The sequence below is a fragment of the Cervus elaphus genome, chromosome 6 (genome assembly GCF_910594005.1).
Source record: "Cervus elaphus chromosome 6, mCerEla1.1, whole genome shotgun sequence".
In the NCBI taxonomy this organism is placed as follows: domain Eukaryota; kingdom Metazoa; phylum Chordata; class Mammalia; order Artiodactyla; family Cervidae; genus Cervus; species Cervus elaphus.
The window spans coordinates 12,483,071-12,555,159 of record NC_057820.1 but is presented as its reverse complement, the minus strand read 5'-3'; positions in this window follow the sequence as shown (position 1 = coordinate 12,555,159).

The window sequence follows — 72,089 nt, the reverse complement described above, 5'->3', positions numbered from 1 at the left end:
CAGTGGCTTGAGAGAGATGCTCAGGTCCAAGTGGTCCATGCAGATGCTTCTAGCAAGTAGCCTGACAGATGCTACAAATCCTCCCTCTGGGAGCCAGATTTAGCAATTCATGTGAGCCACTATCCACTCCCTTACCTTTATCCCTGATCTGCACTTATAAATCCACTTTGGGGTTTGGCCTCCCTATCCATCCATCTCCTGCAGGGTTCATAAAAGAATCCAGTGACTGCCCACCACGCAGCAGGGGGCCGCGGCGGTAATTACACCGGCCTGTCCCTGGGAGAAGAGCCCTTAGCAAAAATGAAAGGCGCAGTCCTGTCGCTGACGGAGATTGCCTAGAGAACCCTTGGGGATGGGATTGGAGGCTACCAAAATGTTGTTTCAAGCATGCCAAAGCCCAAGAGAGGCACCTGTGAGGAGAGTGGGTACGATCATGGCAGGTGGTCCCGCCACAGGACCTCAGTCTCACTGCCCCACTGGCAGCACCAGACACACCCACCCCACTCAAGGGGTGTGATGTCGAGGATCTGAGAGTTTATGGGCCTGATCGGAAGTCAGAGAGTGCTGGGTTCACACCCTGGTCCCCCTGGCACTGAGTCCAGTCCTGTGACCCAAGAGGCTTCTCCCTTGTGCTTTCTCACATGGGCTCTGGAGCCAGACTGCCTGGGTTCAAATCCCAGCTCCATGCTTCCTTGTATGGCCTTTAGCCCTCAGTTTTCCCATCTGCAAAATGGGAACAACAATGTGAACTCCATGATCAGGTTGCTGTCAAGGGTTTAAAATGGGGCTGAGAGCAGGTGCTGGGTTATCACACCATCTCGTCTTCAACCAATACAAATGTTCTAATGTTATTAGACATAAGCAATGTGTTATTACTGTTACTGAAGTGAAATTCTCCATAGCTTTAAATTAACTATTTTCAAGTGTGTGACTCGGTGACACTGAGTGATTTCACTGTTTTGTGCAGCCAAAACCACTACTGGTTCCAGAACATTTCCGTCACCCCAAAGGGAAATCCTGTTCTCATTAACCAGTCTCTCCCCCATTTTCTCCCACCTCCTGGCAACCCCTCATCTGCCTTCTGTTCCTATGGATTTGCCTCTTTTAGATGATTTATATAAATGGAGTCACACCATATTTGTTCTTCTCTGTCTGGCTTCCTTCATGTAGCATCAAGGTTACAAGTTCATTCCCATATAGTATGTATCAGTGCTTTATTCTTTTTTCTGGCTGAATAATATTCCATTGCATGACTATGTGCGTGTATCTTGAAAAAAAAAAAGAAAGTGAAAGTGTCACTCAGTTGTGTCTGACTCTTTGCAACCCCATGGACTATACAGTCCCTGGAATTCTCCAGGCCAGAATACTGGAGTGGGTAGCCTTTCCCTTCTTCCCAACCCAGGGATCAAACCCAGGTCTCCCGCATTGCAGGTGGATTCTTTACCAGCTGAGCCACAAGGGAAGTCCATGTGTGTATCTTACACATTTTGCTCATTCATTCATTTATCAATTGGTGGACATTAGGATGTTTCCATCTCTTGCCTATGGTGAATCATGTTGCTGTGAACACGCATGTACAAGTTTTGTATAGACATCTGTTTTTCTTTCCCTTGGGTACATACCAAGCAGTGTAGATGCTGGGTCCTACTATGTTTCTGTATTTAAACTTTTGAGAAATCTCTGAGGTTTTTTTCTAGAGTGGCTGCACCATCTTACATTCCCACCAATGATCACAAGGGTTCAGATTTTTCCACATCCTCACCAACACTAGTCATTCTCATTTGTTGATTACAGCCACCCTAGTAGATGTGGAGGGGGTAACGATGTGGTTTTCAAATGAAACCAAAAAGTTATTTTCTTTCCACTCAAAAATTGATTGACCCTCCGTGAGCTCAACAAGAAGACTCAAGCTCCAGACGCGGACAGATTGTGGCTGAGAATTTCCCCTTGCTGGGCCTCAGTTTCCCCCATCACAGGACCCAGTTGGTCTGGATTAGTGTTTCCCATGTGACCTGTGGTGTTAACAGCCAGGAGAAGAGGCCTGAGACATGTTGCCCCTAGAGTGGCACCTTGCAGATGCTCTCCTGGGTACCAGAGGAAGATGGGTCATTTGGATGAACTTGCCTCCACCTGGAGCTTTTCTTCTTATACATAGTACCTGGTACACACTTGCGAGGGATTTGGCCTCACGGATCGACTTAGCTCATTGGGCTGTCGTGTTGATGTCTTAAGCAGAAACCCCAGCCCTCCAGGACACCGAGAAACTCTCAAGCTAGATCAGAAGCATGAAAGTCCCTTCCCACTTGCATTCTAGACTTTGCCAGCCACTGTTGCTGCCCTGTATGGGCCCCAAGAACCCCCGTGGAACATTCCAGGCCCCCTCTGTTTCTATTTCAAGAACTTCCCTGCTTTTGCTCATGTTGTATGCCCCCTCTACCCAGAACACCCTTCCTCATCTTCTTCACCCAACCTGCTTCTACAGATCTGTGAAGGTTCAGTTCAGCATCACTTCCTCCAGGAAGCCTTCTCTAATGCCCCGCCTGAATCCAGGAATCCCTTCCTTGGATCTCAGGGACCCCTTTGTCATGGCACTCTTTACCCTGTTTCAAGCACTTTTTATTTAACCAGCCCCCTCCACTGGGCTATGAGTTCTTCCAGCAGGAACTGCAGGGTTCATCCCATAATCTCTAGCATCCATCCAGGCTGTGTCTGGGGTAAAGTGTGCACCAAGGGTGCTGGTGTCTCCACCAAATTTTCCTCTGGGCTCCAGCTTTCCCCTCCTCATGCAGTCTTGGTGGACATGCAGTCCTGGTACCTGACCTGATTTGGTCATGAGTTGGGCAAGGAACTCAAGCTGGGCCAATCAGGTATTCTTTCCTGAGAAAGTGACTTGAGGTCACTCTAGTCGGCACCAAGTTGTTCTAACTTCTCCTTACTTCCTGGTAACTAGAAGCCCAGTTTCCCCAGGTCCTGTCTCTCTGAGGCCTAGTAGTTCAGTGTCTCTCAACTTCTGGGACCTATCCTAAATCTTGGAAATGAATATTTTCTGTTACGAAAAGATTTTCCAGAGTCCTTTTCTGTTGCTTACCTCCAAAGAACCCTGGCAGATGCAACACATCTATTTTTTTAAATAGATGTGTGGATGGGGCAGAGATAGGATAGGGAAGGGTGGAAGGAAGAGAAGTCACCATTGGCAGAGAGAGCTCTACCAACAAAGATCCCTGGGAGTCTGCATGCTGGCTGGGATGCTGCAGCAAAGGGCGGTGGGAGGAGTCCTGACTTGAAAACCAAGCCTGAGACTCAACACTGAGTAAAGGATGAAGTGGAAGGCAGGCTTCATCCATCCTCTATGAGGCAAAGACTTCACAGAGCTACTGGGAAATAGGCCACTGAGAGCATCACCTCTAGGAAGCATCTGTACCAGGACACTCTCTGTCCTCTTGGATTTGCTTACTTTGTGTTCATTGTGATTTCCTACAAAACAGAGAGACGATGCTCAGACACAGCAGCTTCTGGTAGTGGGACTGGGGACAGGAAGGAGCTGGGAATGAGGTCTGGACAATGCCCCTCTTCTCAAGTTTTCAATGGAGAATTTGTGATGCGGTACGGTGCATGAATCAGCCGACAGCGCACAGCGAGGAGTGGTCTAGTGTAGATAAAAATTCACAATCTCTCCCTTAAGCCTTTCAAAAGGTGGGCTCCAGATGGACTAAAGCTTTAGATGTGAACGTTACAATAACAAAGCCAATCAAAGAAAGCATAAGAAGGCATCTTTGTGCCCAAGATAGATTCTACTCCAAAAGACTCGAAAAGGGCCAGACAGAAGGGAGAAAAAATGATGGATCTGCCTGCATCAAAATTAAGCATTCCAGCTGATGCAGGAGGCCACAGGCAAAGACACGGGGCACACGGCACAATTGACAAGCACATGCATTTGCACACGTTTGCACACAATTGCACACGCAATTGACAAGCGGTTATGATCCACAATTGACAAGCGGTTATGGTCGAGAACATACTGAAACTCTCAACAATATGGACAGAGGTCTGATAGAAAAATGCCCAAAGGTGGAGCCTAAAGGAGACAGGCCTAAATGGCTAATAAGAGATGTTCAAACTCATTAGTAAAGAGAAGCATGATGATTTAAAAAGTGAGGCATGGCAGCTTCAGACATGCTATGAAAAAGGACGGTCATTGAGGGCGTGGTCGGGCTCATGTTGAAGGTAATATGAGCGGGACAGGCTGGCCCGGGTTCCCGAGCCCCAGGTAAGGAATCAGGCTGCCAGGCAGCCAGCATGTAGGTCTCTGGTGGGCAGGATACAGATGCCCAAGTGGCCCATGGGAAGAGGGGGACGGGGGACAGCCTGGCACCCAACTTTCACTAGGAAACACATGTAGTGGTCAAGGTGGGGGCTACAGGCGTATGACACCACGGGGTCAGATGGTAAGCAAGGGGAACAATGGTGACAATCTGAGGTCACAGAGCAAGGCCTGCATTTCCCGTTCCAACTTCTGCTGGGCTACTTTCTAGCTGTCTGAACTAGGGCAAGGGAATGCTCTGAGCCTCTGTCTCCTCCGGCAGATGAGGGGATTAAGTGAGTCCTGCAGCCACAGCAGCACTCTCAGGGCCAGGCCCCTAGTAGGTGCTCAGTAAACAGTAGTCACCAGTTCTTGCAAACAAGATATCTGCAGCAAGGCCAGGCTCCCAAACAGGGAACTGCTCACCCTTGCTTCTCAGGATTGCCAGCTACCCAGCCAGGGTGCCTGGAACCTCCTGGGCACCGACTTCTTTATTTAGGCTCCTGAAGTCAAGTCTCTCCAGTTTCTCTCTCTTTCTGGCCCTATTAGAAGCTGCACTCACCGCCCTCCCCACCCCCCTAAGCTCGGTCCTGCCACAGGAAATGCAGCCGGGCTGATCCTGAGGCCAGAGTGGCCTCCTTCCTGCCCACCCCCACCCCCGCCGCTGGGGCCCTGATTAGCCTGGGTATTGGATGACCCTTGCTCTTCTTTTCTGCCCCGCAAGGGTTAATCAGCCTTCCTGCTGGGCTGCTGGGCGGCTCGGAAGGAGGCAGCAGGGCGGCCTGGCGGCAGGAGGCTTTCATTACTTTGATGGGATACATGTGCTCAGCTTTATCTCCGGCCCTTTCTCCGTAATTCAGCGCTTGAACGTCTCAGCTGTCGGCCCGCCGATCTGCAGACAATTGCTCGGGGTAATACTATCCGGAAAAAGCTGATAAAACGCAGATGTGACGAGGCCTCTGAAATTTGCGGTTTGCTAAGTGGTTTGCTGCGATGCTTGCCCGTGGCCGGGCGGCTTCCCCACGAGGTTGGGAGCGGAGGGGGTGGGAGCCACCTTTTTTTTTTTTAAGTGAAAGGTTGAAGAGAGGAAGTGACTGTGGACTTTATTTTCTGTAATTAACGGAGATGGGCAAATAGAAAGTGGAGGGTGATGTGACCATCAGTGGGACTCACGAGGACTCATGAGCTCACCGGCCCCTCTGCTCGCGTCCTGACCAGCCTTGTGGGACCTATCCCGAGTGAAGTTATCCTCCCCGGAATTCCTCTGTGCAGCCTGGAGTTGGGTATGGTGCAAGGGGTCCTGGGGGTGGGGGGAGCCTCTGTGACCTCGGGCAACTTACCTGACCTTTCGCTCAGCCCACTCAACCAAAAGACCAAATCACTAACAACCTCAGTAACTCACCACTCCCGATGCTGTAATGTGATTGGCAGGGTGTCAGGCACATAGTAGGTGCTCAGTTAGTGATATGGAGGTTCCTTTCACTCGCTGAGGTTCCCAGATGACCCCAGAGAGTAAAAGTGGCAGGATGCTGACATGAAGAGCCTGGATCCCAGTTGGGTGGTGGGCGAGAAACCAGGTTGTCGGTCCCCAAATTATGACTTTCCCAGGCCAGAGTCAGGAGTCTGGACCCCTTGGGTGAAACAACAGTCACTGGGGTCTTCCTGAGCCCAAGGAAGGGTTAGAGCAGTGGCCTTCAACTCTCCGTGTGCCCAGGCCACCGTGATCATGCCCGCTCCAGAGGCCGGGGAGGGGTGCTGAGAAACTGCATTTCTCACAAGGTCACAGTGATGCTAAGGTCCCTGGACCACACTGAGTAGCAACAGGTGGGAGGACCCCAGCGCATCAGGGAGGATCCCAGAGCATCAGGCTGGAGAGAGACTCCGGGGACATCCCAGGGCTCATCCTCGTGGAAGTCTCTGCTGACCAGAGAGGGCAGGCGGTGTGGCCGGTGTTGCTCAGCACAGCCGGGGCAGAGCCATGCTGAGGTTCGCCTCTGATGACACACGCGCTCCTTCGCTGGCTGAGAGCTATTCTCACAGTGGGGCTTCCCCGGTGGCTCAGTGGTGAGGAATCCGCCGGCAGTGCAGAAGCTGCAGGGGACTGGGCTCTACCCCTGAGTCAGGAAGATCCCCTGGAGGAGGGCATGGCAACCCACTCCAGTATTCTTGCCTGGAGAATCCCATGGACAGAAGAGCCTGGCAGGCTACAGTCCATAGAGTCGCAGAGTTGGACCTGACTTAAAGCGACTTAGCATGCACGCATGCATCCACATGAAAGCATCCCAAAGACAGCATGCTTCCTTACGTCCTTCCCAAATCACTCTGATGACAAAGGAAAAAAGTATACAAATAGATCCCATTACGTACTACCCTCGAGGCCGCATAATGTGGTTCTCCAATAGCTGATGGGTCTGACTCACAGCAGCAAATACTGCCATCTGTTTGTGGACCCCAGGCCTCTCTCGGTGAGAGTATCTCCCCACAGATTGATCAATAATCCCACAAAGAGAGCCTGTGGAAAGATGGCCACTGCTTCAGGTTAGCTGTTTGCTCTCCTTTATGTTTATGTTAAGGTAAGAACAGCTGGCGTGCATGGGGCGCTTCCCCTGCTCTTTACCTCTTGTCCTAGCCCGGAGCAGTGCGTTGATCATACCCATTTTTCCGATAAGAGAAACTGAGGCCCAGAAGGCTAAGTCATATGCTCACTCCCAGCTGATGGGGCAGAGCTGGGATTCAAACCCAGGTGCGTTTAAGAGCGGTCGGCTCCAAGGTCTCACACTTGTGTCTGTCTCACCCTGCCTCGGGACAGACAAACCACATCCCGGGTGGGTGCACAGATTCTTCAGCCAGCTCCAAAAGTTAGGGCCAGGGTTGGGTCTTTCCCTGCCATTAAAGGGCCCGTTTGCAGTTCCCACCTTTCAAAGAGAGAGGGCGTCTCTCCTCCTGCTGGGTGTGGGCAGAGCTGGTAGCAATTTTCCCACAATGTGTAAATTAGTCAATCTCCGAGTCTGTAAACGGGGGCCTTTGAAGGGGCCTTAATGAAGCACTCCATTAGGGCTTAATGACGGCCGCCTCCAGCATTACTGGACCGAGTGCCTTTTGATGTCTTGGGGCCACGGGTTGGAGGTTCAACTTATCTCAGTGCCCTGGCAGGCTTAAAAAAAAAAAAAAAAGGCAAAAAGCCCCCTTAGAGAAGTTGAAAAATTTTTAATGAAAAAAGTTAGTCCTGGCCTGACTGATGTTGGCACTTCAAAGCCAGTGCACACTAAATTGCTGTAGACTGCTTAATTCAAAAGTGCTCCCTCGCTGGTGACAGCCCGGTGGTGACAGAATACAATTGGCAACAGGAGATGGCAAGATCAAAGGCTGGCTATTGTAATAGTTTTGTTCCATGAAGAATTGCTTATTGTCAGGAGTTTTTCAGCCTTTCCCCCCCGCCCCACCCCCCCACCCTCTTCTTTTCTTTCTTTCTCTCTCTCTCTCTCTTTTTTTTTGGCTCCAGCGCCATCTCAGTATCCTCTGGTTCAGAATCCCCGTACTAAATACTTGTAATTACATCCTTTTGATAATACATTTCAGTATGCAGAGGCCGCAGCTGCCTGTCCGTCTCTCTCGAGGTTCATGGAGCTGTGTGGTTGGTTGCACTGTAAAAAAAACCATTTTTATGTTTCTGTTAGGAAAGATCCGATGAGGCACCCGGAGAGTAAATTAGAGCTGCGATCCGTTCCTCATAGTCCTGGGAGCTGTTTTAGGATTTAGTTCAGATTAAATGCCTGCTGGTGGGGGCCCTGGCAGAGCAGAGGGGTAACATCGGAGAACTCGGCTCTGAGGTCCCGCTTGATTCTCCCAGTTTCTCCTAAACTCAGTTTCCTCAAGGGCAACCCTGGGGCTCAATGGAGTCCACAAAAATACTTGCCTTGTAGGATGGTTTAAGAGTGGGAGAAAGTGAATATAAAAGCACCTTGTAACCTGGAAGTTTCCTGGGAGGCTCAGCAGGTAAAGAATTTGCTTGCAATGCAAGAGATGCAGGAGATGGGGGTTTGATCCCTGGGTCAGGAAGATCCCCCCCGGAGAGGGAAATGGCAACCCTCTCCAGTATTCTTGCCTGGGAAATCCCATGGACAGAGGAGCCTGGTGGGCTACAGTCCATGGGGTGGCCAAAGAGTCGGACACGCCTTCGAGACTAAATAACAACAACCTGGAAAGGCCTTCCTCCTCCCTGGTTTTGGAGGGTCTGTATCCAGTCTCCTCAGTTTACCTGCTTTTGAGGCCCCCAGTCATTGCCTAAGAACACAGAACCTGGAATAAGACATTCTGGTGAGCTGGAGATCCTCTAAGTGAGGGATCACACCCTCGCTGTTCTTCTCAGCAGTATGACTCAGTTGGGTCACTTAACCACCCTGCCAAACCTCAGTTTCCTTCTCTGTAAAATGGGACTCATCACCCCTGTACTGCTCTGACCTGACCCAATGCTCAGACAAGCAGAAGGATGCAGAAGCAACTTCTCAACAGCCATCAACACCACCAAGTCATTTCACATTAGTTTCTAATAGACATAGCCGGAGGAGGCTGTTTTGAGCCAGGTTTTGAGTCTGAGGATGACTGGGGACCTTCAGGAAGCAGAAATGCTCCAGTTCCTTTTATTGCTTCAAATATTAGTCACCAGGAAGCCACCCCATGAAGCAAACGAGCCTCGTATCATTTCCTTGTCTTGAATTAATTAAGAAGGCCGGTATGGGGACAATTAGAGAGACCTTAGGCTGATGACATCTCCTTGCGATGGAATTTGCTTCTGCATCCACTCTGCCTCCCTTGCAATTTCCCAGATCCTGGCAGGTTTGTTTTTTTCCAGACAGGGTGTCTCAGCTATATGGTAGGACTGGATTCGTGATTCTGCTGACATGTGGGGGGCACACATAGCCCCCGGGGGACAATGGCTTGAGGGTCAAGTTGATGTTCGTCTATTAACGTGGAATCCTGGCTTGCTTTCTACCTTCCCTTCCACCTCCCTTCGGCCACTCGGCCACCCTTGCTGATGTTTCTGTCTGTCCTTTGTTTTGAAATTCCATGGGCAGCGAACGTTCTAAATTCCCAAACATTTTAAGCAAACATTCTAGGGTGGCACTGTCCTAAAGTCAACACTCCACTCCCACTTTCTGAGGGTGCTGTCCAAACGTCCACAGGCCGTGTGAGGCCCCCAGTGACTCAGACCCGCCTGTCCCCCGTAATCACGCACAAGTATGCATAAACTCAGCTGAGCAATTATGAATAATTAAATCAATTAGAGACAGTCTAGCACTAGGGATTATGGCCGCTCGGGTGTGGGCCTCTGTAATATTTTAACAGTAAATGCAAGAGCCCCAGAGAGGGCTGGCGGGAAGAGGGGAACAAAAGCGGGTCCAAATGCCAAGCCATGTTGCTTGGTGACCCTCCTCTGTGGAATCGGCAGCCTTCCCAAGGAAAACAATGGCAATGAAATGCCAATAAAATATTTGGGGGGCAAGTATGAAAGCTTCAAAATGAGTTAATTAAAAACGGATAAAACACGAACCGCCAAAAGTGTGTTGAGTAAATTTCGGGCTTGAAATTTGACAGAAGGAAAAGGTTCTTGAACACGAAGCAGAACTTTTTAAAGTGGCAGGGCTGGGTGACTGGGTCATCTTCTGTATCAGCCTCCCTCCGTCCCTGCTGTGGAGGGAAGCTCAGAGGAGCCTTGAAGGCAGTGACAGCGGTCCGTGGTTCCACAGCCCAGCTGGGGCGCTTCTTTAAGGCTGTCTGGGGACTGGGAACCCAGAAACTTGTTTTGGGTGTGGGTGGCATATGAGGTGGGTGAATTCCAAAAGGAGCATTTGCAAAGTTTTGCATCACCCAAGCAAAATCTTGACTGCATTCACACTGGCATATCACAGTTAGCCCCCCCATAAATCCCCACAAGCGACAACCGGAGAGACTCACGCTGTTGTGACTCAGTTCCCCAGAAAGTGGCCAGCCGGTTCAGATGGAGAAAGAGTCTGGAATTGAGGACACATCCTTAAAACATCTTCTTGGGGAAATGGGACTCTTCCCGGCAGCCCAGCTGATTTGAGAGCCGCCATCAAAGGTCCTCGCTTCCCCAGTCCCACTGCCCCAGTGACCTGGACATGGTCAGGATCTCAGGGTTTAATTGTGGACAGTTCAGGAACAATGAGGGCTATGATGGATTTGATGAAATCGACAGGGACATCATCACTTTTCTGTTTTCTCAGAGTCAGAGCCAAAGCATACATCTGATCTGCTTGGGCCCAGAAGAGAGATCTGAATGGAGCCCTTCTTGCTACAAAGGACAAATGTGCTCTTGAGTGACGATGTGTCCAGACTTGCCGATGAGGGCAGACACGTTGCACAGGAAAAAGAGTGAATGCCAAGGGTTGTCTCCAACAACCCAATGCAGCCCTGTGTTCACACGTGTGAAAAAAAGCACAGCTTCCCACACTTCATTCTTCCAAGGTCCCAGCTAACGGTTTGCATTGGCTGTTCACTCTTACACTGATCTTTGAGACTGGCACCTCCATGCTGTAAACAAGGCTACCGAGCCCAGAGAGGTCGAGGAAGCTGCTCAAGCCTCCACGTGACAAGGGGCAGACCAAGATTCGATCCAGATTTTTCTGGGTGGATGGCTTGTACTCACTGTTCCTGCCTTCCGAGGCTTCTTGGCGTGAGTGTGATGAACATTGTGCTAACAGCTGAGGGATTAAAGATACCCCAAAGATATGCTTCCCCAAGATGAATGAGTTCAGGGCCCTCATCTGTAATTTGCAGGATTGTTGCAAGAATGAACAATCACATCCCTCCTTGCTGTTAGTCATTCAGTCATGTCTCACTCTTCGTAGCCCCATGGACTGCAGCCCGTCAGTCTCCACTGTCCATGGAATTCTCCAGGCAAGAATACTGGAGTGGGTTGCCATTTCCTCCTCCAGGAGATCTTCCTGATCAAACTTAGTTCTCCCAAATTGTGGGCAGATTCCTTACCATCTTCATCTACCAGGGCTTCCCTGGTGGCTCAGATGGTAAAGAATCCTCCTGCAATGCAGGAGACCCGGGTTCAATCCCTGTGTCAGGAAGATCCCCTGGAGAAGGAAATGGCAACCCACTCCAGTATTCTTGCCTGGAAAATTCCATAGACTGAGGAGCCTGGTAGGCTGCCGTCCATGGGATCGCAAAGAGTTGGACATAACTGAGAGACTTCACTTTTCTTTACCATCTGAGCCATGGGCTGGCTTAATCACACCCTTTCGCAAACCCAATTTCCCCCAAATCCCAATGAGCTGGCTTCCTCTAAGACTTGATCCTCTGAGGGGTGGGGGACTCTCACCATCAGGAACCCTCACAGGTCACTAGCTGCTCCCCCACCTTCAGCTCAGGCAGTCTGCTGAGATTCCATTCCCAGTGGCCTCAGAAGGGAACCCCAGCACTTTTGAGAGTCTTGTGGGGACATCTCAGGAGCACCTCCTCTTCCTCCAAACTCTGATAAAGCTCATCCTCTCCACCATCCACTTGGCATCTGTGTCCACAGGCTGATTCCAGTTCATCCAGCAAGTGGCACCAGCAAAACCCTATGTTCTCAGAGTGCCCACACAGAGGGTGCCCTGCGCTGAGATTCAGAACTGGGGGAAGGACCTCCTCACTCCTTCGGTGGGACACAGAGCGGGTCCCCTGTAGTGCTGCCTTGGACCCTACGGGCACAGGGTGAAGTGATGCCCTTTTTCTTTCTAGAAGCCGTCATCTCTAGGGAACCACGTGGGTGTCTGTCCAGGGGATGGATTTGAGCGAGACTGCTGTCTGAGTCCTGGATCACTCTCTTCTAGGGATCCGGGCCTAGTTACTAGGTAGTTTTCTTCCAACTGCTGTACCTGCCTAAACAAGTAACGGATCCTAGAATCTGTTCTTTCTCAGCAGGCTCCTTAGCTGCCCAGGCATCAACCCCGGGGCCTTCTTTGACCATTAGCCAGATGTGCCCAGAGAGGTTTGCCCATCAGCAGTGGAGGCTCTGTGGGTCCACGCTGGGATCCCTCTCCACACACGTGATGCCTTGGAGGATGCCCTTGGTCCATGTGAAGCATAAGATTAGAAGGACCGACGCTGAAGTTGAAGCCCCCAAACCCCCTGATGCAAAGAGCCAACTCATTGGAAAAGACTCTGATGCTGGGAAAGATTGAAGGCAGGAGGAAAAGGGGACAATAGAGGATGAGATGTTTGGATGGCATCACCAACTCAATGGACATGAATCTGAGCGAACTCTGGGAGATAGTGAAGAACAGGGGAGCCTGGCGTGCTACAGTCCATGCGGTCGCAAAGAGTCGGCATGAATTAGTGACTGAAAAACAACAAAATTAGTATAAAGAAGAACAGAGGAGCTCTGTCAGCCTGAATCTAGAGTAGGAAGAGCAGACTGGCATCATCTCATTGAAACTTTCACAATAAGATCAGAGCACCCTTTGGAGTCTAAGGGTGGAAGTAGGTCCACTACACCCATTTCATTCAGCGGATTCTCGTGAAAGCACTGGGGTAGGGTCCTGGAACCCCAGAAAGATTGTCTCCTTGTTCTCATGGCCACCGGGAGGATGAGAGGGGTGGGCAGCAGAGCCTGAGCCAGCAAACTCATCCGAGTGGCCTCTGCCCCCGGAGGTGGGGACGCGTCTCCTGCTGTCAGGACAGTGCAATCCCATCTTGCTAAGCCCTTCTCAGCCACCAGGAGCCTCATTATCAACTAACTCCATGGGAAACTTGGTAGAAATGGGGCCTAGATGACGGGCGTGGGGAATCGGAAGGACAAAAACCCAAATCTTTTTGATCTGCAGTTTTCTCCAGGACCCACCCTGCACAACCCCACACCGGGACACTCATTCCATCCTATGTCTGTTACAAGGTGGTTCTGTTCCTGGTTGTGGACATCCGGCCCCGGTGACAGCAACCTGATGGGAATCTGAGTCCCCCACCCCTACCCCCTTACAGCCAATCAGGTCACTGTTGCAAACCTCAGCTTCCCCATCCAGACAATGGGGACAACCCTCAGGTAGGCCTGGCTGTCCCACGAGAATGAGGGGAGGAAAGAAATGAAACAATGGGTGATGAGCGTCTTGCAAACTGTAAAGTGCACGTACATCAAAGACCTCACTATCTTACCAGGAATCCAGCGGAATTAGAGCATTTAAGGCCACATATCTTTATTTGGTTTCCCAGACATGATAGTGAGGAATGAGCAAATCCCGAGTGTTTTTCCAAGGATTATCAGTTTCCAACTCTGCTTCACCCCTCGGGGGCCACAAAAGGGGAGACTCAAGGGGTAGAGCTCGGGGTTCACCAGCTTAGCTCTGCTCTCTTTTCTGCTTTACAAACAATGAGACATCCATACAGAAAGATGCTAACCCTCAACAGAAGTCTAAAAGCCACAAAGTGCCCCCGGCGGACTTGTGGGGAAGACAGACCCCCACAGATAACCCCAGGCAGGGCCCCAGAGGAAGAAGTCAAGCTCTTTGCTGAGTAAAAAGGAAAGACAAATCCCTTTTTTTCCCAGGATATGACAATGTCACATTGGCCTCCTGAGATTCCTGGGAGCGACGTGGCTCTAGGAACAGGGGTGCGCCTGGCGTCTGATTTGCTCAAATCTCTCCAAGCTCAATGCAGGAGACCAGGATTCAGTTCCTGGGTTGGGAAGATCCCCTGGAGAAGGAAATGGCAACCCACTCCAGTATTTTTGCCTGAGAAATCCCTTGGACAGAAGAGCCTGGTGGGTTAGAGTCCAAGGGGTTGCAAAGAGCTGGACACGACTGAGCAACGGAGCACTTGGGAACACACACTCCAAGCTCTCAGCTCTCCTGGCTCCAGACTCCCTGGGTGACTTTGATCCAGTCATTTCCCCTCTGTGAGCCTCAGTTTCCCCATCTGCATCATCAGGGAGTGGGCTGGAGGGTTTGCGGGCACCCTGTGAGCTCCACCACCCTAATCCTCTCTTCACCAAGAGCCTCTTCCTGCCAGGCCCATGTCACCCTCTCTGAGCCCTGCCTCCGTCTCCAGGGGTTTCCAGCATCCCCACCTCTGGTCAAAACCCCTACAAATCCAGACTTCCCCTCCTCCCCACGAGGCCACCGTGGAAAGCAGCAAAGGCGGACAGAAAGCAACGATGTTTTAATTTACTCGATTAAATCACCATGTGGACAGAGGCTCGCGAAGGAATCTGCTCTACAGAACTTTTCGTTTAATAGAATTAGTTGAAACCAGATCAGCCAAGCCCCTGTTCCTGCAGGCCATCTGCCCAGACGGGGAAACGGCTTCCCTAAATAGAACCCCATGCTGCAGGGAGCCTCTTCTAAACGGCCGGCAGGGAGCTGCCCCCTGCACCCGCCTGTCTGTTCGAATGGGTTCAAAGCCCTTCCCTTTGGGGCCAGCCAGGCCCTCAAGAGCTCACGTCCACTTTCGGCTAAGACTTGGGAACTATAATCAGATTCACATTCAGTTCCACCTGCGGGGGACTCCTGCCAAAATCGGGGACTGTGCAAAGGCGATGCCAACAGAGAGCCTTTTAATTCAGAAAAGAAGGCTGTCAAGTTATTGGCCTGGACTCTTTAAGAAAATTAGATAAACTAACATTTACTCAGCATTTCAGAATCTCCCAAGAAGTTTCCCACATGTTTTATTTAATCCTTGTGACAATCTTGCAGGAAGGTTCTTCATGGTCCTTTTGTAGACAAGGGTGAGAGATGTTTAGTAACTCCCCTAAGGCCGCAGAGTTAGGAGTGAGGACCCGGGGACCTCTATTGCATGAGTGCTCAGACGTGTCCCACTCTTTGCGACCCCATGGACTTGTAGCCTGCCAGGCTCCTCTGTCCATGGGATTCTCCAGGCAAGAACACTGGAGTGGGAAGCCATGCCCTCCTCCAGGGGATCCTCCCAACCCAGGGATTGAACCAGGGTCTCCCACATCTCTTGCGTGGGCAGGCAGATTCTTTGCTGCTGAGCGGCCAGGGAAGCCCAAGCGAAGTAGTATAACTGCAGTGTCTCTTATACGTGGTAGAGTCTTCTGCCCTTCTGTGTACATGGGCCCAGAGCTGCTGGTTCGAATTCCACCTCTGCCCATCCCCAGTATATGACTTTGGGGAAGCTACCCGTTCTTTCTGGATCTCAGTGTTGTCATCTCTGAAATGGGAGAAGGCAGTGACCCCTCTCTCTTGAGGTCAAGTGAGTTGACGTAGAAAAAATCGTCTGGCACACCAGACACATGTTTAATGTTTGTAACCCAAACTGGGAATCCCAGGTACCAACCTAAATCCTATAGGTGGCTTCCTTTTGTCATGCCAGAGAGAAAGTTGCCAGCACAAAGACACTCAGGAAGGGGGACTTGCTATTTAGAACAGGGATTAGCAAACTCTGGCCCTCGGGTCAAATCCAGCCCATCTGCTTTTGTAAATAAAGTTTTATTAAAACACAGCCACACCCACTAGTTTACATATTGTCAATACCTGTTGTGACAGAAAGCATAAGGTCCTCAAAGCCTCTAAGAGTTACTGTCTGGACAGGTGGCGCTAGTGGTAAAGAGTCCACTTGCCAATGCAGGAGACGTAAGAGTCACCAGACACAGGTTCAGTCTCCGGGTCAGGAAGATCCCCTGGAGGAGGGCATGGCAACCCACTCCAGTATTCCTGCCTGGAGAATCTCATGGACAGAAGAGCCTGGTGGGCTACAGTCCATAGGGTTGCAAAAAGTCCGACACGACTGAAGTGACTTAGCACACACGCACGGACCTGTACAGAAAAAGTCTGCCAATGCCTGATTTTAGAGTAAGAAGGTCATGCAGACCCTCCCCCGACCCCGCCCCCCACTCCCCAAAGAGGCTGAGCTCTAGCGGGGGAGGAGAGAGGAAGTTGCTTGGGGACATTCTATCCTAATTGTTAATGAGCTTGTTTAACCTCTCAGGGTCCCACTCCCTGATCCGAGAGAACAGTTTGGGTCTTACGTGTTTTAATGCAGCATTCATGTTGAAAGAGGAAATTATGAACGTGCCCTGATTAGTCGGCCTTGAGGAGTTTAAAAGGAAGAAGGTGGGGTGGGGATAAACTGCTGTGTTATCAACGGCCACTTTATAAGTCTGGGACTTCCACCGCGGGGAGTGGCTGCCGTATGGAATTGATCCACACGGAGATTTATAAGGTCAAGTTTTATGAGCCTACAGATTCTCGTGGTGTATTACCACATCCTTATTACAAGCTCATGCTGCTGTCCAGTTAAACCAACGGAGCTAATATATTACTCCTGCCTGCCTGGGCCTGAGACTTGAAGGAAACACTGCAAATAAAATACTGCCTCTGGGACTCGATCGTGTCCTGTTTTTTTCCGCACAAATGACTTGGGTTGTTTTTCGTCTCTCCCTAAACCCACAAACTGCCAAGGGGGACGGTTTAGTTTGTGCGCTCAGAACAACGCCTGAGGGGTGGCCCTGGTGGGACACTCCTCCAGTTGACCCTGGTGACACCTCTCCAATGGGAGGGGACAGCCACAGGCCCTGCGTAGACACTGCACAGGAGGGGTGTCTTCACCGCTGTCGTGCTAACAGGACCATCAATTAAGGCTGGGTTGTTTATCTCTGGGCTGTTTGAATGGGGAAGGGAAAGGCGGTAGCCTGAACCAGGACACGCCCAGGCTGGTGTGGGCATTCATGCCCTCGGCTCCGAGCCTCTTGACCCTCACCCTGCGGGATGCCCAGGATGGGGTTCCAGGCCAGTTTTGGGGAGCAGAGCCAGGGGTCATTCCAGGCAGGGGAGCAGGGGTCCTGGTCCCACCCCCATGACTAGAGCAACACGTAGAAGTGATTTGTAATCCTTCTCTGTTACAGATAACACAGGATGATCTTCTATCCAAATATGCACATTTACTTCTCCCTGGTCGCTCAGACAGTAAAGAGTCTGCCTACAATGCGGGAGACCCAGGTTCGATCTCTGGGTTGGGAAGATCCTCTGGAGAAGGAAATGGCAACCCACTCCAGTACTGTTGCCTGGAAAATCCCATGGACAGAGGAGCGTGGTGGGCTACAGTGCATGGGGTCGCAAAGAGTCAGACACGACTGAGCGACTTCACTTCAATGAATGAACTGATCTACACACACACACACCCACACACACACACCCCTTTGGTTCTGAAGCCAAAGCAAATGCTGACGACAACTGGCTGAGATGACCCCCTGGAGTCTGTAATCCCCACAACATGAGGTCCTGCTGTCCCCCTCCATTCTGCCCTGGCCACACCACACCCCACCTCAAGTGCTGTCAGAATCCCGGTCCAGAAAAATCCGAGCCTCTGGATCCATGCCAGGGGCCAGTGGCAGATGAGTGCTGGCAGGAGGGTCAGCCTTGCTGAGTTCTTGCCCCCTCAGCTTTGCGACCACAGGCCAGTCCCAGCTCCTCTCTGGAGCTCATGGCTCATTTCCACTTCGTTACAAAAAAGGCTCCTTTCTAGAAATCAATTTGACCATCTGCACGAAGAGCCTTAGATCATTTTGATTTGGGAATTCTACTCCTAGGAATCTATCTTATGGAAATAATTAGATATTTGTATAAAGATTAGGAATCAAAGTATGTATCCTGGTGTTGTTGATGTCAGAGGGTTGGAAATAACATAAACATCCAACCACAGGGGACTGGTTAAATAAACGTAGGGTCATCTAGTCAATGAAATGCTAAGCAATCATTAAATATTTATCTTTGTAATGAATTTGTAATGACATGAGAAAAGCAGGCTATAATGCTTGTGGATAAAGCAGGATACAAGGAGCTTCTCAACCGTGGTCCCTGCAAAGCTGGAGAAGATGCAGACGCTGGGGACCAACTCCCAGAAATTAACGTTCCTCTATCTCCCCTATCAGGGTCACGAGGGGAGCTGCAGGCCCACCCAGAGACCAAGTCCAGTCTCACCCTAGCATGTTAGGCATGACTTTGCATCTCCCTCCATGGGCTCCCTGCAGGCCATAAAGCCAACGGGCACCCAGGGCTCCCAGAGCACCTTCAGAGGCCTGTCAATGGCCGCAGGGGCCTACGAAGCACCTGAAGAGAGGTTTTGTCTATGCCCAAGTCCTTGTTCCACAGACAACTTGGCACAGAGAGGCTATGTGACTGGCCCAAGGTCATACAGAAGGTTGGCGTTGCCTGGATGTGAACCCAGGCAGGTCCACCTCTCCAAGCCCAGGGCTCATTCACAGTGAAGACCCTCTATCTGAGCCCGCTGCCAGGCGCTGAGCATGGAACACCCCCCTGGACTTGCTGTACTTACTGTTCGTCTTTGACTCAGCACAGGATGAGGTTAAGGAAGGTAGGGGAGGCTGGAGAAGCGGGGTGTCGGGGTGGTGGCAGGGAGCTAAAAGGTGTGAAGCCTTCCCACTGTCAGGCCCTGGAGTAGACACTATATAGGTGATAGAATGAACGTGGCATTGGCTGTTTACCTTGAAAGTGAAAGTCACTCACCCATGTCCCACTCTTCGGGACTCCATGAACTATACAGTCCATGGAATTCTCCAGGCCAGAATACTAGACTGGGTAGCCCGTTCCCTTCTCCACGGGATCTTCCCAACCTAGGGGTCGAACCCAGGTCTCCCACACTGCAGGCGGATTTTTTACCAGCCGAGCCACCAGGGAATTCTCCTAAAATCCCCACTGCCTCCTACACGGCAGGTACTACTATTAACCTCACTTACAGGTGGAGACATTGAGAGCGCATTCCTTGCCCAAGATTACAGACTAGCAGGTGGCAGAGCTGAGCCTCAAACGGAGGCAGACAGGCTCCCGCGCCCAGCTGAAACTCTCCCATCTAGACTCACAGCAAGGGGGCCCTGCGATTCACTCTCTGCCTTAAATCCCACTGTATCTGCCGGAGTAACAGACTAACCCTCAATCTTAAAGCCGCAGTCTGTCAGAGGCCTGATGGCTCTCCAAGCAGCCCTTTCACGCCGTGACTTGACGTCTCTGCATCCTCAGCAGCGGGTGTCCGGCGTAGGGGCCTGAGGAAGAACAAGAAAACATGGGAAAGGTCATACCTGGGAAGAGGCGTGGTCATACCCACGTGGGAGGCGTGGCCACTTCCTCTCTCGCTCCATTGGCCAGTATCAGTCACGTGGCCCTGAGATCGCTGGACGCTGGGAAGGCAGGGTTGGGTGGGGAGGGCCAGGTGAACTCCCCAAGGAGAAGAAGTGAGGTGTGGTAATGACTTTCATAGTCTGCCTTTCTGGACACTAAGTATTCTGTAAACGGCTCATCTCAGAGCCAACTCTCCTGCTCCCCTATAAGAGAGAACTTCAGACTTCACAGGACCCAGGTTGGGGTTTATCTGGGCCTAGAATGGGGTTCAGGGGACCCACATTCTTCCCCCCCAGCCCTCACCCCCTCACCCCCCGCCACCCCTAGAAGGTTCTAGAGGCCCCGACTCTAGAGGCTCTGGAGGCTCTCTGACCTATTCCTTCATCCTTGGTGGTTGAAAAAGTTGCCAATTCGAAGAAACGGGCAGCAGGTCAGGGTGACCCTTAGGCAGGGCATGCTCTGCGTCTGGGTGATGATAACCCCCGCCCGCCCGCTTACTCTCTGGGCCCTGGTTGTCCTTCCCCACTTCAGCCCTCCCCAGGCAAAGGCAGGACAGTCTTGATGTCCCAGCTCCACGGAGCTTAGCTGGTGAGACTCCCCTTTTTGAAAATCTCCGGGAAAGATTTCTTCTCCGTTATCTGTACCAGGGTAGCAAAGCTATTGTGTGCGCCAGTGTCCTGTGTCTTATAGACCTGTGCATCTTGCACCTGATCGTGTTTGCCTTTGCTTTGGCCGCAAGGAAGCATAGTCACCCTAGAAGTTCAGCTGTGCAAATGCTCGGCACCCTCTGCAGACCCAACTTAGCTTGGCTCCACCTTACTTTCCTATTGCACCCAAGTGTCCTCATTTCCCCCTTTCTTATCGCATTAAATATATCCCTTTACAATGTTTTAAGTCCTCTTTAATATAAGGAAGAAATATAATATACATAAGTCCATTAAACCCTCCTACCCCAACATGCTGCTTCCTGTCCCCTCCTCTTTCCTGTTCCTAAGGATTGCTCTAACGAATATCCTAATGAGACACTTTAGTTTTTAAACAGTCAACACTGATCCAGAGGGATGGAGAATGCAAAGAACCATATTGCGCAGCCACCACCATCGCCAGAGTCCACATGGTCATCCCAAGGGACTTCCTTTTTTTTTAATCCCAGCCTTAAAATGACATCAAGAGCTCTGGAGGAATCCCAGGCACTGTCTAGTTTTCCTCCTGCCCTTCTACTGTATCATGGCCTTGTTAAGAGAAGATGATCATGTCTGATGCCAAAAATGGCTCCATCCCAGTGATTCCCACGGCTCTGCCAGCCCTGCCCTTCTGCAGACAGCCTCAGAGGCTGGAGGGAACATGGCCTGGGCTCTTGGATGCCTCGTACAGAGCTCAGCTAGGACTCGTGAACACACAGCCATCATCATAGGCAGCGAGGAAGCATGGCTCAGAGAAGTGGGTGTTTCCCTCATTGACCGCTTCAGGAGCATCTGAGAAACCGATCTTGAACGTGCCCATGCTTCCTTCTCACTGACAGTCATGTTGCTATTGCTGTTCAGTCACTCAGTCGTGTCCGACTCTGCAACCCCATGGACTGCAGCACGCCAGGCTTCCCTGTTCTTCACCACCTCCTAGAGTTTGCTCAAACTCATGTCCATTGAGTCAGTCATGCCATCCAACCATCTCGTCCTCTGCCACCCCCTTCTCCTCCTGCCCTTAATCTTTCCCAGCATCAGGGTCTTTTCCAGTGGGTCAGCTCTTCACATCAGGTGGCCAAAGTATTGGAGATTCAGCATCAGTCCTTCCAGTGAAGATTTAGGGCTGCTTTCCTTTAGGATTGACTGGTTTGGTCTACTTGCTGTCCAAGGGACTCTCAAGAGGCTTCTCCAGCACCACAGTTTGACAGCATCAGTTCTTTGGCACTCAGCCTTCTTTATGGTCCAACTCTCACATCTGTCCATGACTACTGGAAAAGCCATGGCTTTGACTATATTGACCTTTGTCGGCAAAGTGATGTCTCTGCTTTTGAACATGCTGTCTAGGTTTGTTATAGTGTTCTTCCAAGGAACAAGTGTCTTTTAATTTTATGACTGCAGTCATGGTCTGCAGTAATTTTGGAGCCCCCAAAAAGAAAATCTGTCAATGTTTCCACTTTTCCCCCATCTATTTGCCATGAAGTGATGGGGCCGGGTGCCATGATCTTAATTTTTTGAATGTAGGGTTTTAAGTCAGTTTTTTCATTCTCTTCTTTCACCCTCATCAAGTTTCTCTTCTCTTTCTGCCATTGTAGTGGTATCATCTGCATATCTGAGGTTGCTGATGTTTCTCCTGGCAGTCTTCATTTCAGCTTGTGATTCATCAGCCTGGCATTTCTCATGATATACTCTGCATAGAAGTTAAATAAACAGGGTGACAGTATACAGCCTTGTCATACTCCTTTCCCAATTTGGAGCTAGTTCGTTGTTCCATGTCTGGTTTTAACTGTTGCTTCTTGACCTGCATACAGGTTTCTCAGGAGACATGTAAGGTGGTCTGGTATTCCTGCCTCTTTAAGAATTTTCCACAGTTTGTTGTAATCCATACAGTCAAAGGCTTTAGCATAATCAATGAAGCAGAAGTAAATGTTTTCTTGGAATTCCCTTGCTTTTTCTATGATCCAATGGATGTTGGCAATTTGATCTCTGGTTCCTCTGCCTTTTCTATATCCAGCTTGAACATCTGGAAGTTCTCAGTTTACCTGCCACAGAAGCCTAGCTTGAAGGATTTTGAAAATAATCTTGCTAGTATGTGAAATGAATGCAACTGTATGGTAGTTTGAGCATTCTTTGGCATTGCCTTTCTATGGGATAGGAATAAAACTGACCTTTTCCAGTCCTGTAGCCACTGTTGAGTTTTTCAAACTTGCTGACATATTGAGTGCGGCACTTTAACACATTATCTTTTAGGATTTTAAATAGCTCAGCTGCAATTCCATCATCTCCACTAGTTTTATTCATAGTATTGCTTCCTAAGGCTGACTTGACTTCACACTCCAGTATGTCTGGCTCTAGGTGAGTGACCACACCATCGTGGTTATTTAGGTCATTAAGACCTTTTTTGTATAGTTCTTCTGTATATGCTTTCCACCTCTTCTTAATCTCTTCTGTTTCTGTTAGTTCCTTGCTGTTTCTGTCCTTTATTGTGCCCATCTTTTTGCATGAAATGTTCCCTTGATAGCTCCAATTTTCTTGAAGAGATCACTTGTCTTTCCCATTCTATGGTTTTCCTCAGTTTCTTTGATCACTGAGGAAGGCTTTCTTATCTCTCCTTGCTATTCTCTGGAACTGTGCATTCAGTTGGGTGTATCGTTCCTTTTCTCCTTTGCCTTTTGCTTGTCTTCTTTTCTCAGCTATTTGTAAGTCTTCCTCAGACAAACACTTTGCCTTCTTGCATTTCTCTTTCTTTGAGATTGTTTCGTCACTGTCTCTTGTACAATGTTACGAACATCTGCCCATAGTTTTCAGGCACTGTTCACCAAATCTAATCCCTTGAATTTATTTGTCACCTCCATTGTATAGTCATAAGGGATTTGGTTTAGGTCCTACATGAAAGGTTTAGTGGTTTCCCTAGTTTCTTCAAGTTAAGTCTGAATTTTGCAATAAGGAGCTCATGATCTGAGCCATAGTCAGCTCCCAGTCTTGTTTTTACTGACTGTATAGAGCTTCTCCATCTTTGGCTGCAAAGAATACAATCAATCTGACTTCGGTGTTTACCATCTGGTGATGTCCATGTGTAGAGTTGTCTCTTGTGTTGTTGAAAGAGGCTGTTTGCTATGACCAGTGTGTTCTTCTTGGCAAAATGGTTCACCTTTGCCCTGCTTCATTTTGTACTCCAAGGCCAGAATTGCCTCCTGTGACTCCAGGGATCTCTTGACCTCCCTTTTTGCATTCCAATCCCCTAAATTGAAAAGGAGATCTTTTTTTTTTTTTGATGTTAGTTCTAGAAAGTCTTGTAGGTCTTCATAGAACCATTCAGCATCAGCTTCTTTGACATTAATAGTTGGAGCACAGACCTGGATTACTGTGATGTTGAATGGTTTGCCTAGGAAACAACACTCATGGGATTAGTATAAATTAGAGGAGGCCTATCAGCTACCTTTCTGTCCATCAGAATGGAGATACACATGGAACTGGGTCAATTCCTACTTGGGGTGTGGACTTGGTGACCGAAGGACAAGCAGGGTCCCCTGAGTAATAGGGCCAGAAGGCAAGAGCTTAGACTTGAAGCTGTCTTACCCACTGAGTCACAGGCTGGGAAGCTGGAGTGTGGGGACCTCACTTCTACAGGGTGGGGAGACCCAGGGGATCTTTCTTCTGGAGACATGAAGTACATGATGAATTCACTGTGCTCTAGAATGGGCATCCTCAGAGAGCAAGAGCCACAGAGAGAGAGAGAGAGGAAGCGGTGCCTACTTCATTTGACTATGAAAATCCCAAACATTAGTCTTGGGCCTAATGGGTTATCACCAGGCACATGCTGCCAAGGAGCTGCTAAGGAGTACTGACCTGTAGGGGAAAGAGAAGAGAAAAAGCTCCTTTTATCCTGACCCCCTAAGACCCTGCAGAATTCATTGAACTATCCTCCTCTGATGAGCCATGGCAGGACTTGGAAAGGGGCTCATGGTAGAGAGTTGTACCAATGGCCTTGACTTACAGCCCTTCCCATCTCCTTTGCTGGGGGACTTTACAGTCCCTTTTGCTGAAAGGGGCTACAGGCACATCTTGTTTTATTGTGCCTCACAGATACTGAATTTTTACAAATTGAAGGTCTGTGACAACCCTGTGTCGAGCAAGTCTATTGGAACCATTTTTCCAATAGTGTTTGCTCACTTTGTGTCTCTGTGCCATGTTTTGCTAATTCTTGCAGTATTTCAAACCCTCTTCAGCCAAACGATTATGAATTGTTAGGACTTCCCAGGTGGTCCAGTGGCTAAGACTCTGTGCTTCCAATGCAGGGGGCCAGGGTTTGACCCCTGGTCAGGGAACTAGATCCCACATGCCACAACTCAAGAGTTCACATGCTCAAACTAGAAGATCCATGTGCTACAGCTAAGACAAGGTACAGTCAAATAAATACATAAATATTAAAAAAAAAGATTATGACTTGCTATAGCTCAGATGAAGGTTATCATTTTTTACCAATAAAGTATTTTTAAATTAAAGCTCCAATACTTTGGCCATCTGATGCAAAGAGCTGACTCATTGGAAAAGACTCTGATACTGGGAAAGGTTGAAAGCAAAAGGAGAAGGGGGCAGTGGAGGGTGAGATGGCTAGGTAGCATCACCAACTCAATAGACATGAATCTGAGCAAACTCCAGGAGAGACAGTGAAGGACAGGGGAGCCTGGCATGCTGCAGTCCATGGGATTGCAAAGAGTTGTACTGGACTTAGCAACTAAACAAAAACAAAGAAAAATCATCTCTTTAGACATAATGTTATTGCATACATAAAAGATTACAGTATAGTATAAACATAACTTTTATATGCACTGGAAAGCCAAAACATTCAAATGACTCATTTTATTGATATTTGCTTTATTGCAGTGGTCTGGAACTGAACCCCCAGAACCCCTGAGATCTGCCTGTGTCTCTTTATTCATTCACTGGACGTGCTTTAGCCAAAAGGGTGTGAGGGAATGTGACACATGCACAGACTTGAGAAGGTGCAGATGTGTTTCCTTTCTGTTCTCGCTCCTCTGCTGTGGCTTGTGAGAGCCTGCCAGGGCTGGCCTACTGAAGGAGGAGACATGTGGGATGGTCCCAGTCCCCCAACTGTCCCAGCTGAGGCCCCTCCAGACCAGCCAACCTGCCACCAGCTGCCAGAAATGAAAGAGACCCCAACCGAGCTCAGAAGAATCGCCCTGCTGAGCCCAGCCAGAGTCAGTCATGGGCAAGATGCTTACTTGTTAGAGCTACCGAGTGGGAGAGTGATTGGTGAAGCTACCTTATCATGGCAATAAATAACAGTCTCCATTTGCATGAGCTTGTGTGAGCTGGGCAGGACCCTAGAAAATCTCACCCGGTGATTTTAAAGCTGCTTTTTGTTTTTAAGGACCATTACAGATACATGTTTTATATTTCAATGTTTTAACACAGTTGTTAACTGCTATAGAAAAGGAATAAAAAAATAACATAGACTCACATAGATGGATAACAGATTTTAACACACTGGAGGCCACTACAAATGTGCTATAACTTGGACTGTCAGGTTAACTAGATTTTGTTCAGACCTAAGAAAAAACAACCCTCCTTTTCCCCTCTGTGTAACTAGCTAATTAGTTACCTGAGACCACTAGATAGATGTGCCACCATTTGCCACTGTTTAGCTCTGTGAGTGGGAATTCCTTTCAAAACTGTAAATTCCAAATAGACTCCAGAAATCAGAAATAAATTCACTTCAGCAGCAAAGATAGCAAGTCTCAGAACACCTTCTTTTAATTGTTTATATTCAAAACTTCACTGACTCAAAGTAAACATTACCATGGATTAATGAAATGCCACTGATGTCATGTTCTTTTTTTTTTTCCCCGGAGGTCTGTATGTGAATCATCAGGCAGGAATGGCCAGCCCTGGACCTCACATCTCTGAGCAGCCATTGGCTGGAAGGAAGGGGTGTGGCTGTGAGATGGATGGTGCTGCAGGCCCCAAAGGGGCAGCAGGGGGAGGCTGCCGTCACCTTCACTCCCTTTGGTCAGTTCCCTCATGAAGAAAGATCAGAGCAGCCGCTGCAACTCTGGAGACGTGCTTCCATTCAGGACGAATCCCTTTGCTCTCTCACGGGGCTGTAACCTTGAGACTGGAGTCTGAGAATCAAATTCAGAAAGGAGCAGAGCGGGGGAAATCAGATACCTTGAACATCAGTGCTCGAGGCATTTGTTTGTTTGTTCATTCATTCATTCATCAGCCAGTATTCAGAGAAGGCCTACTCTGTGCCAGGGACTGGGACCTGAGCACCAGGATTCGAGTCTGGCCAGGTCAATTCAAGCCTGGCCTGGTCAGTTCAAGTCTGGCCTGGTCTTTGTGGAGCTGCACTCCAGCAGAGCAGGAGGGTAGTGCGGTGCAGTGGAAGTATGGCAGCCCACTCCAGTATTCTTGCCTGGAGGATTCCGTGAACAGAGGAGCCTGGCAGGCTACAGTCCATGGGGTCACAAGGAGTCACACACAACTGAGTGAGTAACCCTTTCACGCTTAACAGGGATAAAATCACATCTAGTGAAATGCCTGATGTTTCAGAGACACTCAAAATAGAGCAATTCCCTTCCCCCTTCCCTGCCAAGTTTGTTTGTTTGTTTTTAGCTTGCAAGTACCTGGTAAATTATACATCATTTGCTAATGTTTACCCCTACTCTACTCCTACGTTATCGCTGATTTTTACCTCTCCCTTTACCCACAAAGTAATAATCTCTGCTCTATTAGTTTCCTAAGGCTGCTGTATATACATTCAGTTCAGTTCAGTTCAGTCGCTCAGTCGTTTCCGACTCTTTGCGACCCCATGAATCGCAGCATGCCAGGCCTCCCTGTCCATCACAAACTCCTGGAGTTTACTCAAACTCTTCGAGTTGGTGATGCCATCCAGCCACCTCATCCTCCGTCGTCCCTTCTTCTCCTGCCCCCAATCCCTCCCAGCATCAGGGTCTTTTCCAATGAGTCAGCTCTTTCCATCAGGTGGCTAAAGTATTGGAGTTTCAGCTTCAGCATCAGTCCTTCCAATGAACACCCAGGACTGATCTCCTTTAGGGTGGACTGATTGGGTCTCCTTGCAGTCCAAGGGACTCTCAAGAGTCTTCTCCAACACCACAGTTCAAAAGCATCAATTCTTCGGTGCTCAGCTTTCTTCACAGTCCAACTCTCACATCCCCACATGACCACTGGAAAAACCATAGCCTTGACTAGATGGACCTTTGTTGGCAAAGTAATGTCTCTGCTTTTTAATATGCTATCTAGTTTGGTCATAACTTTCCTTCCAAGGAGTAAGTGTCTTTTAATTTCATGGCTGCAATCATCATCTGCAGTGATTTGGGAGCCCCCCAAAATAAAGTCTGACACTGTTTCCACTGTTTCCCCATCTATTTCCCATGAAGTGATGGGACCAGATGCCATGATCTTAGTTTTCTGTATGTTGAGTTTTAAGTCAACTTTTTCACTCTCCTCTTTCACTTTCATCAAGAGGCTTTTTAGTTCATCTTCACTTTCTGCCATAAGGGTGGTGTCATCTGCATATCTGAGGTTATTGATATTTCTCCTGGCAATCTTGATTCCAGCTTGTGCTTCTTCCAGTCCAGCGTTTCTCATGATGTACTCTGCATAGAAGTTAATTAAGCAGGGTGACAATATACAGCCTTGACGTACTCCTTTTCCTATTTGGAACCAGTCTGTTGTTCCATGTCCATTTCTGACTGTTGCTTCCTGACCTGCATACAAGTTTCTCAAAAAGCAGGTCAGGTGGTCTGGTATTCCCATCTCTTTCAGAATTTTCCACAGTTTATTGTGATCCACACAGTCGAAGGCTTTGGCATCGTCAATAAAGCAGAAATAGATGTTTTTCTGGAACTCTCTTGCTTTTTCGATGATCCAGTGTGTGTTGGCAATTTGATCTGTGGTTCCTCTGCCTTTTCTAAAACCAGGTTAACATCTGGAGGTTCACGTATCACGTATTGCTGAAGCCTGGCTTGGAGAATTTTGAGCATTACTTTACTAGTGTGTGAGATGAGTGCAAATGTGTGGTAGTTTGAGCATCCTTTGGGATTGCCTTTCTTAAGGATTGGAATGAAAACTGACCTCTTCTAGCCCTGTGGCCACTGCTGAGTTGCCCAAATTTGCTGGCATATTGAGTGCAGCACTTTCACAGCATCATCTTACAGGATTTGAAATAGCTCAACTAGAATTCCATCACCTCCACTAGCTTTGTTCATAGTGATGCTTTCTAAGGCCCACCTGACTTCACATTCCAGGATGTCTGGCTCTAGGTGAGTGATCACACCATTGTGATTATCTGGGTCATGAAGATCTTTTTTGTACAGTTCTTCTGTGTATTCTTGCCACCTCTTCTTAATATCTTCTGCTTCTGATAGGTCCATACCATTTCTGTCCTTTATCAAACCCATCTTTGCATGAAATGTTCCCTTGGTATCTCTAATTTTCCTGAAGAGATCTCTAGTCTTTCCCGTTCTGTTGTTTTCCTCTATTTCTTTGCATTGATCGCTGAGGAAGGCTTTCTTATCTCTCCTGGCTATTCTTTGGAACTCTGCATTCAAATGGGAATATCTTTCCTTTTCTCCTTTGCTTTTTGCTTCTCTTCTTTTCACAGCTATTTGTAAGGCCTTCTCAGACAACCATTTTGCCTTTTTGCATTTCTTTTCCATGGGGATGGTCTTGATCCCTGTCTCCTGTACAATGTCACAAACTTCCGTCCATAGTTCATCAGGTTCTCTGTCTATCAGATCTAGTCCCTTAAATCTATTTCTCACTTCCACTGTATAGTCATAAGGGATTTGATTTAGGTCATATCTGAATGGTCTGGTGGTTTTCCCTACTTTCTTCAGTATATACATTAGGGCAGTTTAAAACAACTGAAATTTACCCTCTCAGTTCTGGAGGCTGAGGAATCAAGGGGTCAACATGGCCATACTTCTTCCAAAGTTTCCAGGGGAAACCACTTGTCTCTTTCAGCTGCTGGTGGCTCCAGGTATCCTTGGGTTGCGGCCTCATCACCCCAATCTCTGCCTCCATCTTCACATGGCCATATCCCTCTGTGTTTCTATGTGTCTTTCCAGGACCTTCTTATAAGGACACCAGTCATTGGAATAAGGTCCACCCTAAGCCAGTGTGTTGTTCAGTTGCTAAGTCTTGTCCCACTGTTTGTAACCCCGTGGACTACTTCATGCCAGCTCCTCTGTCCTCCATTATCTCCTGAAGTTTGCTCAAATTCATGTCCATTGAGTCAGTGGTGCTATCTAACCATCTCACCCTCTGCCGCTGCCTTCTCCTTTTGCCTTCAATCTTTCCCAGCATCAGGGTCTTTTCCAATGAGTCAGCTCTTCATATCATTTGGCTAAAGCATTGGAGTTTCAGCTTTGGCATCAGCCCTGCCAATGAATATTCAGAGTTGATTTCCTTTAGGATTGACTGGTTTGATCTCCTTGAAGTCCAGTGTGATCTCCCTTTAACTACATCTACAAAAGCCATATTTCCAAATGAGGTCATATTCTGAGGTTCCTAGGCGACATGAATTTTGAGAGGACATCACTCAACCCAGTGCAGTGCCTCACAAGTATTAAGTGCATCTGAAGGGCCAGGGCTGTGCTGAGAGCCCAGCAGATTTTAGCCACACCAACTGTGCAGAGCAGTTAGAGCAGAGCCGGGACACAGAACGTATTCACACTCTTAACACTGTTACTCATCCTCATTACCAGTCTCTGAGGCTGGACTAGGAGCATCCCACTGATTATAAAGTGAGGCTATTACTTTATATCTACATCCCTAATTTACAGATGTAGAAACTAAAACACAGAGAGATCAGATTACTTGGTCAAATTACCAGGGCCACACAGACCTTTGTGATGGAGGAAGCACTCAGGCTCATGCAGTCTGGTGCCAAATTGCCCCTAAACACCATTCACACCATCTCATGGGGATAAGGTGGGAATCCTCCCCAAAGAGTTTCCTTGTTATTGCTGTTCAGTCATTCAGTCGCGTCCAGCTCTTTGTGATCCCATGGACTGCAGCATGGCAGGTTTCCTTGTCCTTCACCATCTCCCAGGGCTTGCTCAAACTCATGTCCATGGAGTTACTGATGCCATCCAACCATCTCATCCTCTATCATCCCTTTCTCCTCCTGCCTTTCAATCTTTCCCACCATCAGGGTCTTTTCCAATGAGTTGGCTCTTCACATCAGGTGGCCAAAGTATTGGAGCTTCAGCCTCAGCATCAGCCCCTCCAGTGAAAATTCATGACTGATTTCTTTTAGGATGGACTGGTTTGATCTCCTTGCAGTGCAAGGAACTCTCAAGAGTCTTCTCCAACACCACAGTTCAAAAGCATCAGTCCTCAGCACTCAGCCTTCTTTATGGTCAAACTCTCACATCCACACATGACTACTGGAAGGCCATTGTAATTCTTGATTATCAGCTGCCACTGCTCTCCCATTTCAGAGATGAGAAAGTTGAGGCATAGAGAAGCCAAGTGACTTGAGACTGCGGTGCTGTGACTCCTCCACCTCTCAGTATCCTGTGGGGAGGGTCAAGGAGGGTACTTGTTTATCCAACACAAGCTGAATGACAATCTGTGCTCCCTTCGATGTTCCAGGCCCAGGATCCATCATGGGCTCTGTAGCTGCAGTCGCTGAAATCTGTTTTGTATTTAATGCGGCAAATTATGCCAAGTATACCAACCCAGAGCCATTTAAAATTCCTCTGGGCCTTGAGGACAGCACTTCAGAAAAACATTTGCTTTGCTGTTTTCCCTGCTGTGGTTCTTCTAGCCCTTGGTGTACCCAGAGCAGAACTATGGCCCTGGGGAAGGCCCCACCAGGAGCCTGGGCTGCAGAGGAAAACCTTCCTCCTGCCCTCTCTCTTTGCCTCTCTGCCTTTTCTAGAGGCCTCCGGGGGAGTTTAGTCCATAACATGAACCTAGACTTGGCCCTGATCTAGCCCATTTACAGCCAAGGGAAAAAACTATCCATTCCTCATACAAAATGTTTTACACAGGCCTTCACTCCAGGTCCTCAGAGAAAAAGCCATATTCCAAACCATTGAAGGTCAGTTGTGGGCTACCCCAGGGTGGTGACCTCCTCTCAGATTCCGGGGCCACGGATAGAGCAGGTTCAAGATGCCTCTTCTCTGAGAACAGGAATCCAGGGGCCAGGAGGTAGGAATAAGTGGAGGACTTCCAGAGACTCAGCTAAAGGTTACAGACTCAAGGGCCCACAGGGGTTTGGCAGGAAACATAAGTGAGCAAAGTGGGGTCAGCGGGAGGCAATAGGGAGTGGTGGGGACTGTGGTGCAATGTGGGGACTGTGGCCCGTCTCCAGGGCAACTGTTCTCAGCTCTGGCTGAGAGTTCCTGGGCAAGAATAAGCCTGTGCTCCCAGATCTTCTAATCTGTCAATAAAAACCTCTGAACTTTTTGGTGAACCATTTTTTTCTAGGCTCTCTCTTTAAATTCTTCAGTTTTTCAATGCTGGTGACTCATTCAGACTTTTGAAAAACACTGTCTGGTTTGACCAAACACATGTTTGGGCTGTCTTACAGGCCTTGAGTCAGCACTTTGAGACCGGTTGAAGAGACTGATACCACAGCTTCTCGTTAGTTTCAATCTCTCAGGAGCAGGTGGTCCCTGACAAAGGCACACACCCCATTCTCTCAGTCTTGGAGATGCTCAGGTATCTTCTTGTCCACATTCCCTCCCTTGCCAATTTCATTCCATCTCAGGCTTTAAATGAACTTCCCAGGTGGCACAAGTGATAAAGAACCTGGGTGCCAATGGAAGAGATACAAGAGACATGAGTTCAATCCCTGGGTCGGGAAGATCCCCTGGAGGAAGACATGGCAACCCACTCCAGTATTCTTGCCTGGAGAATCCCATGGACAGAGGAGCCTGGAGGGCTACAGTCCATGGGGTCACAAAGAGTCTGACATGACTGAAGTGACTTAGCACACACACACATGCTTTAAATACCAGCGGATGTTCCCTAAACTGGTGTTTCCAGGCTCCTCCTCTCCTCTGAGGCCCAGGATCAAATGTCCAACTTCTGCTTGACATCTTTATTGGGATGTCTAATAGCTCCCTCAACTTTAATATGTCCTTAACCCAACCACTCAGGGTGTCCATCCCCTCAAATCTATTTTCCTGTCATTTTCCCCATCTCAGTACTAAGTGTATCCTAAAACATCTGGCTGAGCCCAGCCTAGCTCAGCCAACTCCAGTCACCCTGCAGATGAATGATGACTACTTGAAGTCACTAAGCTTCTGGGACAATTTGTTACACAGCAATAGCTGGCTGATACAGTGGTAGCATCTTTTCTTCCACTGTAATCACTTTTCTTGCCCCCATGTTCAACTTATGAGCGGCATATTGTTCAAACAAGGCAAAAACAAGGGCAGCACTGTTGACCAGCACACAGCAATAGGGAACCACTCAAACTGAGAAGAATCTGGAAGTCCTCCGGGATCAACATCACCTGAAATACACTCTCCTTATTTGGAATGTAACTAGAGACTTTTCCCATTCATCATTGTATTTAGGAGAAATGTTGCATCGAGTTATTTGAATGGAAGCATCATTTTTTCTTATATAAACACTGACAAAAAAATAAAATACTATGAGACACAGATAGCATATAAAATTTGGGCATTAAAAAAAAAGAGAAACATCCTCTCAGGAAAACATTAACTGGGGTGGTATTCTGGGGAGGGGTGTCTATATTTTTTCAATTCTAAGACCAATGATAGGTTTCATTGAATTACTCACAACTTTCCTTCTGAGAAAGAAAGTAAAACGTTCCATGTACATTTAGATATTGGCATCTCAAATGCAGAAGAGTTAAACAGACACAACAAGACTCTAGATTTGAGGACACACAGGTGCTCACATACTTGCTCATGCCCAGGGACACAGCGGCTAGCCCCCTTGAAATTCCCAGCTGATGCTGACGACAGAGTCTGGTCAGAGCAAGTGTGTCCTCCCAAAGCGCCTCAGATCACTTAATTGAGATGACAAAGCTTGGTGCGGCCACTTCACTTTGATCTGTGTCAAATCCTAAATGGAAACGCATCTGATCTCTCTGCCAAATATTCCCCTGAACTTGGGACTGGGCGCTGGATTCTGCCTCCATGCGCCTCATCCCGTGGGTTCTGCCCCAGAAGGATGCACAGGAATGCTGTCTGTGAGATGGGCCTGGAGAGGCCTCCAGGAGGTTCTCCTGACACCCAAATATCTTCCTCACTGCCGGTCACCGTGTCTGGAATTCTACTATTAAATTCTTGGATTTTATTTTTTTCCTTTTTAATGCAGAAGAAGCCTTAGAAATTGTTTCTGTCTGTCAAGGTTTAACCAGGAAGGTAGAAGCCACTTTCAGACTTTTTAAGGCAGCAAGATAGCACAGAGATTAGCGATAGCAGGAACCACCAGCACCCCCAGGATGGAGGACAAAGAAGAGATGCCAGCGGAACTGGGGTCAGGGCCCCCCGATGGAGCCAGGGCCACAGGGGGCTGGAGCGGGCGGGGTGAAAGCTGAGTCATGCAGGAGGCAAGGCTGTTTCTGGACATTCTGAGAGGCAGAGCGATGGGATGTCCCTGGCCCCACCTCCCTTCCTGATCTGCCCTCAGGCCTTTCCCCAGAACCTTCCATTCATTAAACCCAGCCAGTGTTCCATTTTATGGATGGACCAGTTTTTTTTTATGCATTCACCTGCTGATAGACATTTAGGTTGTTTCAGTTTCTGACTCCTACAAACAAAGCTGCTTCGAGTATTTGTGCACAAGTATTTGTCTGGACATACGCCTTCATCCCTCTTAGGTAAACAGCTAGAAGTAGAAGGAGTATGTAATACGGTAGCTATATGTTTAAATTTTCAAGAAATTGTCAAACTCATTTTCAAACCTTTAACTTTTTGACTTCCCACCGGCAATGTATGAAAGTGCCAGCTGCTTTACACACTCATTAGCACTTAGTATTGTCTGCCTTTTTAATTTTAAGCAATTTTAGTGCATATGTATTAGTATCTCATTAGACTGGGATGGGGTCACACAGAGTCGGACACGACTGAAGTGACTTAGCCGCAGCAGCAGCAGACTTAAATGTGCCCTTCTTCAATCATTAACAATGGGAACCATCTTTTAATACACTTATTTTCCATAAGTCTCTTTTCTTTGATGAAATGTCTGTTTAAATATTTTGCTTAATTTTTAGAATTTTCTTTTATCAAATATGGAGAGCTTTTTTTCTAGATACCAGATCCTTATCAATATGTGATTTACGAATATCTTTTTTTCAGTCTGTGACTTGTCTTTTTAGTCCCTAAACAACATCTTTTGAAAAACAGAAGTTGTTAATTTAAATAAAGTATAATTCATCAATTTGTTCTTTTTAGGTACTGTGCTTATGGTGTTATACCTAAGATCTTTGCCTAAATCAAGGCCATGAATGTTTCTATGATGTTTTAGTTTTAGGTTTTACATTTAAGTCTATTATCCCTTTGAGTTAAATTTTCTATGCTTCAGAGTAAGGATTGAGGCATATACATATGTGTGTGTGTGTGTGTGTGTGTGTGTGTGTATATATATATGTATATATGTTTTAGCATCTGGATATTTAATCCATTATTTGGAGAAATTTAATCAGCCCTGCTCCTTTGTTAAAATTCAGTTGACTATATATGTGGGTAGGATGGGTGGGTCTGTATCTGGACTCTTGATTCTACTGAGGGTTTTTAAAATTCTATTTGTCTATTTTTATGCCAACAGCACACTCTCTTGTTCTGTAACTTTATAATAATTCTTGAAATCAAGTAGTGTGGATCTCCCAACTCTGTTTCTTTGTAAAGTTGTTTGAGCTAGTCTAGCTCCATATGAATTTTAGAATCAGCTTGTCAACTTCCATCAAAAAAGCCTCCTGGGGTTTTGCCTAGGATTGCACTGAGTCTCTAAATCAATTTGGAGAGAACTGACATCTTAACAATTTTGAGTCTGTCAATCTAGGAACACAGTATAGCTCTCCTTTGTTTACGTCTTCTTAGTTTTTCTTAACAATACTTTGTGTGTGTGTGTGTGTTTTAACATATAGATCTTGATTATCTTTTGTCAATTCTATCCCAAGGAATTTTCTATCTGTTGCTCTATTGTATATGGTGGGGCTAGGCCAGCTGGCTAAATCTTACCCACTGCTTGTTTTCCTCAAACTTTCATTGGAACACAGTCACGCCCATTCATTTACATATTGTACATGGCTGATTTTCCCCTACAACTGCAGAATAGAGCTGATGAGACAAAGACTACTTCTAGACCACCAGCCCACTGTCTGATCCTTTATGGAGAAAGTCCAATACGACCTGGTGGCAGCAGCTGATTGGCCAGGGCTTGGCCACGGGACACCTGTGGACCAATCAAGGGATTGAGCGAGGAGTCACGTAGGAAAATCGCTGCCTTGGAAACCACCTGTGCAGGGGAAAGGGGCACTTCCTGGAAGTAGAGGAGCTGCTCCTAGAGGTGGCATGAGCAGACAAAACAGGGTGCCCACCCCCCTGTACACCTATGTGCCATAACAGTAATTTTAAAATAATGGGCTTCCCTTGTGGCTCAGGCAGTAAAGAATCTGCCTGCAATGCAGGTCGGGAAGATCCACTGGAGAAGGGAATGGCCACCCACCCCAGTATTCTTGCCTGGAGAATCCCATGGACAGAGGAGCATGGCAGGCTACAATCCATGGGGTTGTAAAGAGTCCAATAGGACTAACATTTTCACTTTCAGCCAATCATTATTTTGCCGTCTGTCTTGCCAAGCCAGTCATATAAGAACTCCACAAAATATTGCTTTCCTCACTTTCTCCTTGAAGAAACAGGCAGAGGTGAGGCAACTTGCTCAAAGTTGCTGCCAAGCTCGCATTCTCCACGTCACACCCTCACAGCTGCCCTGCAGTCGGTGTTGGGGTCCTTGCTGTTCAGATTTTAAAAATCAAGGCTTCTGGAGATTAAACCAGGTGTCCCAGGCCACAGCTATAAGGTGGTAGAGCCAAGATTCCAACCCAGATCAACCTGACCCAGTCTGGTCTCTGTCCACCACTCTGATCCACTGTTTCTTTCATTTTACCAGTGGGAGAACTGAGACCAAGGAGGCGCCAGGTCTTGCTAAGGTGGTTGTTTCAATAGAGAATTGAGGGACCCCAAAACTAATAGTCCCTCCATTGCTAAGCTAGAGATGGCGCAGAGACCCTTATTCAAGAAACAGGGGGAAAGTGCCATTCACGATTGATATTGAAATAATAAGCTCTTCCCATATCCTCCAGTCTCTCTCTCGACTTCCCAGTGTTTTTTAATTTGTTATTTAATGACATCTTATGAAAAAATTTTTAATTTTATTTTATTAGCATGAATTTTACCACTCATCTTCATAGTGTGCTTGCTAGTTTTAAATGCAAATTAAAGAGTATTTGACTTACAGACCAAATGGCAAGAATCACACATTTGCATCTCATAGCTCATATGTATTTCGTATGTAGCATATGTATTTCGTTCTCACCAGAAAAGTGGAAACAGCACAAAACTCAGTTTTTTAATTTTGCTTCTTGACCTACGCACATTCTACCACGCCTCAACACCTTCAGCTCACTCACCAGTAAAAAAAAAAAAAAAAAAAAAAAAAACTCAAGGGGAAAGGAACTGGGGGGTTAGCACCCTTCCTTTCGCTTGAATGCCATCCTTTACAGCATTAGGTGGCTCTTACAGGGAAATAGCAGGAGACAGAAAGGATATCGTGGATCGTTTGCACTTCTTAGAATGTCATTGTCTTCTTTTCTGCATTTGAAACAAGTTGAGGTTGGAACAGAAATTGTAGCTTCTTGGAACTGTTAACACTCCCCCTTCGGCAGTCTGTAGATGGAACCATCTTCCCTTGTACTTGCTTTGAGTCTCACTGACCTCTCATACGTTTGGGTCCGTCGGAATTCTGCCCTGCTGGAGCCTCGTGGACACTACATCCAAACGGGGGCGGGCCCAAGAACGCGAGGAAGCCCTGGACGCCTAGCCTCTGCTCGTGCGCATGCTCTATTGTTCCATCAGCGATCACTTGCAAAAACACAGATGTGAGCTCGCGTCGCCAGCCTTGCTGACAGGCAGGACTAACCGGGGTTCCTTTCTCTGTTCTATCCGCCCCCAACCCGCGAACTCCCACTGCCTCAAGCCTCCCTAAACTCCTGTCAGGTCCCCAAGCCCACTGGGTGGAGTGAAGCCCCCAGCCCTTCGCCTGCACGGTTCCCTCTGCCTAGATTTCTCCTCCCCTCTGACGGGTGAATTCCTCTGCCAGCGTCTCCGTGGGACTCTCCACGGACCTCATCTAGAGGAGCAAACTCTTCCTCCTTCTTGGTGCCTCCTTCCTACCCCTGCTTCTTCCCGGGAGTTATCTGTGAGAGCCAGATTCTGGAACCCGAAGAAGGGTTCAAACCTCAGCCTCCCACTTACTCACTTGGGGATTTTGGTCCATGACTTCATCGCCCTGAACCTTAACGTTCCCATCTTTTAAATGAGGCTAATCCCAGGACTGCAAAGGTCTGCGGTGCCGATGAGATGTGGGCCGCTCTTCTCCGCCCCCGCGGGACCCTGTGCGCATCTGTTCGTTTACTCATCGGCATGCGTTCCCTGGAATTCAGAGTCATCCCTGCAGTTCCTGGGCTTTGCCTGAGCTCTTTCCCCGACACACAGTAATTGTGGACTCTCCCCCTCCTTTTGGGAACGACATTTCAAGTGGGAGGCAGAATATGCCACCCCCACCCCCCACCCCTACCCTGCGCCTTTCCCATTGCCCTGGAGTCAATCCGCCTGCAGGATTGAAAGCGGATTGTCCAACCTCCTTCTTCATTTTCCTTCCCCCCAAGCTAGGAGTCCCATCCTGCCCAACCCTCCGAGCCTCTGTCCAGGGCTGATTCGTGTTTACACCTCTCCTTTCTCTGTTTGTGTTTGCCCTCCCCTCCCAGGCCTCCAGCCCGCATCATTCCCCCCTCTCCTCAACTCTGCTCTCCAGGCCCCCACTTGCTCAGCCCCCTTAGGGCAAGCACCACTTTCCTCTCACAAACCTTAAGAGAGAGAGAGAGAGAGAGAGAGAGAGAAAAGGCAGCCACCAATGCCAAAAGCGTCCACAAAGCCCAGACACCACACCATAATCATCTGGGGTTCCTCTACGTAATCACGGGTCCTGCCAAGTCTCTGGTTTAAAGGGGAAAAAATATTATGTAAATATACATATCAGACTATTAGGAATTTTCAGTGTAGATTCCAAATTATTTGCAGCCTTGAAAAGAGGTAGACAGCCCTGGGTTGGCATCATTCCTGGCAAGTTATGGAGCCACCTTGAGCATCCATAGTTTCATCTGTGAAGTGGGTGCATCTCAAGCAGTTCTGTATGGGCCAAATGATTCAAGGTAACAGAAGAGTGGAACCAGCACCCACGGCTGGGTGAGCACTGAGTGCTGCATTCATGTCTCTCCTCTTGAACAAAATTGTCCCCAAATGGTGGGGTGGGGGGAATGAACAAGAATTTACAAGCAGCCATGGGGGCGCCAGTAAAACCCGAGGAACAATTATTTCAAGCAGGAGCATAGATGCTACTGGAAGGTCCATGGGGTTAGACGCAGCCGGCTTCTGAGAATCTAAGCAGCTCTGAGGGGAAAAAATAAATAAATGGTTTCTCTAATACGGGGCCATCTGGCGATTTGATAAAAGTATTGGGTTTCTCAAGGCAATCTGCGAGTGCTCCCTGGGCGCCAGCGTTTATGGCTTAAATATGACTCGCCTGTGGAACCAGCATTACAAATGGGAAACAGCAGCTCGCGGGCTTGTTCCCTAATGGGAGCCTTTCATCACCCAGTTACCCTTAAGCGTCTCCCTTCCTATTGTAATTGGCCCTAAATGAAAAGCATTAGTCCCGTCAATAAAAACTAATGGTTCTACTTACTAAAAAGAAGGGGGTGGGGACAAGAAGAGAGATCTCTTTAAAGGCAGGAAGGGACTGGCGTCGCCTCCCTTCCGGAAGGTCAGGATTTGATATTGGGGTGCAGAGATTCACAGTGGGGGAAGTGCCCCTCCGGGAGTCAGGAGACTGGGTCCCCATTCTGGCTCTGCTGTGCCTTGCTGTGTGACTGTGGATGGGTTGCTCTCCCTCTCTGGGCCTCCCTGATCCTTGTTAAAATGGATATAATGAAGGTGCTCTGGTCTGCTCACAGTAGGGCTGGTCTCAAGGATCAAAGGCAAGCTGAACTCGAAAAGGCTTTGCAACTGTAGAGGGCCTGAGTCCTAGAGATGTCATGGCAATTTGATCCTTCCTGGAGATGGGAGCTGTCCCCCAAGGCATTTCTAACCGTCTTCTGTCAGGACCAAAGGGAAGCCTATTTAGGGTCCCTGCGGCTGCCCAACCCACACAGAGAGGCTGTTTGAAATTAAACTGAGAAGGCATTCTCCATTGGGTGGCTTGGGGAAAATAGTTTTATTTATTCGTGTGCATAAGATTTTTCAGAAATGGTTTAATTCTCTCTTGGCCATGGACCATCCCCAGCCATGTGGGCCCCCTAGGGCACACAGTGGGAAAGTGTGTCCTCCAGTAAAGCATGATTATCAGAGCCTCTGGATGAGAGTCCAGGAGCCAGCCTGCGTTTTGAACAACCCTTGCTCCAGACTTGTCACATTCTACTTCTATTTTGTTCTCTGGCCCTGGAACATACAGTGCAGGCTGTACATGCCGTGCTAGGAGGTACGACCACTGGGGCTGAGAGGTAGGAAACTTACGCTGGGAACCTTTGCTGTGGACCAGACCCATCACCATCTGAGCCAACAGGGAAGCCCCTTGAACATCAAGGAGACCAAACCAGTTAATCCTCAAGGAAAATCAACCCTGAATATTCATTGGAGGCACTGATGCTGAAGCTGAAGCTCCAATAACTTTGGCCACCTGATGCGAAGAGCTGACCCACTGGAAAAGACCCTGATGCTGGGAAAGATTGAGGGCAGGAGGAGAGGAGGGTGACAGAGGATGAGATGGTTGGATGGCATCAGCGGGTGCCATCCAATGGACATAAGTTTGAACAAGCTCCAGGAGATAGTGAAGAACAGGGAAGCCTGGCCTGCTGCAGTTCAAGGGGTCACAAAGAGTAGGACACGACTTAAGTGAGGACAACAACAACAGACTCCTCACCAGGAGCTGAGGAGTCATCATGGTCTGTGCTGCCGCAGATTGTCATTCCCATGTCATGGATGAGTAAACAGAGACTCAGCCTGGCAAAGCATCTTGGTAAAACGTCCTGCTCAATTCCATGAAGCCACACAACAGCAAAGGAGGCAGTAGATTCAGACCGGACGCAAGGCAGGTGCTTGATCCTTCAAAATGGCTTTCTTAGGACAGTAGACCATGGGAAGGGGCCAGGGTCGGGCTGCGGAGCAGACGCTAGGATTGCCGCACCTCTGTTCCAGTGCCCTCACCATCTCGGAGCACACTGCCGCATTTCCCATTACCAGCACTTGCAGTTCCTTGCCTGAAGTCTTTCTCTGGCCACCAGAGACAGTGCCAGAAGGGCTGAGAATTCACACCTCCCAGGAGCAGCCCCTGGGCAGTGTCTCAGGAAACTTGGGGTATATATACCTCTGCTCCCTCTCCCTTTGGTAAGTTGCCCGTCTGTGCCTCTTTCCCAGAATTTTCAGTAGGCAAAAGCCACAGTCTGCTGTACAACGTATTCTTCATTGACTGTTTTCTCTTTCCTATCTCATTCTTCTTTGGGCCTTAAATCTGTGTCTCGTGCTCTGCTTCTGGAAGAATCCAAACCAAGATGAGCAGGTTGGAGCTGGGGAACTGACCTGGCAACTGGGTCATTCAGTGTCAAAGAGATGGGAACCCAAATCAAGGCTGAGATACACCATATTCATTCATTAAACCAACCTATATTGATTATTGCTCTGATGGACCATGCACTGTGCTAGGGCTGGGGTTTCCTGTGAGTCCAAAACTGAAGTTATCCCCAACCTCGGGGACATCAGGGGGAGGATTCTGTCAATAAGTGATGAACAAATAGTGTCAATGACCTACACCAGGGTCATGAGGACGAGAGGAGGTGACCAAGCAGGATAATATCAGAGACGGATGTGCTGCCTCGGAGAGGATATGTGTAAAGAAAGCAGACAAAGAGCGACAGAGTGGCCCCTGGGAAGGCTCTGAGCTGGGGAACAGAGGTTTCACCTGTAGGGGAAGCTCTGAGCTGTATTTGTCACAAAGCTAAAGTGGGGTTTTAGGACCTGATGGGCATTTAAATAAGACAAGTAATTGAAAACCTGATACAACCTGGCTTTCACATAAAAAGGGAAACGTTGCCCACAAGGGTAGATGCTTTTGAAATGTGGTGCTGGTGAAGACTCTTGAGAGTCCCTTGGACTGCAAGGAGATCCAACCAGTCCATCCTAAAGGAAATCAGTCCTGAATATTCATTGGAAGGACTGATGCTGAAGCTGAAGCTCCAATACTTTGGCCACCTGATGCAAAGAACCGACTCATTTGAAAAGACCCTGATGCTGGGAAAGATCGAAGGTGGGAGGAGAAAGGACAACAGAGGATGAGATGATTGGATGGCATCACTGACTCAATAGGAATGAGTTTTAGTAAACTCTGGGAGTTGGTGATGGACAGGGAGGCCTGGCATGCTGTAGTCCTTGAGGTCGCAAAGAGTTGGACATGACTGAGTGACTGAAATTAACTGAACTGATAGGGGTAGATGAAGTTTCAGATATAAATGGAATTGGGGATCAGTGTCTTCAGGAACTGCCTTTGCTCCTACAGTCCTCTTGGTTCACAGACTCGTGTTGATTCTATTTTTAGACCCTCTCTCCCTTGCAGCTGAATACTTGCCAGATACACCCAAATGCTCAGCAAAAGGCTGGAGATTCTTATTGGTCTACCAAAGTGGTTCATCCTAAAGTAATTTCATGTCAAAGCCAAATGATATACTGATTGATTGACATCTGGGTCATGCACCACCCTCCCAACAGGGCTAAGGAATGATGGATGTCACCGCAAAGCAATGCTTTTGCCCAGTGAAGGGGAAATGAATGCTGAGAAGAGAAACAATGTCTTCGAGAAACCCTATGCTCCCGTGGGAATGGCTAAAATTAAAAAGACTGACAGCACCAAGTGTTGGCAGGGTTGTGGGATAATTTTCAAATGCTGCTGATGGAAGTCCTAAATGGCACAACCACTTAGCAAAAAATGCTTGACATTTTCTACATATAATACCATATGTCCCAGCTATCCTATTCCTGAGCCTATACCTGGCAGAAATGGGTGCTTATATCCCTCAACAAGGTTCATGGCAGCTTTCTGCATAATTGCCACGAAGTGGAAACGACCCAGGTCTCCATCACCAGCAGAATGGATAAGTACATCCTGACATAAGAAGGAATACTACCCAGCAGTGAAAAAGAATAGATGAATTCCAGGTACCAACCTGGATGTATCCCACAGACGCATGATCAAAAGAAAGAAGCCAGACACAAAATAGCTCTGTGTTTCTATTTACTGTGATTCTATTTACATGAGGGTTTTTTTTTTTTTAAGATAATTTTTGTTTATTTATTTATGGCTGTACTGGGTCTTCGTTGCTGCTCGGACTTTTCTCTAGATGCGGGAGAGGGGTCTATTCTTCACTGCGGTGCGTGGGCTTCTCACTGCGGTGGGTTCTCTTGTTGCGGAGCACAGGCTCTAGGGCATGCAGGCTTCAGTAGCTGTAGTTCCTGGGCTCTACAGCACAGGTTAAATAGTTATGGCACACCCGCTTAGCTGCTCTGAAACATGTGGAGTCTTCCCCAACCAAGGATCGAACCCGAGTCGCCTGTGTTGACAAGCGGGTTCTTTGCCGCTGAGCCACCGGGGAAACCCCTACGTGAGGTTTTAAGGGTAGGCAAAACTCTATATAGTGAGGAGAGTTCAAATAGTAGTTATCTTGTCAATGGTGCTGAGTGGAAGCAGAATGCTACTGGGATGTGGCAAGTTTCCAATGTTTTTGTAGGTGGTGGTCATCTGGGTATATACAAGGGCAAAAATTCATCAAGCTGAGCTGAACATCTAAGATTTCTATATGGAATATATGTATGTTACACCTCAATTAAAAATTAAAAAGAAATTAACTATTTAAACCGCCCCCCAGAGGACCATGTGCTTCTGTGTATCATCTTTTCCCTGACTATTCTATTATCTTATCCTTATTGTTCCTTCTTCCTGATTCCTTAACCCATTTCTTTTCAGCCCATCCTACTGTGTCTCTGTAAACTATCACAAACCCTTTCACCATGAGAGAAGTTGAAAATTTAAGCAGGAATAAAAAAAAAAAAAAAGCTTGAGCAGTTGTCTACTTTTTCTAACTTAATGAAAGTGATTCTCCTTTTATTGCCTTAGCTTCATTGCTTTTCATCCTAAATCAAGATTTTTCTCTGTCTGCCAATTTGCAAATGGACCAGTTTCTACCAATTGGCCTTAACATATACAAATCAGTCTCATAAATAAAAACAAAAGTTTTCCAGCCTACACACTTTGGTTTTCCATCTCCAGGCCCCTGCCCCACGGTGTTCTTCTGGCAGTAAAACAAGAGAGCTATCATTCTCTCGACACAGCATAAATTGTCATCTTTGCCTGGTTAAGTCTCAGATGCCGACTGCCAAAAGCAGGCCTCTGATTCATTCCACTGAGATTCCAGAGTAATCTGCCTTGCGGCCTGCAACCAGAGATGCCTTCAGCGGACCCCATGATAAATTAACATTTAATCCTGGCCCAGGGAATGCCGGGGCTGGAACAGCCCATGGGGACGGCTGAGCCCACCCCAGTGAAGTCAGGGATGGGGCCCTGGCCTAGCTATGTGCCCCATGGACCCACCACAGTCCAGGGATGGATGTGATTTCCAGCATGGCTGATGCAGGGCTCAATCAATGGCAGTGTGTGATTCTGAGATCAGGAGAGCTTCTCCAAGCCTGTCTCTTTCCCAATCTGCCCCCATAAGCTGAGGTGCACAGTGGATGGCTTATTGATTCAACAACCTCCTCTGTGTCTTGATGCCCTCTGGATTGCAAGCTGGTGAGCACAGGGACCCCATGGTACCCCCAGACCCCAGTGTTGGACACATGACCAGGACTCAGGCAAAGTTTGTCAGATGACTAAAGACAGATCCAAGCGATGCTGCTGCATGATTGGGCATAGGAAGCCAGGGAGCAGGGAGAATCAAATATGACAGCCAGGTTGTGACTTGGATGACCCATTGGACAGTGATGCCATTGACTTCGAAGAAGCACAGAGGAGAGGGAGCCAGTGGTGAAGGAGGAAGATCAACCTTGGCCACAGACCTGCTCTGCCCCCCAGACCAGCACCATCTGAGAAAGATGCTGGGCTCACAGATACACTCAGAGCTGCTGTTCTCATTCACCCATCAAAATGTTCAAACAGAACAATCAAATAGAACAAAGGTGCTCTGTTTCCAAGGGTGGGATTCCAGTCTTAGCAAGAAAAGAAAGCATCTTTTCTTGAGATGGAAATGGATTGTGGGGTCACTAGAGACAGCACCCAGCTCTGAGAGATGGGAGGGGGGCTCAGACTTGCCTCTGAAGCTGGGGGGGTGTGGGAGTGGATGGGTGGGTGTTCACCCTGGGTAGCCTGCTATCCCCACCGCAGAGAGATGGGCCAGAAAAAAACATCAGTGCCCACCCGGTGGAGGCTGAGACATGACCCCCAACTGCAGGGCTCCAGGAAGCTCCAGGGTGAGCCCTATGAGTGGCCTGAATTTATGTTTCAGAAAGAGGGGGATGAGAGAGCTTCATACAAGGAGACCTGAAGAAGGAACTGGGTCTGAGGCCAGAGCAGGGCGGAGGGACAAGCGATTCCCTCCTGAAAGCCCAAGTTCAGAGTCACACAAGGGAAACTGGAACTGGTTTGAAGACGAAGAAGTTGTCCCTGCCTTTTCTCCTCCGACAGACAGCCTGACGTCCCAGCAGCTGCGCCAAAGCGTGTGCACTGGTGGGGACTCCGGGAGGGGGAGGCTCGGTCCCTCGCCTTGCAGACTGTTGCAGACAGAAGGAGCTGGCCCTGTGGTGGTCACTGGGCAGGAGATACAGCGGCCGTGAGCCTGCAGGGCTGTGAGCCAGGCAGCACATGGGAGGAGCCAGGGAGGGCGGCGGCACTATCCTGCCGCTCAGCATCCGTGAGGCGCCTGCATCCGGCATCCCTCGCTCTGCCCAGTGACGTTCTTAACACTCACAACCACCGCAGGACAGTCCATCGTCACCGCTTCACTGACGACCCCAACACCCCCAAGAAGTAAAAAGCGACTGCTCAAAGTCACATCTGCAGGCTCAGAACCCGGACCTGGGAAAGCAGACTGCGAGACCACGCCTTCTGATCACACCTTCTGATGATTCCACGGGATTTGAAAAGATGCCCCAGGAAGGGGTGCCGGAGCCTCCGCACCCCATCCCCACAGAGAAGAGATGCTCGGTGTTCATATGCCTGCATGGGCCATGAATTTTGTGATCTATTCAGCCAGTTCCCAGGAGGGCAAAAACTCCTTTATTATGTCCTAAGATCCATCTATGAAAATATTAAATAATAATAGCATTCATAAGCATTCAGCTCTTCACATTGTGCAGACTTATCACCTCCATGAACACAATCAAACCTCACTGGAGCAACCAAGTGCAGAGGTTGGACCTTTTCCGGAGCAGAGGCAACTGAGGCCCAGAGAGGTTAAATGACCTGCCCCATGCCACCCAACATATGCGTGTCAGACTTTTCACTCAAGGAAGCCTAAAGTCAAAGCTTATGTCACCATTGTCTCGTGACAATAAGACTTTTTATTGAAGGGGAAAAAAATTTTTTTTTAACATATGATGGATAGGAGGCAGCTTGATGCTTTTAATTCGAGGAGCCTACCCCAAAATTGTAAGGTATTTCCTTTCCAAAACAGACTCAGAAGTGGTTTTGCTGTTTTCATGGGACCGTCTGCGCCGAGACCCTCAGTGACCCCTCAGAGGGCTGAGGCACCCAGCGGGAGGAGGATACCGCCTACCCCCACCACGGAGTCTAGTCCTCCCACAGAGGGCTAGGGGGTGCTCCAAGTCTCTACAGAGGAAGCGGCACATTCCCACCATCTTGTAATTGCAGACTGCTGGATAACCAAGCCATGGAAAGCGATCAGACTCATGTTCCTGGGCCGGCTTCCGAGAAAAATCCTGACAGCAAATTGTTGCGGTGGAAAAAAGACTGTCTTTGTGCCAAGGAGTTCTGGGGGGCAGGAGGGGGGGGCGCGTTCCTGTGCTTCCCGAGAAAGTATCCACAGTGTTCATCCCATTTCTTGGGCAGCACCCAGGAGGGTCACCATCTCCTTTTCAAGCTTCTGTCCCCTGTAGGGGTTTGTGAGCACGGCTAAGCGACTAAACCTCCCTCTGTGCCTCAGTGGTGCAGAGGCATCCAGACCCACCTGCCAGGGTGGTTAGAGGCTGTAGGAACATGACGGAGGTGAGCACCTAGCCCAGTCCTGATGCACTGCAAGTTTTGCTAAGTGTCACGTTTCTGACCATCACGGGCATGCACCTCTCTCCCACCAGGCAGGGGGCACCTGCTGCTCGAGAGGAGGGGTGCTCCCACAGTTCTGAACCTGAGATGTTAAATGGAGCTATTTCACCTCACTGGCCTCAAACTGAAGCTGCTTCCTGGGAAAGGTGTTAGTCGCTCAGTCATGACCGACTCTTTGCGACCCCATGGGCTGTAGCCCACCAGGCACCTCTGTCCAAGGGATTCTCCAGGCAAGAATACTGGAGTGGGTGTCCATTGCCTTCTCCAAGGGATCTTCCTGACCCAGGGATCGAACCCAGGTCTTTTGCATTGCAGGCAGATTCTTTACCATCTGAGCCAATAGGAAACTGTAGCTCAAACTCTGAAGGAGGAAATGGCAACCCACTCCACTGTTCTTGCCTGGAGAATCCCAGGGACAGAGGAGCCTGATGGGCTGCAGTCTATGGGGTTGCACAGAGTCGGACACGAGTGAAGCGACTCAGCAGCAGCAGCAGCTCAAACTCTTGTCACCAAAAGCGTGGGGGCCTCTTGTGAGGCTTCTGCCACATCTGTGCATGTTGGCAGTGAGGGAAGCAGTACTTCTGAATTCTAATAAGGCAATCTGTGTGGTCTGCTTCACCAAGTCAGAGTGCAGCAGACACTTTGCTATTTTCCTGCTAAATTGCTGAGGGATGTTGTGCTCAACTAGCAGGAAGTTCTTATCTCCTTCTTGAGGATCCCTTTCTACATACAGCTCGCCCCCCGCCACCAGCTGTCTCATAATTATATGGATCCTTGGAGACTCACTCAGCCAGGAAAGGATTATTCTTGCCTCTGAGGTCCCTTTGGGAAACGGAGTCTCATCTGCCCACTACGGTCATTACTCCTTGCGGCCACAAGATGTCACTGTTGAAGAGGGGCTTAGTGCAGTCTGGGTAACATCAGCTCCTGCATCTAACCCACTCTTGTTATTTGGGGCAATCATGTTTGCCCCATTCTAGGTGCCAACAATACAAGGGTTGTGGTTCATATTCCCACATTTCCATATTCAACCATTGCTTCCCCCAAAATACCCACCATACAAGGGTGACTGGTTCAGAGGACTTTTCAAAATAGTTCTTAACTTATGCCTGGACCAGTTCTTTCCTTGACGACCCTCTGTGATGGTCAATTTTATGTGTCAACTTGGCTCGGCCATGGAATCCAGCCATTTGAGCAAACATTATTCTGGATGTTTCTGTGAAAGTGGTTTTGGAAGAGATTAGTATTTAAATCAGGGGACTTTGAATAAAGCAGATTGACCTCTGTAAGGTGAATGGGCCTCATCCAATCAGCTGAAGGCCTGAATAGAATAAAAGTCTGACTTTGCTCAAGCCAAAGGGAATTTTACCAGCCTTTGAACTCAAACTGTAACATCAGCTCTTCCCTGGGTCTCCAACCAGCCAACTACCTTGTAGATTTTAAATCTGCCAGCCTTCAAAACCATAAGTAATTTCTAAATAAATCATATATATACATATGTATATATATCCCATTGGTTCTGTTTTTCCAGAGGACTCTGACAAATACACCCTCCATCCCTGTTCTGTTCATAACCCTTGACACTTTGTCCTACCTTCAGATCTTTGCTGCAGTGAGCTCAGTCTTTCCTGATGGCATTCTTCAATTTGGAATTTCAGAGAATGGACACAGGAAATTGACTCCTGGACTATGTATGAAAGGTGGTCTGAGCAGCGAGGGTCCATCTGCCTTTTATTTACAAACTTGGGCTTCTCAAAGAGTCTTTGCTCCAACTCCCAGGGGCTGAGAATCCCAGGCTGGCTTCTGACAACCAGAAGCAGTCACGTCTAGACAGGACCATCTCTGGGCCTACTGAGTGTGCCTGACACAGACTCTCTCGCCTAATTGGACTCTCTGCTAGTCCTGGGAGGTGGGTGGTGTATGTTTCACAGTGAGAAAGAAGCCTGGCAAAGTGAGTCACTTCTCTCAGGTCACATCATGGGTCAGTGGCAAAGCTAACATGCCCCTCAGAGTTCATAATAATGTTTTAATAAAAATGCCACTTTTTAATAGAAAAGTAAAATTGGATTTGTGCCTTAATCTTCAGCCTGTTTTAGCTGTCTTGGGGCCAAACTACACTCCAAACTTTTAAAACCATTTTTGGATTGATTAGCCAGGAACAAAACTGCTTCTAGGGAGTGTGCTTAGCAATGCCAAGCTGTTAACTTCCAGCAAAAGTTGACCATGATATTGAAAGGAAAACTTGATAATATCTATTATTTATCATATTGTTCCCCCACCATCCCTTTATGAAAAATGGATGGAGGCCCAGAAACCCTAATTGCCATGCTTCTTCCAGATGGGAAAAATAATAATTTTCTCTGTTCTGCCTTTTATTTTTTTTTTGTATTCGAATAAAGTTTATGGAGAACTCAGAGTTTATTCCATCTGGTGGTTATGGAAAAGCAGAAAGTTCTGACCGTGTCCCAAACCTTTGGGATAAGTCTGGCATGAACGAGGTATACAACACTACAGAAGTCACTCCATCTTTCTGAGTCCCAGTAAAAACAAGAGGCATAACTGGAGAGTGCAAAGTCCCCTCCAGTCCCATGGTCCAACAGGCTCTGCTCTGACAGACAGCCCTGGGGCTCCCCCAGGGGTAGAACATTGCTCTGGAGAGAACGAGGCCCCAAGGCCCTTCTGTTCTCCAACACAGGTAACACCTTCATAATCTGAGCGTTTCCAAGGCCCAGATGCTACTCCTGGCTCACACTATTGGCTACAAAATCTTGGACGACTCACCGAATACCTTGGCCTTTCTTTATCTGCATTTTCCACACTGGTAAAGCAGGGATGATAACACTGGGCTGAAGCCTACCATGAAAATAGGAAACGGCTTCCCTTAAAATGTTTGCAAGGCCGAGCACACCACCGGCAGAGTCCCTTGGAAAGCACGGTTTGGCTGCCTACCACTCATACCCCCTTTGGCCATTGCAAGGTTTCTGTGCAATAATTGCCCTTCCCACATACAGGCTGCAGGCCGCTCAGGGTGCCTCCTCCCCTGACGGTTTGCCCCAACCTCTGTGTTACTGAGGAGGAGGAGGGCCATTTGATTAGGCAGAGACAGACAGAGTTACGGCTGGATGGTGGGGCGAGTTTTCTACGTCTAGTCCAGCAACTTCTGCTCCCCTTGCCTGGATCTGATGCTCCTCTCCCCCAAGCCCAGAACGCCCGTCCTCCAGGGGCATGGGCAGTTCTTTCCAGTGAAGTCCGGAAGGTAAAACTGGCAAAGGTTCTTAAAATCAATTTTCCAGTCAATTTCTATCCCTCAAAATTCCCTGCCCCTCACACACCTTATGAGCTCCCAGAGGAAGGGAAGTGGAGGAGAAGGGAAGAGTTGTATGGCCAGGAGTGTTGGGGCCAAGACAGCTTGGCACCTGGTTTTGCAAACAGCAGACCCTTTAGAGAGAAATGAGCAAACCAACAGAGTGTGTGCTTGCTTGTCCAGGGTAGGGCCTCCTCTGAGCCTGGAAGACAGAACTTGTATACCAAAGGGACGAGGAAGGATCTTCCTTTCGAAACTGGATGGAGGCTTCTCCGGTGGGCCAGTGGTTAAGACTTTGCCTTCCAATACAGGGGGTGTGGGTTCAATTTTTGATCAGGGAGCTAGGATCCTGTATGCCTTGCAGCCAAAAAACTAACAAACCAAAAATGTAAAACAGAAACAATATTGTAACAAAATCAATAAAGACTTTAAAAATGGTCCACATTAAAAAAAATAAACAAACTGGGACAAAGCGTGGCAATCATCAGCTAAAGCTTCTCTCTCTCCTTCCTGGACACCGACTCCCAGGGTCTGACTAAGGTAAAGACTAGCCAAGCGTGAGGTTCAAATGTCCCACAAAGAAGTCTACGCTAGAGACTGTTGCTGTCCAGTCGCTAAGTTGAGCCCAGCTCTTTTGTGACCCCCATGGTCTGTAGCCCTCCAGGCTCCTTTGTCCATGAGATTTTTCAGGCAAGAATACTATAGTGGGTAGCCATTTCCTTCTCCAGGGGATCTCCCCTACCCAGGAATTGAACTCGTGTCTCCTGTTATTGGCAGGCAGATTCTTTATCACTGAGCCACCTGGAATAGATGTTTACATAAATGGATTGAACAGAAAGGTTAGTCTGCACAAATGGCTGTCTCTGCTGTTCTTTGAGCTGATTACTGATGGGAATTTTTATTTTATAGCCCATAAACTTTGCACCAATCAGGAGAGAATGACAGCCCAGACCTGGCAGGGACCCAAGGGCTGACTCCTAAGCCTGATGCTTGGGTTCTGGTTTGAACAAATGGGTAGGTGTTGGGGTCATGCCTCCAATGGGGGGCCCCGGAGGAAGAGCAGCAGGGAGGGAAGATGTGAGTTCATTTGGGGAGTGCCTGAGTCTAACCTTCCAGAGCCAAGACCAAATAGACGGTTAGTCAATTGTTCAATATTTACTGAGCATGAAATATAGTCTAGACATGAAGGATTTATTGACAATACAATTCTGGACAATATACTGGCAGCCCAAGCTCCAAATTTATATCACCCCAGGATGTGGGAGAATTTTGGAGGAAGCTAAGAGTCCAGAATTAGTAGACTACTGGCCCCAAAAAGCTGTTTTAAACCGGAAGTGACTGAGTTAACCTTGAATTGGCGGCAAAACATTTCCACCAACAAAGTAACTGGAAGATTTATAAGACAAGCTGAGTTCAGTGGGAGAAAACTTTGGTTCTTGAGCCCATCACTGCAAGAGAAGGAGAAAAAGGAAAAGCAGGTGGGCAAGAGAGTCACATAATACTGCCACTCAAATGGAGGTACAAATACCTCCCTTTCTTGACCCACAGAGGAATAAGAGGAAAAAACAGCAAGGAAGGCACTTCGCAGACTCAAAACTACACTCTCTGGTTGTGAAATAAATGTTTTAAAAATAAATGTTTTATTGAGGAATGGAAGCTTCTGGACCCTGATTGAAAGTTGTTTAGTGGTCAGCTCATCGCTAGGGCAGTGGTACTCATTTAGTAAAAGCAAGTTTGCACCATTAATACATGTGAGTTAATTTCTTTATAAATGCAGTACAGGTCCTGTAATTAATAGCTAATATCCCAAGACACAAGAAACAACTTAAGGAAAAACGTAAGGCCAAATCATGAGGACAGTAAAAAGATGTGTGGTTGCTTGGAGCCTGCGGGGAGAGAGGTATGGACAGGCAGAACACCGAGGATGTTTAGAACAATATGATATCTGTATACTATTGTAATGGAGGGGTGTGATCATATACATTTGTCAAAATCTATAGAATGCCCAGGCGCTTCCCAGGTGGCTAGGGGGTAAAGAAACCACCTGCCAATGCAGGAGATTCAGGAGACAAGAATTCAATCCCCTGGTTGGGAAGATCCCCTGGAGGAGGAAATGGCAACCCACTCCAGTATTCTTGCTGGGACAAATCCTTGCACAGAGGAGCCACTGAGCACACACAATGAAACCATAGAGGCGCTCATCCATTGTAAGAATGTAGTACCAAGGAAAGATGTTAATAACAAGGGAAATTATGGGAGTGGAGGGGAATTACGGAAACTGTCTATACTTTTCATTCAATTTGGTCTACAAATCTGAAATTGCTCTAAAAAATAAAATACATTACTGTAAAAATAAGTTTTACCAAAAAGCCATTTTATTCAAGAATTTCACATAGTTTTAAAACATTAAACCCTCCTGAAAAAAGAAAATTTTTTCCATAAGTCCAATGAAATGAATTTAACCATCTGCATTCATCCTAAAGGCAAAGCAGGCTGGTTTAATCCTTGTGAAAATCCATAGGCCAGCCCCGTTTTGACATTGTGAAAATCCATTTCTTAGAATCCTTTCTATCCCAAAACGAATTTGATATGCTTTCCTTTCATCGACCGCTGGGAGTTATTCTAAGGGGGTGGTCTCCGGGTTCTTTTTGTTATTTCTGGAGTTTAAAATAAGCTCCATGTTGTTATGGAGGAGAGGAAGGTACATGAAAAGCTTAACGGGTTCCATTTCATGTTCCAGAACACAAATATTTCAAAATCAATTATTCAGCTCTTCGCTAGAGTCTTCAAAACCCGTCCGTAAGTCATAACAGAGGTGCCTGCAGGGCAGGCGGCCCCAAGCGGCCTCTTTGTTGTTATTTCGAAGTCTGCTTGCAAGTTCGCGGCTGGGGGATCTGTTGGGAGCCCGAGTTAGCATCTCCCTGACTTGTGTTAGGGCTCAGTTTCCCTTCTTTTCTGTCACCCCCAAAGGCTGCAATCAGAGTCACTGCTACACCCCCACACAGCCCCCACCCCTCCCGGCCCCATTTGGTTCCCATGTGCTGGGCACTGCTCTGCGAAGTTCCTGTTTTATGTTGTTTCGTTACCAAGAAGTCTCAAAGGGTGGATATTAGAATTATCCCATTTTCTGGATGAGGAAACTGAGGCCGGTGGTGCTAAGTAGCTCTGAGGCTTTAAAAATTTCGCAACAACAGACCTAGAGTTGATCACACTAAGTGAAGTGAGTCAGACAAAGACAAATATCATATGATATCACTTATATGTAGAATCTAAGAAAATGATACAAACGAACTTATTTATAAAACAGACTCACAAATATAGAAAACAAATTTACAGTTACCAAAGGGGAAAGAAGGGAGGGATAAATTAGGAATTTAGGTTTATCAGATACACACAATTATATATGAAACAGATAAACAACAAGGACCCACTATATAGCACAGGGAACTATATCCAATATCATAATAACCTATAATGGAAAATAATCTGAAAAAGAAAAAATACATAAATATTGAATCACTTTGCTGTACTCCTGAAACTAATACAACATTGTAAATGAACTGTATTTCAATCAAATTTTTAAAATAAAAATTAGCACAAAAAATTGATGCTGGAGAAGACTCTTGAGAGTCCCCTGGACTGCAGGGAGATCAAGCCAGTCCGTCCTAAAGGAAATCAATCCTGAATATTCATTGGAAGGACTGATGCTGAAGCTGAAGTTCCAACACTTTGGCCACCTGATTCAAAGAGCTGGCTCACTTGGAAAAGACCCTGATGCTGGGAAAGATTGAGGGCAGGAGAAGGGGGTGAAAGAGGATGAGATGGTTGGATGGCATCCCTGACTCAATGAACATGAGTTTGAACAAATTCTGGGAGATAGTGAAGGACAGGGAAGCCTGGTGTGCTGCAGTTCATGGGGTTGCAAACAGTCGGACAAGACCGAGTGACTGAACAACAACTAATCCAGGATGATCTCATCTTAACTTTAGTCATTACATCTGCAAAGACTATTTCTAAACAAGGTCACATTCACAGGCAGTGAGGGACACAATTCAAACTGGGACAGGGGCTGAGTCCAGTGGGTACTGAGGGAAGAGTATTAAGCCCAGCAAACAGACAGTGCAAAGGCCCTGCGGCAGGAATGTGCCCAGCATGTTTGAGGAAGGGCAGAATTTGGTGTCCCGGACCCTTTATGTGCTCTAGAGGGAGGAAAGACCATACGTTGCTTCAGTAGTGCATGATGGCAAAGGAAAGAGACCACATCTTTTAGCCTTAAAAGTAGGAAATTCTGCTGGTTTCAACAACACGGATGAAACTTGAGGCCACTATGCTAAGTGAAATAAGTCATTCAGAGACAGAAACCATATGATCTCCCTTACTTGTGGAATCTAAAAAAAAAAACAAAAACTAAGCTTATAGAAATAAAGTAGAACAGTGGCTGCCAGAGGCTGAAGTGTGGGAGAGCGGGGAGATGCTTGTCCAAGGCTACATGCTTCCAGTTAGAAGACGAGTAAGTTCCGGGATTTAAAGTATAACCTGGTGACTATAGTTAACAGTACCGTGTTTTTTTTTTGTTTTTTTTTTTTTTGTTTTTTTTTCAGTACCGTGTTTTTGACCTGAAAGTTGCTGAGACAATAGATCTTAAATGGTCTCAACACACACACACACACACACACACACACACACACACGCACAGGTAACTATGGGTGTGTTAACTAACCTGACGGTGGTAGTCATTTCACAATATAAATGTATGTATGCAAATCGCCACACGTAATATGTCAATTACAACTCAGTAAAGCTAGAAAATAAAGCCTCATTTCTAAGTAGCAATGGGCACAAGTAAATAACCATGTGATGTGAAAGACCTGTCATTTCTCCTAGTGTCAGATTTACGGCGACTGCCCATGCTTCAGTGGTTCATTGTCTATATTCATGAGTGAAGGAAACAGCAATTTTCATTCAAGATTAGTGAAACTAAAGATGCAGTTTGTTTCCCCTGCTGGACCCATTCTGAGAGCTGGTGCTTCCTGAACTAATGTTTGCATGAGAAATCACCCCTCCCATCATCCCAATGAATCCCCCTTGATGCTACAGGAAGTTTGCCATCAGAAGAAACGGGTTTTAAAGCTCTCTCTACACCTCCTCACCCACACGGGTATTGATGATGGCTAAACTCTGGTTACTTCTTAGACAATGTGAGTCTCGGGCTCATCTCTTTCTGTATTGTTTCATGAGCATCTAGCCAGGAGAAGAACCACGCATTCACAAAGCCTCTGTGGACCAGGCATTATGCTGGGAGCCTCACACTAGCCCTTCAAGGCAAGTAGCCCATTTCACAGTTGAGAAAACCAAGGTTCAGAAAGGCCAGATCTGTCTTAAGTTCCCAAAATAAGGAAAAAGTGAAGCCAAGATTCAATTTCTGATCTGACTCAAAGTCACATACTCCTTCCTATCCATGATATCATCAGAACAAAAAGACTTGATGCTATGTGTGTTTTCTACGTTAAAGCACGTGGCTCCATTTAGAAAACATGAACTGGCCATCATTCTGTAGTAATTGCATTATATACCCAGCCGTCTTCATTGGACCTGAATGTTTCAACAGATTGGACTATTGCCAATGTGCTCAGTTGTGTCCGACTCTTTGCAACCCCATGGACTGTATGTAGCCTGTCAGGCTTCTCTGTCCATGGAATTGTCCCAGCAAGAATACTGGAGTGGGTTGCCATTTCCTCCTCCAGGGGATCTTCCCAACCCAGAAACAGAACCTGAGTCTCCTGAGTCTCCTGTTTGCAGGCAGATTCTTTACCACTCAGCCTTCAGCAGATTGCCTACAGATTTTTAGTGATCTGCGAGAGCCCTCAACTGCAAAATATGATCTGTGTAATTATAGCTGTTGTGCTTTCCAAATTATATTCTGATGTCAAGCCTAATTCTCTTCCTCTTTGCCACCCAGCAGATTTGCTACACAGTATCAAGCTTGACTCAGCTACAACCCAACAACCCAGGAACCCTCTAGTAGATTGAATGATGGCTCTCCAAAATATGTCTACATCGTAGTTCTTGAACTTGTGAATGTTACCTTACATGAAAAAGGAAAAATTTTTATTTTATATGGCAAAAAATGTGATTAAGTTATGTTTTTTAAAAAATATGTATTTATTTGGCTGTGCTAGGTCTTAGCTGCCGTATGCAAACTATTAGTTGCAGCATGTGGGATCTAGTTCCCTGACTAGGGATCGAGCCTGGGTCCCCTGAATTGGGAGCATGGAGTCTTAATTACCGGACCACCGGGGAAGTACCTACATTAAGGTTTTCGACAAGAAACACTAATCCTAGACTACCCAGTGTTTAGTTGCTCAGTCATGTCTGACTTTTTGTGACCCCATGGACTGTAGCCCACCAGATTCCTCTGTCCATGGGATTCTCCAGGCAAGAATACTGGAGGGGGTTGCTGTTTCCTTCTCCAGGGGAATCTTCCCAACCCAAGGTTTGAACCTGAATCTCCTGTATTGCTGAAGCTCCTATACTTTGGCCACCTGATGTGAAGAACTGACTCATTGGGAAAGACCCTGATGCTGGGAAAGATTGAAGACAGGAGAAGAAGGGGACGACAGAGGATGAGGTGGTTGGATGGCATCACCAACACGATGGACCTGAGTTTGAGCAAGCTCCGGAAGTTGGTGATAGACAAGGAAGCCTGGCGTGCTGCAGTCCATGGGGTTGCAAAGAGTCGGACACGACTGAGCGATTGAACTGAACTGAACTCCTGCATTGCAGGCAGACCTTTACCATTTGAGCCACCAAGGACCCAAAATCCAATAACGTGTCCTTAATAAGAGCAAGGCAGAGGGAGATCAGGTACACAAGGAAGGGAGGTGAAGATGGGGGCAGAAGTTAGAATGATGTGTCCCCAAGCCCAGAGACATCCAGGACTGCCCACAGGGGCCAGAAGTTGGAAGAGGCAAGGGTCACACTCTGCCCAGAGCCTTTGGAGGGAGCACAGCCCTGTCGACCCTTTGATTTTAGACTTCTGGCCTCAAGAACAGTGAGAGAATAAATTCCTGGTTACTCCAATCCTCCAACTTGTGGTCATTTGTTACAGCACCCACAGGACGCTAATACAAACCCCAGCAAATGGAAACCCTAACACGCTGTCTCTCCTCCTGGCAGAACTGTGGACCACTGGAGGCTCCTGCTTCTTTCCTATGTTAGGGTCTGCACCCCCTCCCAAGGGAACCACTCACTCCGTTGTGTGTTCTATGGAGTCATTGGCCTTGATGGCTCCATAGCCCCAGAGCGAGGAGAAGATGGAGTTGCCTAATACGCCTTCATCCGTGAACACCTGAGATTCGGGCATCAGCTCCATGGGCTTGAATCTCACCTCTTACACCTGGCGTGGCTGAGAAACTGGGGGCAGCTGATCTCCGAGTCTCCCTGGGCCCGTCTCTTACACAGAGGAGATCGGTACTCTCTCATCAGGCTGTTATGAGGATGCAGGGAAATAACATGGAAGCTGCTTACAGCAGTGCTGGCACTTCACAGACGCTCAATGTGTCTTCGTTATTTTCATCAATAATTACAAAAAGAAGGAAATGCGCAGTACCGTTAATAGTAGAAGAAAGAAACTGTATGAAGCATTGGAAAACCAAGTTTGGTGTTTTGATGTTTTATCAATAGCATTCTGAACTGTTCAAATACAGAATCAGATACACAGATTAATAACTATGTTGTGTGTGTGACTAAGTCCTTTTAGTCGTCTCTGACTCTTCGCAACCCCATGGACTGTGGCCCACCAGGCAAACATCAAATTATCCAAATTATAAAACCTTTGCCTTTGCTGATTCTAATGCTAAAGCTTATTTTCTGTATTAGCATTTTTACTCTTACTTGTATTATTTCCTTCCTTTCACATTATTTGGGCGTGTTCTCTCCTTTTTCTGACTTAATTATGTGGATACTTACTGTTGCATTTGAAAGCTGTAGATCTTATTCGTGTCAATTGATTCAGTTTTGTAATTCTATTATTTAACTCTTGTACGTTCTTACCCAATTTTTACCTGTGTATCCTATTGATTATCAAATAACTTCACTAAACTCTTTCACTATAACTGTATTTCTTTATTTTTTATTGCTTTATTCCTCTTTTTACCACTCTTAACTTTTTCACTATAACTGTATTTCTTTATTTTTTATTGCTTTATTCCTCTTTTTACCACTCTTAACTTTTGCCCTGTGAATTTTGAAGTTGTGCTATTAAACGTGCATATAAATTTAGAATTGCTACTATTTATTGGTGAATCAATGATTTTAGGAAGCATCTTTTATATCTTTAATAATGCTTCTCATGTTAAAGTCTACCTTGTCGGATGTTAGCATAAGCACATTTAGCTTCCTTTTGCTTGGTGCTGCATGGTAAGTATTTTTCATTCTTTTGCTTTCAACTTTTTTTCTCTTTACTCTTAATGTGTGCTCTAGTAAGGTAAATGCAATTGAGTATTATTTATTTGTATCACGTCTGACATTTATTCTATTAATTGAACTATTTAGCTCATTCACATTTAATACCATTTCTTATATGGTTGGTTTAAATCAGGATCTTACTGTTTGTTTCTTATTTTTGTTCCAACTATTCTATATTACTCTTTCTTCTCTTTCTTTTTATTAGTCAAATATTTTCTTATTCCTTTTGTATGCATGTTTGTCATCCATTCCCTTGCTACGTTTTTAGGGCTAACTCTAGACATTACAATGTGCATCTTTGATTTATTAGGGCCTAATATAAATTCGTATTTTTACTGCTTTCTGGATAATAAAATGAATTGGAATGCTTTAGCTCTATTAATATTCTCCTGCCTTCTGTGTTGTTGCCACATAATTTAATTCTACATACATTTTGAACACCACAGGACACTCTTAACTATGTATACAGTCAATATTCATTTTTACTTACTCACATTATTTACCCTATTCATCACTCTATTCTTTCCTGAGTTTCAGTGTTCCCATCTGGGACTGTGTTTCTTCTGCCTAAGAAATTCATTTTAACATTTGGTGTAGGTTTGCTTTAGTGTAGGTTTTCTACTCTTGATTATTTTGTCTAGAAATATGTTTGTCTTACAGTCCTATTTTTCCCAAAATTATCAAGCTTAATTTGGATCATTAAAATACTTTGATGATCCACAGTATTTTTCATAGAAGTTTCAAGACCCAAAGGCTTATTTTACTATTATATTTTGATTTATTCATTTGTTCAATTTTCAGTTGAGAATAATTAATTTTTTATAGCTTTGAAATATAAATTCACGTAAGTAAAATTAACCTATGTTAAATGTGCAGGTCAACCAGCTTTGATCAGTGTATATAGCTAGGCAACAACCATCACAATCAAGTTTAAGACATGTTCATCACACCCCCCCAAAAAATCTCCCTGGACCCTTTATGATCAATCCCTTCCTACACCCTCAGCCCCATGAATTATGAATCTGTTCTATCACTATAATTTTCTATTTTGTAGAATTTAACAAATGGAATCATATAGTATGTAGTAATTTTATGACTGGTTACTTGCACTTAGTTTGATAATTTGGAGATTCATCCACATTGTTGCCTGTATCAGTTCATCCCTGTGCATTGCGGAATAGCATCCCATTGAATGGATATGTCACATTTCATTTATACATTCAGATATAATACATATGAATTTGATTAGGTGATTTAGGATAATTTTTATTTTCAGTTTTTAAGGATATCTTTGCCAGCTTCACAATTCAAAGTTGGTTGGCTGTTATTCTCTTGTAAGGCAGTATTTGTTAATTCTTTTAGTTTTTGTTTGCTTTTAAAAATTATCTACTCCTCCTTCAGTTCTGAGCATTTTTTCTCTGGGCAGATTTGTTTTTTCTTTCAGCTCTTTGAAGATGTTGCTCAACTGTCTTCTGACTCACATAGCTTCTGATAATACATCTGCTATAATTCTAACCCTTGTTCCTTGGTATGTAATGTGTCCTACTTCCTCTGGGTGCCTTCATATTTTTCTCTTTATTTTTAACTTTCACAATTTTAAAATTGTGCCTAAATTTTTTTTTCTACTTCTGCTTGAAGTCCTCTGGGCTTCTAGGACCTCGAGCTTCTTGTCATTCATTACATTTGGAAAATGCTCAACCTTTATCTCTTCAAAGATGCCTTTGCCCTGATCTCTTTCTCTTCTCCTTTTAAGATTCCAATAATATGTATCATAGACCATTTAATGTTCCACAGCTCCTGTATGCTCTGTTCTGCTTTTTTGCTCTCCTTTTTTCCCTTCATATTTCACTTTGGTAATTCCTACTAGCCTGTATTCATGGGTACTGATTCTTCATTTATGTTGAGTCTACTGATGAGCCTGTTGAAAGCACTCTTTACTTACTTCACCAATATTTTTATCTCTAACATTTCCTTTTGACTCTTTTGGTGTCCACCTCACTGCTGAAATGCCATTTGTTCACGTGTGTTATCTACCTTCTCCACTAGTGCCTTTATCCTAATCAGTCATAGTTACTTTGAATTTCCTCTCTGATAGTTACAGAACATGGACCTTCTTTTAGTCTGGTTATGTTGATGGCATCTTCTCTTGACTGAAATTTTTCTCCTCACTTTTTTATGTGCTTCATTTAAAAAATTGATTTCTAAGCCTCATATTTGGAACAGTAGAGACTAATATAAATAGTGTTTATGCCTGGAAATGAGCACATCTCTTCTAGCAGGCTGTTATTTTCAAGACTGATTCAATCTAGTCTGGTTTTGAATTGGCTTTAAGTTTTGTTGTTATTGTGATTGTCTTCAACATGTCACCAGATTCAAATTTCTCTGGTTTTACATTTTACTTAGAGTAGGGCCTGGATTGTCCTAGGATTTTTCACAATATCCCCACTTTACCCTTAGCTCTAAGGTTCCATTATGAGCCTGTAACACAGAGCAGTCTCTCCTCATAGCCCTGCTCAACCCCCAGTGGTAGAATTCTGCTCCTGGCTACTTGGTGCTTGCTAGCCCAATATTAGGCTTGCCCTGTGCTCCTGGGGCTCATAAGTGGGCCTTTCTTAGTAATCTTGCCTTCTCGAGCAGTAGAAATCTCTGGGTCAAGGATGGCTTCCTGTCTCTTACCCAAGGATAAAGAACTTTTCCTCCTTCCAGCTGCAGTAGGTCTAGAGTGCATTGATCAACTGGGAAATCACATGAGACAATGACAAAAAGGAAGCAAAGGACCAAAATACAAAAGACTTCAAATCCATGGTGAGACTTGTGATTTTATTTTGAGTAGCATAGGAAATTACCAGAGGGTTTGATCAGTGACATGATCTGATGTGTTTGATTCTGTAGAGACAGAGGGGAGATGGGTAATGACTAGAAGAGGCCAGAGAAGGGGTCTGGGCAACTGATAATGGTCTAGACACCGGTTTCATAGCTGTGTGAAGGCTGTGAAAGTCATTGAGCTGTATACTTATGTGTACCATCTGTGTGTAGATTAAATTTCAGTAAAAAGTTTTAAAATGGTCTTTTCAAAGAAAAAAATGAAAAAGAAAATGTAAGAGTCTTGGTTGTCAAGGAACATTTCAGTTTGTTGGTTACTTTAAACTTTCCTAGGCAAGCAGGTGAAGACAGTTACTGAACCAGGGGTCCAGAAAAGAATGCAGCCTGGTTTCTGTCTTCAAGAAGGTCTTGAGACCTTCCTGGCAATCCAGTGGTTAAGACTCTGCACTCCCATGCAGGGTGCACAGGTTCAATCCCTGGTCAGGGAACTAAGGGCCTTCGCTGGTAGCTCAGCTGGTAAAGAATCTGCCTGCCATGTGGAAGACCTGGGTTCGATCCCTGGGTTGGGAAGGTCCCGTGGAGAAGGGAATGGCTACCCACTCCAGTATTCTGGCCTGGTTACAAAGAGTTGGATACAAGTGAGTGACTTTCACCTCACTTTTCGGGGAACTAACTAAGCTCCTTCATGTGGCATGACACAGCCAATCAATTGATCAAAACATAAAGACCAAGAAGGTCTCCAACTAGTTGGAGGGACAGGCTTGTTTTGTTTTAGAAATTTATTGTTTCATATGGCAAGTGCTATAATAGGGGTTTTACTCGATGATACTGGGGAGCAAGTGAATAATATCATGAAAGAAGCAGAAGACGTTCTCAAAGGAAGTGACCCTTGAGTTTTCTCCTAAAAAGACAAGCATACCTCCCCATTCCAAAGGGTACACAAGGGCATATTCCATGCTGGGAAGCCCTGGTAGTTTGCTGTGTCCTGAGCTTTGGGCTCCAAGGAACAAATGGGGCTGAAGGAGCAGATAGAGAGTGGCTGTGAAGGACCTGGGGGTCTGGGGGCCTGGCCGCATGCAGTGTCCCCGCAGAGATTCTTGGATTGGGGAATCCAGGCACAAGAGGAAGGGAGCAAACGCTGGCAACAGGTACAGTGGACTAGACCATGGTTTTTTGCAGCCTCTACCCTAATTTACTTTCTAGGCTACCCTTGGAGAAGGTGATTGCTGGCTTAATTAACCAGAGTGTTTTTTCCCAAGAATTCTGGGTCATCATCTCTTTGTGCCTATACAAAGACACAGGGATTGTGGAGTCTATAGGTTGCTCATTGTGCTGGACCTTAACATTCTTTCTTCCCATCACAGACCAGCTGTGTGGCTTTGGGGAAGTCCTTCAATAGCTCTAGGCTCCTGATGCCCCCTAGATAAATTAGGGAACCAAACTTTGTGCTCAGGGCAGGAATCAGAACATATAATCTCAAGGACAATTTTATCTCATGTTAGTGACTTTGTAATAGTAGTGACCGATAATGTAGACTGAACACTTCATGGGCACCTAGCATTAATAACTGCCTTAATCACGGGCTTCCCAGGTGGCTCAGTGGTAAAGAATCTGCCTGTCAGTGCAGGAGATGTGGGTTTGATCCCTGGGTCAGAAGATCCCTGGAGAAGGAAATGGCAACCCACTCCAGTATTCTTGCCTGGGAAATTCCACGATCAGAAGAGTCTGGTGGGCTACAGTCCATGGGGTCACAAAAGAGTCACATAACTTAGCGACTAAGTGATTGAACAATTATATGTAGAACCCAATCCTCACAACATTATGGGGAAAATACTGTTGTGAGCCTCAATTTACAGACCAGAAATCAGAATCACAAAGAGATCAAGTCACCCAAGGCCACAGATAAGAACTAGCAAAGTTGGAATTTGAACTTAAGAAATCTATCCTTAGATTCACATCATTGGCAACTATATTTTAGTCCTTCTAGGCAAGCCAAAGATGTTGCAACTTATATGTTTTTACTTTTGGAGAAATTCATATACTTGTGTAAAAATATTATTATTTTCCTTTTCATCCTGTTTCCCATGGAGTTTGCTCCAAAACAGAATTCCCTTCAGGCCCATTTAATTTGGCATCAAGTATTTTATTGGTCAAACCTCCATTTTATTAACATTTCATTTTATGAAAGTTCAGTATAATTGCACTGGTCACATTTTCTCACAAAATTGTTTTCACAGGAAAAAAAAAAATAGCAGCTTAACAGAACCATTGTGTTTGAAATCAGGAGGTAAAGGTCAAGACAATCTTTCTTGCAAAGGATCCTCCTCTTTTCTTCCCTGGAGGAGGTGCCACTGGAGTTTCCTAACAGGGTCCTCATCACTTTCAATGTAGGGTCTTAAGGTGACATCAAAGAGGGTTCACTGCTATTTCAATCCCCTGATGCCACGGAAACTGCAAAATCAGAAGCAAGTATGCTTCATTTATAGACTGTCAGAGCTGTTTTGAGAATCATTAGTCTAACCCTCTCTGGTGGCTCAGTTAGTAAAGAATCTGCCTGCAGTGTGGGAGACCCAGGTTCCATTGCTGGGTCCAGAATATCCCCTGGAGAAGGGAATGTCTGCCCACTCTAGTATTCTTGCCTGGATAATCTCATAGACAGAGGAGCCTTGTGGGCTACAGTCCATGGGATTGCAAAGAGTAGGACATGATTGAGCAACTAACAGTTCATTTCACTTGAAAAACTGAAGTTCAAAGGTACTCTGTCAAGTCCAACATCATTCAGCAAATTAACATCAATTTTGAACCTAGGTTTTCTGGGTTTTGCTTAAGTATTCTCCCCATTCTAGTCTAAGGGAAAAGAAGCTGAAAAATAAATAAATAAAGAGAGCTTTGAACTTGATTTCACTTAGGGCAAATTTTGTTGTCTTCAACAAAATGGTGAGATTGAATCTTAAAATGTTGTAGTTATGAAACAACATAAAAAATAAAAGGATAAGATGTCAGAGGAAGATATGGAGAGAAAAAGAGTAGCAAAAGGTTCTGAAGACTCACCAAAGAAATGACCAAGCACCAGGGTCCATCGCTGGCCAATTACTAGAAGCCCAGAATTTCCAGAAAGGACAAACTTAGCACAACCTTCCAATGTGCATTGGAAAATACATTCATATTTGAGAAAGGCAGTGTAGCTAGCTGTTCATTAAGAAGCTTTAGACAGCCTGTAATCCCAGCTCATAGGAAATTACTGCTCTCTTAAGCAATTCCAGGTTTGTTTTTTCAAGCCAGAGGTCTACAATGCTTGCAGAGCTATTACTGGTTTATTAAAAATTCTGTGGAAATAAAGCAAGAGGTCAAGCCTGAATGCCTTCAAAGATGGTAAGCAACTGCCAATAACCCAGGCACCAGAGCAGCCAAGTATTTTCACAAACTTGTGAGCGAGGTGCAAAATGCCTGCTGTATGCAGAAAGAGGAGCTGGCGCTTAGCAGAAAGGTGCAGATGTGTCACGTGAGTGAGTGTGGCATTGCCACTTACCCCAGAGGCCTTGATAAAGCCTGATCACTCAGGTGAATCACCTGAGTCTATCAGTGGACAGTATGGTGGATGCACTGAGATGTAGACCCATCCCTGCTTTTCTATTTACCTGCTGTGTTGTCTTGGGTTTGCCACTTCACTTGTATGCACCTCCACGTCTTTACCTGCAAGATGGGCATAATGATATAGGTGTCACAGAGCTGTTAGAAAAAGTAAAAAATGTATGGAAATGTATAAGGTCTTTATCATCATTAATTACTATGTCTCCTAGCATTATTCAGTTCAGTTCAGTTGCTCAGTCGTGTCCAACTCTTTGCAACCCCATGGACTGCAGCACACCAGGCCTCCCTGTCCATCACCAACTCCCGAAGTTTACGCAAACTCACATCCATTGAGTCAGTGATGCCATCTAACCATCTCATCCTCTGTCATCTCCTTCTCCTCCTGCCTTCAATCTTTCCCAGCATCAGGGTGAGTCAGTTCTTTGCATCTGGTGGCCGAAGTATTGGAGTTTCAGCTTCAGTATCAGTCCTTCCAATGAATATTCAGGACTGGTTTCCTTTAGGATGGACTGGTTGGATCTCCTTGCAGCCTTAGCATCATTAGTATTATTATTAGCTGATCTCAAATTCTGACCACGTAAGTGCATTCACATTATAAGGATGAGAGATGTGGTCCCTGGAGTCAGAGTTAAGAAATGTTAAAATGTCAGAGTTTAGGTCTGAAGAAGTAGGAACTAGGGAGATACTGAAGGCTTTTCATCAATGAAATAAGATGCTAAATCATCACTTAAGAAAGACTGATTTGACAGGATTATGAAAAATGAACTAGAAGATGAGAAAGACCAAGTGTTGGCGGGTCAGCTCAGAGATGATTATAGCAATGAAGGCAGAAGGAAGAGAGTGGGAGGCAATCACTAGACCTCTAAAGAATCCTTGAAGCTGAAATACAGAGACACAAACAAACAGGGAGGAAAAGTAACTTTGAGGAAATAGACTATGAAAGAAAGAAGAAAGATACTGCATCCATGAAGCAAGAATAGGCTGCTGTGTAAAAGGAACCACAACAAAAAAAGCTGTGTTGGAATTTTAAAATATAATAGAGATGATAAGATTAAAGTTTTTGACAATAAACTTATGAATTTGAGAAATTTTCACAAAAACTGAGAAAATGGCAATGAAAAAAAAAGGAAGAAAAGTGGAGACAAGAAAGAACATGAGAATTCTGCTCAGGAAGTTTAATATATGAATGACAGAAATTATCAAAAAGAAAAAAAATACAAGAAGAATTCTTAAAGAAATAATCTTCAAGAATATATTCCAGAACTGAAGGCAGGAGTTTTCAGATTGAAAAAGGTCTATTGAGTGTCCATCACAGTAGATGAAAAGCAATTCACTACAAGACACACCATCAAGAAATCTGAGAGCACTAGAGACAAGGAAAAGATACTGTGATCTTCCAGAGAGAAAAAATAGATCACATGCAAAGGGACAAGAACCGTGACAGCATCAGGCATCTTCACCACAACAAGCCCACCTCTAGAAAGCAGTGGTGCAAAATCTTTTAACTCAGAAGGAAGTAATTTTTATCCCAGAAATTCACACTCAGCCCTATACATAGAATATCTTCAGACATTCCGCCTTATAAAATTTTAAATTAAAAAAATCGATCACAGAAATCTACACAAGAATGCACGTTTGTTCCTAGGAAAAAGAATAAACCAATTAAGAAAAAAGAATCCAGCACATAACAAAACAAGATTCATCACAGGAGAGAGGCTGTGGGAATCCCTGGGATGCTGGTGGATGGAGAACCCAGAATATAGCTCTGCATTTGAACCTTGACTGGCTCAAGTCAGAAATCTCCAGGAGAGACTTCCTCAGAAAAAAAAAAAATGTGTAAAATACCCAATATATCTGAACAGCATTTATGTGGTTATAATAATGTAAAGGCAAATATTAATCTAAGCAAAATGAAGATAAAATGCACTGGGAAGCTGGAAAGATTCAAAGGTTGGAGGAGGAGGTGGATAGAGGAAGATGAAAGAAGACGAAACCCAATCTTCCACAGTGAAAAGGCAAAACCAAAAAATCTACAAGTATAACATAAGCACATTATCTTGTAATAAGAAAGTAATTTAAAAACAAAAACTCAGGCAAAACAGTTGAAAGTTGTGACCTCTGAAGAAAGTGGAAAGGAGGCTTCTGTTTTTCACAGCAAGCACAGGAAAATTATTTGACCCTTTTTACATTGGATACATGTAAATTTTAATAAAAATTAAAATTTAAAGAAAGAAGACATAGGTTGCATTCTGCAATCTTGGGGGAAAAAAACAAACAACAGAAATCTCATTGTGAGCTCAAGTGAAAGCCCAAAACTGCCTAGAACTATAAAGACAACCTTGACTGTCATGGCAAAGAGCCTTTAGCTAGATATTAAAATTTTGAAAATCCATCCAACTCTGCACAAATTCATTATGTGACTTGAGATAAATCCCATGAATTCTCTTAACTGTGCATTCTCCTTAGAGCAAAATAGGAATTGAACTATAGAGTCATAGAGGTCCCCCATGGATCCCACATTCTGTGTCCAAGGTGCTCAAATTATGAACTCTTTCCTTGACCATAAAGTGAAAGAAAGTGAAAGTGAAGCTGCTCAGTCGTGTCCGACTCTTCGCAACCCCATGGACTGTAGTCTACCAGGCTCCTCCATCCATGGGATTTTCCAGGCAAGAATACTGGATTGGGTTGCCATTTCCCTCTCCAGGAGACCTCCCCAACCCAGGGATTGAACCTGGGTCTCCCACACTGTAGGCAGATGCTTTACCCTCTGAGCCACCAGGGAAGTCCTTGACCATAAAAGTCACACAAAGTCGCATGGAGGTGATACGGAGGAGAGACAACTCAGGAGGCCCTGCCGCTCACTCCCTCCTGCTCTGAGAGCTCAGCCAGCTCAATAGATTTGCATTCGTGCAGAAGGATGGAAATTCAACTAGCTCCCCCTTCCTAACAAGTTGCCTGGCTTCTTCCTGCGAACCCCCCTTCTCTCTGTAGAGCCTCCCTAGAGCAGGGTCCCTTTCCGGACACCTCTCCCAGGCATGTCCATTAAAGGGGAGCACTGATCGCTCGGCGGCCACCAGTCCTGCACCATCTGCTACTTCTCTGCTGGAAGCTTCCCCCAGTGCATCAACACTGACTCTGCTAGGGACATGCGGGGTGCTAGGATCTGTGTGTTCTCTGCTGGATGGATGCCTGCAGGACCCAGGGACACTCCAGGGAAGAGCAAGCCTCCCTAACAGCTGCCGGCTCCCCAGAATCTGCTCTGGACTAAGATGCTCTCACTTTAATAGACACAGGCTGGAAAACTCTTCATGACAAACTGAAACAAAACCTCATGCCTTGGCTGTGGGTTATTTATTGAAAATCACCACATTTTAAGAGCAGCGAAGAACATAAGTGCCTGTGGGCTTTGGCGAATCCTCTAAGAATTTATATTCTAAGCAGCCACACTGCCACCACGGGAAGGAAGCTGTGAACTAGAAGTGCACGGTGAGGAATCATTGTTTAAATAGAGAACCAGAAAAGCCTTAGGCTTGATATAAATTCTGAACCCAGATATTCTCTGGAAGGAAAAAACCTTCCACTGAGTGAAGGTATCCTTGTGTCTACTGAAGTCTCCTGGAAGCAATATTGGCCTTCTGTATGTGGCAAAAATGGCCACCATCCCAGAATACTCCCCACCTTCCTCTTTTAAAACAAATCCATACAATCCAATAAAATAAATGAAAACTAAAGAAGCCAGAGTTTAATATTCAGGGGATGTAATTCAAGTATAGCCAACTGGACCACTTCCCTGTTAATTAGAAAAATAGCAAAGTTTTTCTTCTTGTGTTCTTTGTAGAACATAAAGTTAATACTCTCTTTAGGGAGGCCATATGGATGTGTGGAAGGAACACAAGATGCAGAATAGAAGCCTGGCTAGCCTTAGACTCACTACATCTCTCAGGAAAAGCTCAAGACCAGATTTTCCCCAACCTGACTGTATTAGAATCACCTGAGAGCCTTCTGTAAGAAATCAGATTCCCAGGCTCTCAGCCTCCAAGTATAAGGCCCCACTCTCTCTGTCCCATTCCCAGTTCAGGCTCTCTCTTGCCCCTAACTGATCTCAAAAGAACTCACTTCTCTCCTCTCCCCATCAAAGAGCTGGGGCTCTTTGACAATGAAAACCAGTGGTCAAAACTTTTCAAGGTGATGGTTCATTATCATGACTGTGGCAGTGGTTTCACAGGTATAAATCTATGTCAAGTCATGCACCTTAACTATATCCAGTTTGTTGTATGCTGATTATACTCCCAGAAAGCTGTTTTTAAAAAGTAAGTAATCAGAGGGTTGAGTGGCAACATCTGCTTTCAGGCTGGTAGCATCACCGTCTCCAAAAACTTTGCAGCACGGGCAAACACACGAGTTACAGTATGTAGGTAAAGCTGCTGTAACCCATAGGTCCTAAGACACAGTGGCCCCAACAAGACAGAAGCTTCTTCATCTGTCTCATGACAGCCCAGAGGAAGGCAGGCAGCCCAGGCTGGGTGGGGTCCACCAGGTTCCTTCCATCTTGTTTTATGATGGGAGTTGACCATGGCTATCCATGGCCACATTCCAGCTTCTAAAAAGTTGGGAAAAAGAGAAATTGGAGGGTTAGTAAGTTCCTTTTAGGGAAATGTTGCAGAAGTGGCATACAACCCTTCTACTCACCTTCTATTGGTGAGAACATGGTCACGTGGCCACACTTGAGCTGCAAGGGAAGCTGGGAGATGTAGTTTCTGGCTATTAAAATTGGGGAGGAGAGGACTTCCTTGATGGTCCAGTGGTTAAGAATCCACCTTGCAGTGCTGATATGTTTCCCTGGTCGGGGAACTAAGATCCCACATGCCACAGGGCAGCTAAGTCCATGTGCTGCAATGAAGCCCCAGCACAGCCAAAAAAGAAAAAAAAGGAAGGAGGTTTCTGGGCATCCTGGTAGCTCAGCTGATAAAGAATTTGCAATGCAGGAAACCCTGGTTCGATTCCTGGGTTAGGAAGATCCGCTGGAGAAGGGATAAGCTACCCACTCCAGTATCCTGGCCTGGAGAATTCCACAGACTATATAGTTCATGGGGTTGCAAAGAGCCAGACACGACTGAGCGACTTTCACTGCCTTCTGGGTTTCTGTTATGAAAAGGAAGGAGAACAGTTAGCCATCTCTGACCCTAGTTTTGAGGAGATAATGAGGAAAAAATATGGGGAGGACACTAGTCTCGATAAATAATATTGCCACACAGAGCAGGTCCTCAAGAACCACAATTCCTGTCACTACGGTGAGTGACGTGTCAGTTTCCTTGTGTTGCCATAACAAAGGATCTCAGACTGGCGGGGGGTGGGGGTGATTAAATAACACAAATTTATTGTCTCACTGTTCAGGAGGTTGGAAGTCTGAGATCTAGGTGTCCCAGGGCTGGCTCCTTCTGAGAGCTGTGAGAGAAAATCTGTCTATGCCCCTCTCCCAGCTCCCGGTAGCCTGAAGCATCCCTTGGCTTGTGGATAACGTTCTTATAGGTCTTGACATCATCTCCCCTCTGTATGTGTCTCTATCTCTTCACATGGATTTTTCCCATAAGGACCCCAGTCATAATGAACTAGGGACTCACCCTACTCAACTGTGACCCTATCTTAACCGACTGCCAAGATCCTATTTCCAAATAAGATCACACTGAGGTGCCGGGTGGGGGGAACTCTAATGTACAAATTGGGGGAAGGCACAATTCAACCCATCACAAGCAGGAAGAGAACACTCAGGACACTCAAGTTCATGTCCCAGTCCTGCCACTGGCTAGCTGTGTGATCTTGGACATTTCATGAGGCCTGGTCTCATTGACCTCCTTTGTCAAAGATGAAATAACCACATTAAAGGCCTCAAGAAAACTGGGACGGGCCTCGGTGAGACAGGCTGGAACCTGGGACCCTTTTCTGCAGTGCTTAAACCTGGACAAATGGACAAACTTGTCCTTGAGCAACAAAATACACAGACACTATAAAGGACTGAAAAAGAAAAAAAAAAAAAAACCAAAACTGCATGCATGCACAGTTGGGGCAAATTATGGACAGTAAGACACAAAAAGACCAAAAGAACCCAACTGCCACTTCTCAAGAGCCGGGAGCAAAAGCAGAGTACTGCACATGCCCCCTGCTCACAGCATAGCTAAAGGGGGTGGGCGAACCACCTCAGTTACCCCTCCGGCCTGACCCCTGGACCCACTCTTACCCTCACCCTTTATGAGGAGCCAGCTTGCCTCTCTCAAGGAGCAAGCAAAGAAACCCGTTACTTCTTCCTGCTCCCCTCTCCTGCAGCAGGGACCCCAATAAAACCTTGCCTGAATTTCTCATCAATTCTTGTCAATTTCTATTGATTAAGGAGGCCAAGGGGCTTCTCAGGTGGCGCTGGTGGTAAAGAACCTGCCTGCCAGTGCAGAAGACATAAGAGATGTGGGTTTGATCTCTGAGTTGGGAAGACCCCCTGGAGGAGAGCATGGCAACGCACTCCAGTATTCTTGCCTGGAGAATCCCATGGACAGAGAAGTCTGGTGGGCTACAGTCCATAGGATCGCAAAGGGTAGGACACAACTGAAGTGACTTTGCACACACATACAAGGAGGCCAAGAACCCTGATTGGTAACACTGGTGATTCTCTGCCTCTCACCCTCCTCTGGCTGAAAAGTCAGCTCCAGAGGAAGACGTATCTCTGGCACGAGCCCAGCTTCTCTTCCTGGGGTGCCCTCTTTTTTGAATTAAGCTTTGTGGAGGATTATCCACACTGCTCAAGTCAGAAGGGGCCTCTTAGAGAGAAATGCTACCATGGGCAAAATACCTTCAATTCCCTTAAAGGAAAAAAAAAAAAATTCCTTTTGGTCCACAGATGGGTAATTGTGTTCACTGTTTCCAAATGTCCACATGCCAGCCTGGGCCAGTTTTCTACTGAGATCAAACGGACTCCCAGGTCTCCTTTCTACTGATGTGGGTGTGCCGTTAGCCATGGTGTAAAAAGCTGATTCCTGCACAGAGTGGGCTGGGCAGACCGCACTGTTCACACAGCAAAGAGATGAAGAGTCAAGCCTTTTCCAGAGTCAGACACCAGAAGTCACACCCCCCTGAGGAACTCTCGGGCTCCCAGATCCTGCAGTCTAGGTTGCCCAACATGTAGAAACAAACCTGGAACATCCTTGAGC